The sequence below is a fragment of the Nelumbo nucifera genome, chromosome 1 (assembly GCF_055504915.1).
Source record: "Nelumbo nucifera cultivar China Antique chromosome 1, China Antique-T2T, whole genome shotgun sequence".
Taxonomy (NCBI): domain Eukaryota; kingdom Viridiplantae; phylum Streptophyta; class Magnoliopsida; order Proteales; family Nelumbonaceae; genus Nelumbo; species Nelumbo nucifera.
This window is the reverse complement of record NC_142649.1, coordinates 69,625,802-69,693,872: the sequence shown is the minus strand read 5'-3', so window position 1 is coordinate 69,693,872 and position 68,071 is coordinate 69,625,802. Positions and strand designations below refer to the sequence as shown.

The window sequence follows — 68,071 nt, the reverse complement described above, 5'->3', positions numbered from 1 at the left end:
AAAATGCCCTTCAAAAAATTTTGAAATGGCACGAATTACCCCTGTTTAACCCCAAACCTAAGAAACCTAATTCATTTGTATTCTCTCTCGAACGAACGAGAAGGAAGATCGCCGCCTACATCTGATTTCTCTCCAGGTTTCTCTCTCGAACAAACTTGTGCGTCTGAAGATTGCTCTAGATTTCATGGCCGCAAACCTTCGCATCGAACAAACTACATCTGACATTGCATCTTCTTGCTGTATTCTTCAACTTTTAGGGGTAGCACTGCACAACCTGTGGAGACGACCTGCGAAGCGGTTTGGATGCAGTGGAGGAAAGGAGAAACAAACACTATGAATCGAGAAATCAAGCTTGTCACGGAGCTTCCTCCCGGTGTAGAAGGCTTGAAATTTTTCGGCTTTCGTGAGCCGTGGTGACCCACAAGGGCTTCGAGTTGTTAATCCGGTCACCATGCCACCTCACGATCACTGTCCCAAGGGCACACCCTCGAAACCACTAATAGGCATGGTCTATGCTTTATGACGATTGATGCATTAAAGATGTGGAACGTTTCAGGCGAGGGCGAGACGACGAGTTAGGGAACGATATAATTTTCTAAATAAATTATATTTTAAATTGAATAATTTATTTTAATCAATTATTTGAATTGAATAAATTATTTTTTATTTTTATGAGTTTTTTGTATTAATTATAAATTATTTTAATTTTTATTATTGTTGATTAATTTAATATTTTTATTAGATATTAGTTACATATTTATTATTTAATTATTTGTTTTTATTATTAATTATTAGTTACTTATTTTATTAATTATTTTCATCTTTATTTCGTTTTAATTATTTTAATATCATGTATTTGTTATTAATTGTTAATTATTAATGATTGACAATATTGATTAGTAATTATTAGTGCTATTTATTTTAATATTTTTATTAGTTGTGAACTATTTTGTTTAATTTTAATTTTTAATTATTAATTATTAATTTCATTAATTTTTTACTAATTATTTTAATCCTTATTGGTGTTAATTATTTCAATTTTTATTAGTTATTAATTATTTTTATTAATTTTTGTTTGTGTTTTTTATTAAGTATTAATAATTTTTCTTAACTATTAGTTATTTTTAGTAATTATTAATTATTAGTTATTTATTTGTTATTTATTAAATTTTTATTTATTATTAATTATTAAATATTATTTTGAATTTAATAAATTATTTTATATGAAATAGTACAAATTGAGCTCAAAATTACCAAATAGTCTATTCTAGGGGTAAAATAGTAAAATTAGAGAATTTCATATGTTAAAGGTTTGGTCCAATACAAATAGGCTTGAGTATTCAAAGCCTCTAAAAAGTAGAAAAGCATCTATGCCTCTTTTCAGATTTCAAACACTTTTAATATCTTTTTAACTTTTCAAACTTCAAATTTCAGATTTATCAAACACCACCTTAATATATGTTTGGTATCGATGTTGTAGGTATGCTGCTGATGATGTGGGTTGGAAGCACCATTTTCTGAGAAAATAATGTCTTTTTTTTGTTTGGAAACAATGAAATGTTGCTGCTAGGTAGGACATTTCCTAGAGCAACAACAACACTTTCTGTTTGGTACCAATGCTCCATGTTTGTTTTCAGCACTGGTACCCATTATAGGAAGTCCACGTCACTGTCACATCACATCCTCGTTGGCAGCAATGAGCTACAATATGAGAAAACACCAAATTCGATGTTGTTCCAAACCACACCTTCTTGATTTCCAAGGCGTGGCTTGGAGCACCGTTCTTTATGGAAAATGGTTTCAAACAAGCAGGTGTTTCCTAGAGCACCGTATTTTCCGACGTGGTGTTGATATGCCACCTTTTTCTAAAGCAACAACATCGATGCCAAACAAATGCTTAATCTTTCATGGCATATAAGACTGAGTTCACATCTCCGCCCCATAGCACATCCCCACCGTGTATTGGGAACATCTCCTGATGATAGTACTAGAACCGATGATGTCATCATCGAGAGATGTTCCCAATACACGGCATGGATGTGCTATGGGGCATTGTAGGGCTGCCCCTTGTGTTGCGGAGATGTGATCTCTATAAGACTTACTTGATTGCAGAGCTTACTAGTTTCATTTCTCCCATTGTTTAGTGGCTTAGGTTGCATTTGGCATTCCTTATTTTAAAGACTTATCTCCTTCTTACTGTTAAAATGCCTCTATAAACACTGAGTTTTTAATTGCAAAAAAGAGATAAGTCCTTAAGATGAAGAATGCCAAATGTAGCCTTATATACCAAAGATTGATAATATAACAGCCCATCTTATAACCAAGTAAACTCTATCTTATCTCTCGGATCCATACTTGTGGCAAGGACCGCTGATAGTTATTGAGAAACATGTACCCTGAACAATTTTCTTGTTACAATTCATCAGGATTTTGATGAAGATGGATATGCCAATCACAAAACGTTGGACACGTTTGTATATGCATAACACCATAGCCACATATTGGCAATAGGGTTTGACTATGATATGGAAAAGTTATGATATTGTTTGACCAATTAAATGGATTCATAAACGTAGTAGCCAATCAGGTGTTATTTATCAAAATGGGTTCGACTATGATATGGAAAAGCTATGATATCATTTGACCAATTAACTAGAACCATAAACGTGATAGCCAATCAGGTGTTATTTATCAAAATTCATCGGTTGCTTTTGATTGGTCAAAACTCTTTCGGTGCCATGTATTTCCTGCATTATAGATTTTTCCATTGGCAATGGGTTTGACTATGATATAGAAAAGTTATGGTATTGTTTGACCAATTAACTGAAATCATAAACATGATAACCAATCAGGTGTTATTTATAAAAAAATGAAATAGTATATATATGTTCTCAATGTGCGGTTGTAAATTATGTAACCAAACCAAATTTCCTGCCAACTACTCTCTACTCGCCACACATAGCAATTTTGTAGTTAGCACCAGGATGGGGTTTGAATGATCAAATTAAAAAGGTTATTCCATTATGTCTTTCTAGCAACTAGCGCCATAGATTTTTCTTATATATATATAAAGTTAGAGGCCATCTCCACAGTCAGATATTTTAGATGGTTTATGAACTGTCAAAAACCAATGCCTGATTCCAACCGTCAATATATCCATAATTTTGTTTCTTAAATTATCGATTTGATCCAAACTACAAGCCTACAACTTAAATGATCTCATATAAACCACATCCTGCCCGTGGATTTAGCATCAAACCATGGTCAAATTCAGTCCACCCCTAAAAATCTTAACTTCACCCTAGGGGTGGATTAAACTATAAAAACCCCTATATTCTTTGAGAAGCTTTAGACACACATGAGACGAGGATGTCTCATCTACGATTTGACATTCAGCCTAAACCCGGACATTTGGTCCATAAGCCTGTAGCCTTGGCTAAACTTGAGGCAAAGCCCAAGCCCTACTGAAGATAAATTCCAATCCACTAGGTCAGGGCTCGTCGTGCTTGGGCTAGTAGATCAGGGTTGAGATGTTGCTTAAGTTTTTTGCCTTTGAACTTTTAACTAGTGAATGACCCCGTACTAAGTACGGGGAAGTTAATTATATATATATAAACATTAATGATTTTTATTACCATTTTTTATTACTATTTATAAATTGCCAGTTTTTAAGACATTCATACAGTCTACGGGTCCACATAAATTGACCCTTATATGTCAAACCCGTAAAAGTATATAGGTCATTAAATTCAAATTGAACCGTTTATTACATTAATTTAACCATTATTATTATTATTAATTTATTTTAGTATTTATTTAAAATTTTTGTTATATAGTAATAATAATAACAACTAAATTTGTAATTATTTAAATATTTACTTAAAATAATTTTTTTCCAAACCAGTATAATTATTATGTAATAGATTTTTTAATTCATATTTTGCATTTAAGAATAAACATTAATGATTTGGCTTAACAATTTTAATGACTGTTAATAAATATTGATTCTTATTTAAGGTTTAATTATTGTATTCGGTAATTATTATGGGGCATGCTTTGAATAAACATTAATGATAACTAATGATTGTTATTTCGTTTTTTATTATTTACTTAATTAAGTACTTGAAGATTGTTATTATTATTAATTATTTCTATAAATAGTTTAATGTTATTATTATTTACTTGATGATTGTTATTATTATTAATTATTTGATTTAATTTGAATTATTTCATTTTTTAATTATTTATAATAGAAATTTAGGCTAGGCTCTTTATTTGATTTAAGAGACTTACCATGCTTTATCTAGACAATGATCCCATAGTAAGTAAGGGAAAACTACAGTATCATTTAATTTGAAATTTACTATTTAACAATAAAAAATCAATGTCCTGTTGAGCAATCCACCCCAAAAAAGTATCAATAACTTTGAAATCATTAATCTATTTATAAAATAGTAAAATTAGATGGATGTTTACAACAATATCACCAATAATGCTTAATATTTAGGGACATATGAATGGATAAAAAGCATGTAAATGATGTCCATTCAAAGAGGCAAAGAAGGAAGAAAATCATTCAAAGAGCTGCTAAGAAAAACAATCCATGCCAAACAACATTTGCAGATGCATCCATCATCTGAAGTAAGAGATGAAAAATATATGACTACAATCAAATCATCATATGTATGGATACAATCAACTAATAATATAATCAGGACTCTAAAGCCCATCCAACAAAGGAAACATGAAAGAAAGGAGAATAATGGGACCATCCTGAGTATGGAAGTCACCTCCAAGTTAGGTGGCAACACTTCTTTTGGTCAATCATGGTTATGGATTTAAGATTAAGCTCCCCACAACGCACGTAGACTGCCTAAAATTTATCTTTAGGAAAAAGGTAGAGAAACTTGTACATAACCAAATGGTATATTTGAATTATGGGAATTGAGAGAGAGAAATAGGAAATGTAGGTTGGAGTTATAATTTTGGGCATGTTGACGTGTCAAATTCAAGTCAATTAGAATACTCATAGATTTTTAGTTCCTTCATTTAGTGGTAATTTGAATATTTTTTTATTCCATGTCTTTATTGAGTAATATAGGTTAATAATATTTTAATAATCATAGAATCAGTAATAATAATAAGTATATTATTATTACTATTATTTACTAATATATATTCTTATTATGTGTGTATTGATTTTGAAATAAGTAGTATTAAATTATTATTATTATTATTATTATTATTATTATTATTATTACTATTATTATTATTATTATTTCTTTTTATTTTTATTATGAAGTAATTAATTTGTTATAATTACGATTTTTAGTTAATTCCTGAAATTGTAATTACTTTTATAATTCTTTTAGTTTAACAATAATGAATAATTGAAAGTTTATAATTTAACTTTCACTAAATGAAATATTTATCGGAGAATAATAATAGTATTAATTATAAGTAATAATAATAATAATAATAATAATAATAATAATAATAATAATAATAATAATAATAATAATAATAATAATAATAATAATAAAACGAGTAACACTAATTATATATTTATAAAATAATTAATATGAGTTAATATAAATATAAAATGATTATATCCCAATTAATAATTAACATTATTAAAATACTTATTAATTACCATTAATTAATTAACATTCTAAAGTAATAATTATCATTGTTATAATTAAGGAATTAATTTTCAATAAGTAATTATAGTCAGTAATTAATATTTCTTAGAAATCATCATTATTATTAGTAATAATTAATTATAATTATTGATAATAATAATATAATTAATTATTTCATATAAATGTATAAATTATAATTTTTGATAATAATTCTAATATAAATAATAAACGTTAAATATTTATTTTCAAAATAATTAATATGAGTTAATATAAATATAAAATGATTATTTTGAAATTATTAATTACCATTATGAAAATAATTTTTAATTACCATTCCAGATTAATAATGAGAAATATTATCAGTAATTAAGTATTAGTAGTAATTATTATAAGAAATTATTATCAGTAATTAATTATTATCAGTGAGTTATTATTATTAGTAATTAATAGCTGAAATTAATTAATTAGAAGTCATTAATTATTGTTAGTACCCCTCTCTTTCAAAAAGTTAATTCATCATCATCATTATCATCATCATCATCATCATCATCAATTACAACAACTTGATAAATACATAATTCGACAAAAATAGGTAAGTATCATTAATTTATCTTTTTATCTTTTGGAAAACTGAATAAGAGAAAAAAATGGTTAGCATTGCAAATAAATTAGGTAAATATCATTTATTATTTAACAGTTCATCATACAGCAATTTATAGTAATTATTTTATAATTACCAGAAAATTTCATTTATTTAAAATTAATACAACGATTTACAGTAATTATTTTATAATTAGCAGAAAAATTCATTTAATTAAAATTAATTAACATTGCAACATAGAACAATTAACAATAATTATTTTTTATTTAAAGACATTACTATTTGTAAAAATAATATATTTTTAAATAAGTAACAATATTGATTAAAAAACAGTATTATTTATCAGTGAATATTTATTAAAAAATAGTATTCTGTAACAATGCATCATACAACAAATAACAATAATTATTTTGTTAACTTTTCTGAATTCTTGTATTTATTTGTAGAAACTACAAAACTGGAAAAAATAAATAAAAGTCAAAGTATTATCAGACATTAAACACAGCAAACGACTGAATAGTAAATGTACAGTTCTTATTTTTTAAAAGCCACAAACTCAAAATTTAAACTGACCCGATTCAGATTACAGGGTTTAATTTATAGATCATTATCCCCTTTTTTTCTTTTGTTTTTGATGGAATTTGATACAGATACTAGAGGAGCCCACGGCCCATACCATCTTCATCGAACATCCAGAAACGGAGGATAACCGCATGCAGCCCATGCATGACGCAGAATCCAGCGAATGACCCATGCAAGACATGCACGACAGGTCTCGCACGTCATAACCGTCAGCTCCTTCAGTATTTCTCATTTTATTAGAACCAATGTAGAAAGTGTGAATGAGGGAATATTCGAGCCACATGGCAGATTGGTTACAACTAACTCGCCTATAAATGTCATGGACCTCTTCATCACAAGGATATGAATGAAATAATTTGAGTGTTTCTTGAGTTAACCTCTAGAGCGATGAATATTTCACTATAGCTCGAGGACGTTCCCGAGCCTCTTCTCGCCAGAGGAGAGAGGAAGGCAACAATCTGGTATCAGAGCACCAGATCCCAAGCGTGAGCATGGAAGGCCTGGAGCAAAGACTAGCTGGAACTGAGCGTCATCTGGAACGCTTAGACCAGTGAATGGAGGAGATGCTTCACAGACTAGACGGCCTTACCCCTTTAGAAGGCACCAGTCGACAAACACCTGCAGATCCAGCCCAAGGGAGATCGAACACCGAAGAGGGATCTCAAAATACCGGCGGGGAATTCCAGCGAAGGTTGAAGATGGACATCCCACGTTCCAGTGGCTCGAACATGGATGGGTGGCTGATGCTGATTAGGCAGTATTTCGAACTCCAAGGAGTTCCAGAGGAGCAATGGATCACTGTTGCAAGCGTGGGGTTTGAAGAACGAGCAATAGAATGGTATTGCTGGTTTAAAGGCTATCAGGCAAACCCGACATGGAGACAGTTCGTCGTCACCTTGGGTAGCAGATTTAATGGTGCTCAGAGCAGTAACTTGGCAGGGGAGCTGGCCAAAACCACTCAAACGGCGAATGTGACGCTGTACATTGAAGAATTTCAGAGACTGTCAACACGGGTGAAGGGTTTACCGGAGGAATACTTAGTTGGCTGCTTTGTTGCTGGACTGAAACCAGAGATTCGGGCAGGAGTGGAGAAGTTCGAGCCGATGACTATCACCAGAGCCATTCGGCTAGCTCAACTAGAGGAAGAAGAATGAAATGCCAGAAGGAAATCTACAATGGGTCTGAAACTCAAGACGACTCCGAATCTGACTGCCGAGACAGGAAGCCGGATCCCCGAGGTCAAAAGACTTACACCTGCAAAGGCTTGGGAGAGAAGAGCCAAGGGGCTCTGTTATAACTGTGATGAGTTATACACACCGCAACACCGGTGCAAGGCCCAGAAACTGTTCTGGATTGTCGGACCAGAGGAAGACACTGAGGAGATATACAATGCAACGGTAGAGCAGGCTGATGCAGTAACTCAGAGGGAGCCACCACCAGAGATTTCACTACATGCCATCTCTGGTACAAATTGTTCACAAGCAATGCGAATATATGGTACACTCTACAATAAACCTCTGTTAATTTTGATTGATAATGGTTCGACTCAAAATTTTTTGGACCCAAGAATAGCTGAGAAGGCTAGGGTCTTACCCACTTCTGACCAGACCTTCGAGGTTATGGTTGCTAGCGGACAGAAGTTACAGGGTTCTGGTAAATGCAACCAGGTACCTATCAAAAGCCAAGGAGTTGACATTAAGGCTGATTTTTACTTATCGCCTCTTCCCGTATACGATGCCATCCTGGGAATGCAGTGGCTGAAGACCTTAGGCCCGGTGCTGTGGGATTTTTGCGCCTTATGGCTGAGATTTTTTAACAAGGAGGGAGCCCATGAGCTTAAAGGGGTTAAACCACCCAAAACAAAGATAATGGAAGCGGGTCAGGCTAAGAAAACAATAGAAAGGGCCCATGAAGTGCTTTGGGTACAGATGGTTAATGATGGGCCGAAAGAAAAGATACCTGTGATGGACCTTCAGATCAATAAATTATTGGACCTCTACCCAGATGTGTTTGCTGAACCAATGGGCCTACCCCCTCCTAGAGCCCAAGATCATACCATTCCTCTCCTGGAGGGTATCAAACCCATTGCACTTAGACCCTATAGACACCCTCATGTACAGAAAAAAGAGATTGAGACCCAAGTAAGAATGCCATGATAAAGGAGAAATTTCCTATGCTCGTCATAGACGAATTATTGGATGAATTATGTGGGGCTAAGGTATTCTCAAAGCTGGACCTCTAGTCAAGGTATCATCAAATAAGAATCAGAGATGATGATGTGCCAAAAACAGCCTTTAGAACTCATGAGGGCCATTACGAATTTCTCGCAATGCATTTTGGGCTCACCAACGCCCCATCCACATTTCAGGCTTTGATGAACAGTATATTCAAGGATCATCTGAGGAAATTTATTTTCGTCTTCTTTGATGATATCCTCATCTACAACAACTCATTTGAAACCCATATCTAGCATCTAAAGATTGCCCTGGAGACTCTCAGGCAGCATCATCTATTTGCAAAGTTCAGCAAATGCAAGTTTGGGGTGGCCCGGATAGAATACTTGGGCCACATCATTTCAGCCCAGGGAGTTGAGATGGACTTAGAAAAAGTCAAGGGAATCGCCAATTGGCCTAGTCCCAAATCTATTAAAGAATTGAGGGGATTTCTTGGCCTAACTGGGTATTACCGCAGGTTTGTAAGAGGATATGGCACCAATAGCGCAGCCGCTGACCCAATTATTGAAGAAAGGGGAATGGGAATGGAAATGGACAGAACAAGCAACTTCAGCTTTCCAAAACTTAAAACAAGCTATGGTTTCATCCTCGGTATTAGCGGTTCCCGATTTCTCCAAACCATTCACAGTAGAAACAGATGCAAGTGCTACGGGCCTGGGTGTTGTTCTCTCACAGGAAGATAGGCCCATAGCCTATTTCAACAAAGCCCTCCAAGGAAGGAATCTGGGCCTTTCAACATATGAAAAAGAATTGTTGGCTGTGGTCTCGGCAGTTCAAAAATGGCGGCATTATCTACTTGGGCCCAGGTTTAAAATAATGACGGATCACCGAAGCTTAGGGTTTGTTATGAAACAAAGAATCCACACACCCACTCAGCAGAGGTTACTTGCCAAATTATTGGGGTATGATTATGAAATAATCACCAGGAAGGGGAGAGACAACATTGCGGCTGATGCACTGTTCCAGAAAGCCGAAGAAGAATTTATTAGCAATATCTATGCCCATTCCCAGCTGGATAGAGTCGGTGAAGAAAGAGACAACAGCCGACCCTCTTCTGCAGCATACTATAATGGGCCTGAATCAGAACCAGAGCGGCCCAAATAGATTTGAGTAACGAAACGGACTTCTTCTGAGAAAGGGGAGGATAGTGCTGAGTCCAACATCTGACCTGAGAAGAATAGCCTTCGAAGAAGCCCATGACTCACCCACTAGGGGCCATTCCGGGTACCAAAATACTGTTCATCGCCTCAAGCAATTTTGCTATTGGCAAGGGTACCGGCTGGAAGTAAGGAAGTGGGTTCAGCAATGTGATGTGTGCCAGAGGAACAAGACTGAGAGCGTACACAGTCCCGGACTGTTACAACCACTGCCAACACCGGAAAGAATTTGGGTTGATATTAGCATGGATTTTATGGAGGGATTACCACCATCTCAAGGGCAAACTACCATACTGGTGGTTGTCGATAGACTCACTAAATATGGGCATTTCGTCGCTCTTAAACATCCATTTACAGCTGCAGATGTTGCCAAAACATTCATGGAGGAGATTTTCAGGTTGGACGGGTTACCCACTTCTATAGTCAGTGACCGTGATCCCACTTTCACCAGCTATTTTTGGAAGGAATTATTTAAATTACAGGGGACCAAACTGTGCATGAGCTCAGCCTACCATCCTCAGTTCGACGGTCAAACCGAGGTACTGAACCGCATACTAGAAACATATTTGTGGTGCTTTGCAGGTACCCACCCACACAGCTGGACCAAGTGGTTAGCTCTGGTCGAATGGTGGTATAACACCATTCCTCATTCAGCTTCCAAATTTAGCTCTTTCCAGGCAGTATATGGAATGCCCCCTCCGAATCCCTTGACATATGTTCTAGGCACTGCAAAAACTCAAGCAGTGGAAGAGGTACTCATGGAGAGAGATAAGGTGCTGACCGAACTCAAAGAAAATCTCAAACATGCAAAGAATCGGATGAAGGTAATGGCTGATAAGAACAGAAGTGAAAGAGAGTTCAAAGTGGAGGACTATGTGTATCTGAGACTTCAACCATACCGACAGAGTAGCCTGGCTTTGAGGAAATCTTAGAAGTTAGCCACCCACTTATACGGGCCATACAAAGTGATTGAAAGGATAGGACAGGTGGCCTACAGGTTAGAACTACCCCCAGAATGCAAACTCCACCCCACCTTCCATGTCTCCTGGCTCAAAAAGATGATAGGAGTCCACTGCTAGTCCCTACAGACACTACCCCCTCTCAACTCCAATGGTACTTTAGTACCTCAACCTGTGGCTATACTGGACCGAAGAATGATCAAAAAGGGAAACCATGCCGGAGTAGAAATGTTAATACAATGGGAGGGGACTACTACATCGGATGCCACCTGGGAGGATTGGGAACTGCTGAGCACGCCTTGCGGACAAGGCTTTTGATAAGGGGGAGGGAGTGATACAGATACCCAAGGAGCCCACGGCCTAGCCCATCTTCATCGAACATCCAGAAACGGAGGATAACCACATGCAGCCCATGTAGCCCATGCTTGACGTAGAACCCAGCGAATGATCCATGCAAGACATGCACGACGGGTCTCGCACGTCATAACCGCCAGCTCCTTCAGTATTTCTCATTTTGTTAGAACCAATGTAGAAAGTGTGAATGAGGGAATATTCGAGCCACGTGGCAGATTGGTTACAACCAGCTCGCCTATAAATGTAATGGACCTCTTCATCATAAGGATATGAATGAAATAATTTGAGTGTTTCTTGCACTGTTTTCAAAACCGGACCGGACTGGACGGTCGGATCGGAAAAATCGGGAATCGGTTCTGTTTTCTTTCAAAACCGTTGATTTTGGTTAATAAACCGCTAAACCGGCTGATTAATCGTTTGAACTATTTTGATCGTTTTCTAATTTTTTTATTAGAACGGAATGGCCATTCGGGTTGAACGATCAAACTGTTCAAACCGATAATCGGACCCCTGACCGATTCATTTTTAAAAACCATGGTTTCTTGAATTAACCTCTGGAGCGGTGAATATTTCACTATAGCTCGAGGACGTTCCCGAGCCTCTTCTCGCCAGAGGAGAGAGGAAGGCAACAGATTTAGATATTAGAGCTGACAGGCCAATCTTACCCTCATTGGTTTAGCTCACTAGTAGCTAGACCATTGACTCCTCATGGACAAGAAGACCTGAAATTTGTGTCACGAATGCAATTCTGCCACCGTGTTTCATTGGTTAGCTAAAACTTTAACTCTCTGTTAAAACAAAATAGACAAAGCTGATGTAGAAACATTGCTATTCTTGTCCTATAAATTGATTATATAAATGCTTAATTAGTTTGCAATGCAATTTCATTTGCAGTGGTGCAAAATTAGAACGTAAGTCTAAGTTGATAGAGAATTCTGGTAAAGCTTAAAACAAAGTAGAATAAAACCTGAAGCAAAAATGAACCAGAATTTGTATAAAAAGGGGAATAAGGAAGATAATTGTTGTAGTAGTACGTTAGGGTGGTTGTATAAACTACGGAATACGTATTTGGAAGCTTCGAATCTGAGCTGTTTAAAGTTGGGATAACAGATTCGTCTACGCTACAACTACAGAGAGGAATCTTCCTCAACGTCACGTTGGGAACTCCAGACTTTGATTATTCTACAGCCTGCTAATGCTTTCTAACATTACTTTAGTTCTTAATTAGATTCTACCACAAGGAGAGAATTAAACACGAAATAAAGGAGAGGATATATTTATTCTCAAGAATATTACTCGATCAATCCCTAAGAAAAGAGGCAACTTTTCCTCAACTTTTTGTTTCTCTCTTAAATTTTAGGGTTCGGGTTCAGGGTTTAAGGGCTTAGGAATGTAGAAATTAGTCCCTGTTTGGTTCGCAGGAAGAGGGGTCTGGAATCGGAATTTCTGATTCCAACTGTTTGGTTGGGCGGAATTGGAATCTCATTCCCATTCCTGCTGGAATGGCATTCTCCTATTTGAGGGAATAGCCATTCCCTTCACTTCCCTTGGGAATGAAATCCCATTCCTGCTGATTTTAATTCTCCTTCCCATTCCTGTCTGGACTAAACAGACTATGGGAATAGACCATTCCGATTCCAATTCTGGAGGATTTTGATTCCGATTCCGATTCCAACTCTAACTATAAACCAAACGGACCCTAGAATGATAGGACAGATCCTCCTACGTGGTAATGTGGTAGGAGTCATATATTGCCTTGTGTTCTTGACTTCTTGCTTGCCTACCGAAGAAAGTGTAAGGTCTCTGTCTCCTCGTGTTCCTTTTTGCATTTGCAAAGGACCTGAAGTATCTTGGGCTAAAACAATTATTTGGGCTCAACCTAGGCCAAGAATTTTGAAAGACAAGTAGGCTCGAGCCTCGAGCCTGGCCCATTAGCCTCTAGATCATGTTAAAAGTGAAAACCATGTAAGAAAGGTTGGACCAGCATCTTCATTCCTAACTTGTACCTACCAAGAAATTAAAGATCATCAATTCACCGGCATGAGTTTCCTGGATGACTACATGAAAGAAGCCAACTGTTTGGTGATTAATATGGTGGTTATATACAAGATCCATTAGCCAGAAAATTAATTTTATAACATTTTGGTCAAAATAATCTGAGATTCTAGGGTCAGAATCAAACTAATAAATTATGGACTTGTGATTAAGTGGTCCAGATTGGCTTTGAATATATCAAGTTTAACAAACTTGAAAGGCTACAATACTTTTTAATTATCAAAAAGATGAAGATAAAGATTCTAACTTGATTCTTGGCCAAGTGCAGTTTTATACAGCATATTTAAGTCAATGATCCATAGTACCGATAACATGCATCCATTTTATTATATTGTGTTTCAAATTTCAAACTAAACTCAGTAGTTTAGCCAAAGTCATGACTCATGAGCAACGACAATTGAAAGTATCAAATTTCTATACAAGACATCAAGATAACTGAGTTGGCGTAAAAATTCAAAACATCTTTTGGGCTTGAAGATGAAGATAAAACTTTGAAAGCTCATTTGGTAACATACTAACATTCTCTCCAAATACTTTCTTTTCACTTTACAACAATGGTGAAATACTAATAAGTGTTCTTCAATGTTATTGAACATGGACCAGACCAGATGATCATATCATAAAAATGGAGTCAGTACTAACCAAAATGATTTTTAGGTTGTTTGGTTCTTAAGAACGTTGACATGATAAAACCTACCTTAGATACATGTGTACATCAGCGAGTTAGACAATTCAATTAGATGGTTGTATCGCTTGATCTATGACCCAATGACAAAAAATTGGTTTATATCTGGTTCGAACCTAACATTTTGTGTGACCAATTCAAACAAGAAAGATTTATGGGTTAGTTATAGCAATATTTTTACTATGTGTGCTTGAACCACTGAACCATTTGACCCGATCAGTGGGTCAATAGTCAGACATTGATTCTCGTTTTCAATTTTATCTTGTATATTTCTACTCATTTCCATCAATATAATAATAATAATAATAATAATAATAATAATAATAATAATAATAATAATAATAATAATAATAATAATAATAATAATAATAATAATAATAATTCTCATTTATCATATTAATTTTTGTTTAATATGATAGATATTTAATATTAATTCATGCATACTTTTTATAATTATAAATTTTTGTATTTCTTTTTTTTGCAAATTTATCTATTTTATTTTTATTATTTAATTCATTATATCATAAATTGACCCATTTGACATAAATAATTGAACTATTGATCACCCCACAATCGAAAATATAAATCCATTTTTACGTTTCTTTTAAAATATCGATTATAGGATGGAAGCTTAAAAAGCCAAAGATGGGAAGAAAGTTTTAATTCCTGTTTTTGACTTTTTTTAAAAACTTTAATTTCGAAAAAGCTTTTAATTTAAACGAAAAAATCTATAATACGGAAAAAGAGTTTTCACCGGTCAAAACCCGCCCATGAATTTTCACAAATAACACCTTATTCGCCACCACGTTTCATATCTTTTTTCTTATCATAATCGATAAAAAGAACTCGAAAGAAAATCTAATGAAACCATACAAATCTTTTCGTCTCTCTCACTACTTGCTACTGATCAAATGATCAAGAGCTTCCACCCTACCAGAGAGGCAGAGAGAAGTCATTGTACGGCAGACGAGATACACAGTTAAACCTACCTGTCATCTTCCCCCTGAAATGTCTTTCATGGGCGTGACGTCGATTAGTTGCACGGAAGCCAATAAACGAATCTCAGTCGATCGATTCAATTTTGCTCACATTCAATTGGGATACAGTCGTCGTTGCTGTAGTAGTTTCCTCGAAATCGCAAATCGCAAATTAATTGGGACCATCAACTACTACAAAGTACAAACGAATGAAAGCGCCATAAAATTAACAACACAAAAGAAATCAGACTGTAATCTCTTTGCCGTGTCCTTGCTCTAGATGTTTACCAACGTAGCCGGTCTTTGACCTCATCCTTACACCCTTTCCGTGTCAAACATTTATTCGCCCTAATTCTTTCTAGCTTACTTGAAAGACGGTTTTCTTGACTGGCTACGGCTGCCAGCTCTCTCTCTTTCCTTTATCCTTTATCCTTTATCCTTTCTTCCTTCTTTCTTTTCTTGGGGTTTAATTGCAGACAAATTCAACAAAACAAGAAACAAAGAAAACCGCTTTCTTCCAAAGTAAAAACTAACTACTATATATGCATGAACACAAGTAAAAAATATGCAATATTCACAGATATTTTGGATCCAATTATTTAACTTTAAACAAAATATAAGAAAGAATGAAATTCTAATCTACTCTTTCCCTCCGACCAGAAAAAAAAAATCTGTATATATAGTAATCTCGTCCTTTTTCTTTTTTCCCACCACTAAACAAGGAAAAAAACCTGTAAAAAAAAATAACAAATGAAGAAGAACTGTGTTTCTATCTAATTCCCTGCAAAATTCGAACTGCTGAGTTTGTTGTTATTGCTGTTGTTGTTGCTTGTGGTGGTGTTGCCACTGCTATTGTTTGCTGCGTTGTTGTTGTTACTGTTGTCATTGCCGTTGCTGTTGTTGGTCGGACGAACTCCACCGCCGATAATAGAGGTAATGGCAGCAGCAAGAGCTGCGGTGAAGTTTGGATCAGCGGTAATAGCGGCTGTTGCAGCACTAACGGTATCAGCGAATGAAGTCTGCTGTGCCTGATGCAGTTGTGGCGGGGGCGGTTGGTTGACGAATTGAGCAGGTTCTACATCCTGAGAGATCTGAAGTCCAGAGAATTTTGATTGATTGTAGAGAGTTTGGCCGAAAACTTGAGCCAGTGGGGGAGCTGGTTGGGAGGGGAAGGTCTGGGGTTGGTTGGGGAATGGAACATGGAATTGGGTGGGTGGCCTTTGGAACTGCAAAGGGTTGGGATTGTGAGTAAGGTCCAATGTGACAGTCGGAAACGGGGCTGAAGCCGAGATTGTTGCCATACTTGATGAGCAAGGAAGAAGAGTCCTTGTCAGGAAGTTTGAGTTTATTAACCCATCGGCACTGGACATTGAACCGGAGAGTAGCATACAAGCTGCCGCTGAGGTGGTTGATGCCATCGCCATGGCTGCCGGAGGGAGTGGATGGTTATGGTTTCCCTCATAAGTCGTTATGAGGATAGATCGATCTTCTGCACATCTTTGAACCTGTAGGCACCATAATTCGGATTAATATCACATGCTGGATATTGTTATTAATAATTGTAAGCCAGGAAAGGAAACCATCGAAATATAGAAGTGAACATACTTGCTTTCGAACAGGACAACCAGCAGCCATGGTACAACGGTAATAAGCTCGAGGGCAAGGATTCCCTTTTGCCATCTTTTGCCCATACTTTCGCCATTGACATCCATCGGTGATCTGAAACCCATCAAGTTTAATTGGATTAATTAAATTCTAACTTCGGTAATTTTAATGGGTTTTTCTCTTGTTTTTTCGAAAGAAAAAAAAAAATCAGTCGAGTTAATAACTGGTTTGTTAATTACCATGGGAGCCTCCGATCGTGCTCGAACTGAGACGCGAGCTTTCCTCATGGTGGCTTCCGTGGACTGGTCAGCATTCTTGGAGGGGTTCAATTTGGGGATCTTGTTAGCAGCCCAGCCTTGGTTCGGGCTCTCTTCCCTTCCAATCCCTCTACCCTCTCCAAAATCGCCCTTGTCCTGATCAAATGGAACAATCTCGTTGCTGCTGTTATTCTTCTGCTGCCTATATTCCTTTGACACCACTTCTACTGCATTATTATGAGGAGATCCAGAGCGATCACGGCTTCGACCCTCAGACGATGACTGAGAAGGCTCATCAGTATCAGCTGTCGCAGCCGGGCCTAAATCCATGAATTGTCTCGGCACCATGGGTCCTCCACCGGCATCCTGTTTCTTGCCTTCCAGCTTCCCATCTGAAATCTATACACGCCCATTAAGAGACCAAGTTAATTACTGATTCGTACCATAACTGAAATTTTGAAATGGAATCTAAAGTCTAAACTAATAAGTGAAAACACAAGATCGATTAAATACGTACCTCGTGTTCTTGGGTGTTTTCGGCCTTGCGATTCTGTTGCTGCATCAATGTTACAAGATGCATCTGTAGTGCGTTGTAGTTGTTGCTAACCTGACTAAGCATCGCTTTCAAGCGTTGGTTCTCTTCGTTCATCCGGTCAAGCTCGGATTGAAGAGCGGCCAACTGAAACATGCGATATTCTATAAGTTGGTAATCTTTCAAGTTAGAATATTATCAATTATTAGGCATGAGATTATGAACTAGACAATAAAAGTTTCAAGATTGAATTCCACAACATATCCTCCTTCTTACCTCACTCTTGGCTTTCTTGTCGCCGGAGTTTGGTGATACTCCGTCGTCCACCGTTGATTGATCGCTGCCGTTGTTTGCAGTGAGAAGGTGTAAACCAGTCTACAAATAAGTAAAACAAGATCAAATTAAACTGTTAAGAGTAGTAATAGTGATAATTCAGTTTATATAGGAGGCTTGATAGAATAAAAATAATTTATGCAACACAGTTTACATAATTTTAATTAGCTCGGGCTGCTTACATTTACATCTAAATTGAGTCTTGGAGCCACTCCTCCATGCGAATCCTCCTTCTTGATATCGATAGTCGATGCTTTGGCATCAAAATCCTTCAATCGATTCTTATCCGAAAAGAAATCCATTTCATCGATTCGCTTCTCGTCCGACGGCACTGGAGAAGCAGTCTCGTCTCTGCAGTTAAGGTTAACCGGAAAATCCATGAGATCGTGCTTCCACTTTGGATGATTGGATGTTAGGAACGACGACTTGATTGCAGTGGGCTTAGTCACGAAGAATCCAATTTCAGAAGAATCAATAGTGAGTCCACCTCCTTTGTCCATAAATCAATTAAGGAATAAGAGAGAGAGAGAGAGAGAGAGAGAGAGAGAGAGAGAGAGAGAGAGAAGATGAGATGAAGTCTGAAGTCTTTTACCGGTGCAATGGGCTCGGCAATAAAAAGGGTTCGGACGAAGACCAAAGTGGTAGTAGATTTTGAGAAGGGGGAGAGAAAATGGAGTGGAATTTGAGAGGTGACGCCAGGTGGTGCGTCAGATCGGACAGCTGGCAGTGGGGACCACGAAAGAAGAGAAGAAGCGGGAGGTGTTGGATCGAGATCGAGATCGAGAGAGAGAGAGAGAGATGGTTTCGTCTACATTTCGTCAAATCTTGGTTTGACTGGTTCCACAAATCCACCGCCCCGATTGGCCCGGCGCGTTCCACGTGAGGAAGGGCAGAGAAGTGAGGGGAGCCAAGTCAACGAATTTGACGGCCAGGCTCTGTGACGACTGGGTTGGGCCCACGGCCTTTTGACTGACGCCACGTAGGAAGCCACGTTTCAGATCGACCGGATAGGAAGTTGACTCTTTCGGCTCGTACCGGTGGGACCGAGTCCCTTGCTTAAACTTTTGGAACTATTCATTATCGCATTTTCTATGTTCTCTCTATTACGAAACCGGATCTGCTCCTCACATAGGGCGCTTCACACGCGCCTCGCACGCACATCCTACCATCCATTGGGAACATCTTCCGTATTTATAAATTATTTTTCACTGGAGATGTTCACAATGCTCGGTGGATGTGCATGTGAAGCGCCCAAGTGTGAGGAGCAGATCCTGTTCCCTCTATTAGTTGGCCGGCCTGGAAATTTTTAAACAAATTCTTTTGTATTAACAATAGTTTTATTTTTTTTTGTTAGAAGATGAAAAATTAACGATAAGATGCATCCTCTCGTACCATATAAACTTATTATCTAACCGGAGAAAAATACAAAAGTTAGATGGACCCAAGACTCTGACCGTATGACTGATGAATCACAAATCATTACTTCAGCTCCACAGTAGACTAGAGGCTATTGAGGGTGTGTCCGGCTGGCAAAAATATAAGGAAGCATCAGGCACGTGTTTGTTGGACATCAAATCAAATGTGCAGTTGAGATTGATTTTTGGGTGCAAAGAGCCAAAGACAGTATGTGTATGGGTGAGTGACGCACTTGATACACACTTTTCAACGTGAAAACCTGAAAAAAAATAGAAAAATATTGGGAGAAGTATCGATCAGCCCAGTTCAGAATTTACAAGCCACAAAGTACAAGGGGGAATGCATCCTGACCGTGAATTGATGTCAAATTCACGGGCAGGATGTAGCTTATAAGGGGGAGAGGATTAGTCGTAGGGGTGGATGGATTCAGAATTCTGCATCGTGTGTATTCGTACTTTTCCCAAAAATATTTGAAGGGACAATAAAATTTATTATTTAATTATTCGATATAATTGTATAGTGTAGAAAACTAGAAATAGATTAAAACCATGATGACGTGGGGAAGTAGACGAGATGAGCGGTGATGGTATGGACACACGACGTTCGAGCATGGGAAGGTAGGGCGTTGATTTCATTTACCCAGGATGACCGGTGTTTGAAACGCGTAAGCAACTTTAATAGAAAAGTGGACAGTGGTCCCCACTCCCTCACTCCTCACAATATCAGGTAACTTTTTTTTTAATTAAATTAAATCATAATAATATTAGTTAGTTATGTATATGTGGGTAATTAATAAATAATAAAAACCATGCACGCCTCACATAAAAATAGAAAATAGAAAATAGAAAAACGGCCGCATTATTGGAACGTAAAAAGTCAAACCAATAAAGAGGAGAAAGAAGAGACTGGAGAAATGCGTACAACAACCCCCCCATGCCCATTCCATATTTCCATTGGGTTGTTAATAAGTCATGTGCTGCGCCAGTTCTCTTCTTTTCTTTATTTAGTTTCATCGGTCACGTTCCTTCTCAACTTCACGTTTAGATCTATCTACCTTTTTCTGAGTTTTTCTTTTCTTCTTCTTCTCACTTACAACTCTCTTTCTCATTTTCTTCGGCTTGACTCTCTGCTCCTTTCTTGCTTTCACGAGTTCTCCATCAATCACAAAAAGAAAAAGTAAAATTTTGGATGATTTGAGAGAATTCATTCGTGGGTACCCCCAACTAACATGGAGGAAACGAGTTAAGACTCCTTTTTAATTCAGTCGGTTGCAACACACTACTACTACTACTACTTTAGTCTTTACTATTCGTCTCTTCAGGCTTCAGACTTCAGGCCTTCAGCTGCTTTTCTTTTACGTGGGCCAACATCTTTTCAATCACGAAAACTTGTCGAGCTCAAGCTCTGTTATGTTCACTTTCGTTGAGGTGGGCCCAAACCCTTCTCAGCCCATCTTTGACTCTGCGAAATCGGGCGGTCATCTTATATATTATCCTTCTCCATGTGGTAAGTAGAGTAGGAAAAGATGTTAGCATATATAGCTGTCGATACATGTTAGCCAAGCCAGCTACGTACCAACCATAAAAATAAAATCTAGGAAGGTTGAAACTTGAAACTAATGGCGCCCCACGGAGAAATTAAGGCAAAAGGTAGTAATTAACAGGATGGTCATCCAGAGAAAAGAGAGTGCAATGGTTCAAAAGGAGGGGAAGAATTCATCCACAGATTACAGAAAAAGTTGGAGCTTGTGTTCACGAGTTGAGTCATGATTAAAACGTGATTCAATTAAATCTGGCTTCTATATATTCTTCATCCATCAATCTTCTTTTGAAAACGCTAGCTATTGCCTATTGGTTGCGGTTCCTACTCCCATCTAATTTATCTTTATTTTTTTTATGTAATTAAATAATTAACCTTACGCAATTGAATACAACTTAGAGGCATGAGTTAGAACCGCGTGCCCCCTCAAGCAAAACTTTGGTCGTCATCATTTGGAAAACAAATGCAAGCTAAAGACAAGTTGGATTTGGATGAATTCAAACTATGTGGGGACAAATTATGGCGTCGACCTCTATATTATAAAATGATAATTGATATTCTTTGAAAATTACGCATTTTCTGTTTCCAAGTGAATAATAAAAAAGAAAGGATAATTTAAGGAAGCTAAAAAGGAATTAGAAGGGTTTAATCATAATATCTCAATATAAACATCGAAAAGCATGGTTTTGAAAACCAGTCTGGCTCGGTTGACCTAGAAACCGATCTTGGACCAAAAATCATTAATTTGATCAACAACATTTACCTGAACATTTGAAGACAATGGTTTTTTTGTCATTTTTTATTTTAATTATTATAATTTTTTAAATTAGAACGAAAAATCTATTTGACCCAGAATGCGGTGACCAAAACAGTTTCATTACCGGTCCAGTTTTTTAAACCTGCTTGTTGAAAAATATCGTTATCTGATATCAGTACAGACTGTATCTGCAGACGCTCATCATCTAATGTGGGTGGATGCATGGGTCATGGAGACACCCCTTTAGGCTGTATAGATCAGTGAAGCTATCGATATCACATTGGTTATATAGGGCTATCATATTAAATCCACAATATATCCATGCATCCAATCCATGCCGACGTACCATCATTCAATTCCATTTATTTATCAGGTTTGATTGATTATTTAAACTAATAAGTTTCTTTTTCTTATATTTATTTCTCTCGCCGTGTATGTGAATAGGTCTGCTTAAAATGTCTCCTCCTCCAGCTCCTCGTTAGTCCTTACTTCCTTATAATCAAAGAAGTGCCATAATACATTTGAACTAGGGGATGAGGTTGACGACGAAGTACGCCCACGTGGTGGTGATGATCGTACTGCAACCTACAAACGTGAAAATATGGAAATTAAGTCGGATGGTCAAGATTAAATACACACAAACCGACAAGCCTTGGACTTTAGAGCCACCTATTTCTCCCACCCCATGACGGTGGAGTTTGTACCTTTTCTTTTCTTTATACTGAAAAGTAAAAACTAAAATCCAGCCCAAGTAGTGTTTATTTTTTTAGCTTGTCTTGGCCTCCTACATCATTCTGAAGATGTTTATATTACTGTTACTTAATAGATATAGTATGAAAAGAGTTTTGACCAATCAAAACTCACTCATAAATTTTGTATATAGTATGAAAAGATATAATACTTAATAAAGATTTATTTTTCAAATAAAACTTCTCTATTGCAACTTATGTATGTACAATGATATACTGAAAGATACATATAAAAGTGCAATAATTATATTAAGAGGTATATTAATATTGGTGAATTTTTCTTTCATTCTTAATTCTGAATTTTGAATTCTGAAAATTATCAAAGATCTATTTTGATCCAGAGAGTTTTTATTTGTCTTTTTTGACGTATTATTAAAAAATAAAAAGTTGTATAATTACATTTTAAGAAATAAGAGATAAGAAGAAGCGAACAACCATTTTTCTCTTAAAGTTAATTGATTCTCTTAAGAGATAAGAATTAAGAGGAAACAAAAAGACCCTAAGAGCCTAGAAGCTAAAATTATAATATGTCCTTTCTGATGATCCTTGCTTGCTTTAATTTCCTTCCCTATCATGGGTTCTTCGAAAACCTTGATCTAATCCATTGATAGTGATTACGAAGAAATCGAAGGAGCAGTCATCAGTCCCAAATTTCAACGTTCAAACAAATTCCTCTACTTTTCAAAGCTCTCTTCACGAGCCATGACCTGACTTTAATAAATAAATAATCAACCCAGCTCCCAGCCTCCCATCTCATGAACTTAACTTAAAAAGCTCATTATCTTTTCCCGACGAATCCCTAGACCCAACACTCCTAAGTCCTCATCCCTGCCGACGACACCCAAAACTGTCGGTGTATCTTCCCTTTTTTTTTCCCTCATTTTTAGTGAACAACAAACAAACAAACGAGTCCTTGATTTGCCTTCCAATTTCAAAACGACTGATGATAGGCAAACCAGGTTGTCGGGTAATATTGAGATCCGATTGCTAACCTGAAACTTGGAATGGACTAAGGAGTTGATCAATCCAGGAGGGTTGTCGGGTCAAGTTTTTATGGCCTTGTGGTTAATTCATGGATTTTAATTTCTCTTCCAGTATCATGTATTCTGGCAGTATAGAACTATAGATTTTTTCTTGTAGTTATTCAAGGAACCGATCTTTACAGATTTCTGTTATTATGTATTAATGGCGTAATCATTACACAATTTATGCTAGAAAAGGATTTATATTAGGGATTTTTGGACTGGAAATTACTTAGTTATATGCATTTATTTGGATAAGTGTTTCTTAGTTAATACTTCTACAATAAATGCATTCATCTATATTCTTTTATCATGATTTTTATTTTTATTAATTTACTCACACCACACTATTTACCTATGTTTTCTAAGGGTATTTTAATTTAATTAATTTTGGCCTCTTTCTTTTCCGGTGGAAAAGTAATAACATATGCATCTAGAAGATGAATTAGTCTTTTCTGTATAAGAGATAACAAAAAAGGTTTATCGGGAAAAATTTATTTATTATGAGACTCACAGTTATACAAATAAACACAAAAGGAAATTATTTTCTTTTTATAAAAAAAATTGACTAATTAACTTTCCTATTGACCAACTTATCTCTCCAAATTACCGATAAAACAAACGAGGCCTATATGTCAAAGCAAAGTAGCCGTGGGCTTAACCAAATTGCATGCAATTCAATGACAACCTCACGACCAAGGTTTTGATAGAGATTAGTGAAGGAGGAACCGATGATCAATGGATCGATCAGGTTAACTACAAGTCTACAACTCTGATTTTATTTGTTGTTTCTCCTTATCTCCTAACCCTAGTTTAGTTAAGGTAGGGCCTACATGATTTGTATCCGCTGGATATATGCATGAAGGTGGGCCGTTAGTTTAGTGTATGGTTCAGATTCAACCCATGGATGGGTCTTATTCCTGGTTGCTTGTGTAGGAGAAAAAATCACAGAGCCGAGTACTACTATTACCACACACGGAACTGACACATCTCAACTCTCAACGAGGGGACGTTTGCTTTTGTTTAATTAGGATTTGATCAATTAGATAAATATACAAATATCTCTCAAAGGGGAGAGACTTGTGAAACCATACAAAAGAAAAATCGGTTTTTCGTTTTGTCCTCGATTACCTACTTTACATTGCTTTTCATTTCTTATCGGCTAATCCCTCACTCTTTGTTGTTTTGCTCTTGTGGTGAGGCCAAAGGGAGACTTGCCGTGGCCAATCATCTTGTTCTCTAGAGCTACTTGTTGGTCCACGCTGATAAGAAACGTTGATAAAGGCTTCAAAGATGTTGGCCCATTTGACGGTGATTCATTTAATGAGCTGGGCCCCAAGAAAAGTAATAGCCCTTTTACGCCCAAAACATTGAATTGGTTGGGTGGTCGTTCTCAAGTCTCAACCCCCTCAAATTGCTCGGTTTTTGCATCAACACCGATTTTGCTCACATGCGTCTTCTCTGGTCTCCTTCCACCTTGAATGACTTTAGTTTTGGCTTCATACAGATACAATCTTAGTACTCGGCCCAATCACGAATTCATAATTCTTCATAACTAGACAGAAAGAGGCCCTCCGAGTCCGACTCCGAGTCTAGTGGTGATACCAATTATGGGTCTCCCTCCAAGATGAAACTGGACCCTTTTTTTTTTTTTTTATCATTTTCGAATCTTCTTTAGTACATCAGTGACTCTCATCTCATCCATGGATGCTTCGACGCAAGTACAACAAAATTTGCGAAATTTTGGTTTCATCATGAAAGAAATTATATAACCGGGGAAGTTCTGTCGGAGGGCCTCCAACCAAATTTGGTTTCATCTCATCTCAACCAACCAAAACATTTGGAATTTCGTTTGAGATTTTGGGTCTCAGTCATTTTATTTTGCCTGAAACTCCATGATATTAATAAAATAATATAAACCTAACAATAAATAAATTAGTTTATTAACAAAATTTAATCCAAACTTTCGAGGGATTATTTTTCAGAAATAATGGCCAAAATTTAGAGTCAATCCACCTCAGAATTCATAATGCGATTGTACAGTTTGGATGAGGGTTAAAAGAAAGGGGGTGGGAGATTCTCAATTCACCGAGGGCCGTAAAAAGGCCAAATTTAAAACCTCAACAACCCCTGGTTAGTGTTCTTGAACTGGAGTAGCCGATTGGGAGTTCATCTGTCACTGGTCCCGTTCGTTCATAGAAAATGGATGTATTGGAAACATTCAGCGCACTTGGAACAAATATATATATAATCCCCAATTAGGGCTGTTTACAGGTCGGGTTGGGTCGGTTTATTGGCGTTTTTCAACCGATTCGACTTGGTCGGTTTACCTAGAAATGAAACTGAAACCGACCCAGTACTAAGTAAAACCGACCTGATCGATTTGAATCGGGTTGGGTCGGTTTGGGTCAGTTTTGTGAATAATTCTCTCGGTGTGAACGGTAAAGGATTCAAGTCTAAGAAAGCAAAGGTTGGATGACTGAAAATTAAAAATGATTTGATGGATTAAAACTGATATTTTATATATCAGAAATTATATATATATAATATGTATATTTCTAAAATAATCAAATAAAGCTGAAATATATATATATATATATATATATATATATATATATATATATAATATCTGAAATATATTATATATATAATATATATCTAAGTCAGTTTGGATCGGTTCAATTTCAATTTTCACACATGAAAATCGAAACTGAACTGAACCATCAGTTTATGTTTTTTGTAACCTGAAACCGATCGATACTGAAGAAAAACCGGCCAACTCGGATTGGATCAGACCAGGTTGGTTGGTTTGGGTGTTGTTATGAACAGCTATCCCCAAGACCCCAACAAAGCAGGACCAAATTGGATCCCATGGCGAATGACATAGAGTGAGGCAGACGAAATTAATGCAGCTTTAGGTAAATGGGTTGATACAATCACCTACTTCTTCACACGCCCACAGATATCCATTTCCTCGTTCATACTAAACTTAACTGTCACGGCAAGCCATTGTTTAATTTACTTGCTCAGTAAACTTTAAGTTGTTGTTTATTTGTATAATTTTACTTATTTGTAGGTTATATATAATAAGAAATAATAGGTAATTAGATGTGGATTTTAAATCTAATTCGTCCTTACCTTTGAATGTGAGGAGGGTAGGATTAAAAAGGGTTTTGTATTTTCATGTGCGGAAAGGGTTTGGATTTTTAAAATCCAATCCATATGGGTTTTAGGGTGGATACAAACAAATAGTGTTTATTGTATATATATAACAAGAAATAGTAGGAAATTAGATGTGGAATATAAACCCAACCTGTCCTTACCCTTGAATGCGGGGAGGGTAGGTAGGGGTTAATCTGATCCTATTTGGTCGAATTTGGATCTCCCCAGTTCAAATCTTCAGATTGGATCAGATCAGATAATAGGATCCGATCAAAAATTAGAACCCGAAAAGATTCAATCCGATATATGTGCTATATATTTATTTATATACATATGTATATAATTATATATATGTTATTTATTTATTTATAAATATATTATTGACATTGTATTTTTGCAAATTTGTTATACTATTTATTTCTTTTATAAAAAACATGTATATATTATGAAAATAATTAAAAAATATTTATACTTTTTGTTTTTCTTTATTTCAATTAGTATATTTAAATTTTCTTTTAATAATTTATTAATTTTTAAGGAAAACAAATCGGATCATATCAGATCTGAATATCTGACTTCCCTAAAAATAGGGCCAAGAAGGGTTTTGCATTTTCATGTGTGGGAAGCGTTTGTATTCTCAAATTCCAACCTGCTATGGGTTTTGGGGTGGATAGCAGATAAAATTTATTGCTTATATATAACAAGGAATATAAGAAATTAGATGTGGATTCTAAACCCAACCCATCTCTACCCTTGAATGAGGGGGAGGGTAGAGTCAAGAAAGATTTTGTATTTTCATGTGCAAGAGAGGTTTGCATTCTCAAAATTCAACCCGCTATGGATTTTAGGGCAAATAAAGACAGATAAAATTTAGAATTTACAAAATCCTTTCAGAACCCGCCCTCTTGTCATTCTTATATAATTCACCTATTTTATTGGCTTTTACCAAAAGCTATAACGCCTAGCTATAAATTAAATGCCATCGTAGAAAACAAAAGGAAGAAATCCCCCTAAAATTTGTTTTATTAAAATGCCTTTTACAAGAAGAAACCTCATCTGATAGGATGATTATTTGACTGCATTGGATGGCCAAAAATTCATCTGCTTGCTCATCAAGATATATTAGAGATTCCAAAAAATTAATTAATAAAACGCTATATACCGTGATTGATTCACCTTATTGTATTTAATTAGCTTAGTTAATGTTTGGTTGACTAAAGGGGTGCATGTTTGCCAATGTGCATGGTTTTGTTTTTGAAAACAAAATCAAAATTATCATAATAACTTGGAAAAAGATGTAGTTCTTAGGTCATATCCAATCCTACTGCTTAGTTGAATTTCTAAGATATTGCTTCTAACATTATTATTACAAAATTTGATATAGATTCAATCATTCAATATATTCTTTTATCTTTTTGCTCTGCTGTAAAATTAAAAATTTACCTTACATCATTGATGATAGTGGTAACTGGTTAAGCCTTTCTGTAGTTTTTTTTTTGAAGGCAAGCCTTCTGCAGTTGAGCCAAATCTTGCTTTTACATACATAAGATAGATTTAAGCCATCTATGTGTTTTTGTCTTACAAGTTATCTTCTTCTTCCCGCTTTCCTAAATATTAATATTAGATTATTCAAGCATTCTCATTTGGGGAAAATCTATGTGATTGGGGACTGTTGTCTTGTTTATGTTGCACAATGACATATTCAATCAACAAAGAGAGGCAAGGAGAAGTTACCCCATCTTTCTACTAATTAATTAAGGTTTGTCTGACTCGTAATCGGAATCGGAACAGGAATCAGTTGGAATAGAATTCTCATTAATTCTCAATGGAGGGGAGTCATTCCCTGAAATAGGAGAATGCCATTCCATCGAGAATTAATGGAAATCAGATCTTGATTCCATCCAATCAAGTATTTGGAATCGGGCCATTCCAATACTGATTCAGACCCCTAAGCCAAATAGATCTTTAGATTAATTTTTGTTCTGAATTTGAAAATTGAGTCATTTAACTAAATATGACTTTTATCTAGAAATATGGATATGTTATGTATATAAAAACTTGCATGTATTAAAAAAATTAACCTAGAATGCCATTCAGTGTTTGAATTATAGATATGTATGTATATAATAAGTATGCATGTATATAGCCCTTGAATATTGAGATGTGAAATTAGTGATGACTTCAAGGTTACTTTATATGACAGAATGGTTTTCCTAAACAGTCCTCCATGCAGCCAGGGGTGGTCACGAGTCGTGCTTCTCATGAGTTATTCAAGTTTGGCTCGATTTGGTTTAAATCGAGTTTCAAGTTAAGCTTTGAGCCTGATACATAGGCTCATTTGCTAGTTGAGCTGAGTTTGAGCCCAGTGAAGGTCAACTTGTGAAGCTCGCGAGCCTAATATAATATAATAAATAAATAAATAACTTTTTATTATATACATACATACATACATACATACATACATACATATAAATATATATAAAATAAATAATTTGTATAATTCGTATTTTTTGTATGTAAAATAAAAACAATTTTTATACGTATATTTTTTATTATATATATAATAATAAATACTTATTTTGTTGTATGTAAAATAAAAAAAATATTTATATATATACATATAATTTTTATTTTTTAAGAAAAAATTTGGCTCGTAATCGAACTCGAGCCGAGCCGAGCTTGAGTTTGCAACCTTTGAACCGAGCTCGAGCTTAAATCTCTAGCTCGAATCGAACTCTAGCTCAATCTCAAGTCTCTAACTCGAGCTCAAAGACTATATCAACAAGCCGAACTCGGATAACCAAATATTCGACTCGACTCAAATCCACCCTACCTGCAGCACTTGGATTTGAGTATTGGGCATGTGCTTTTTTCTTATTTCTTTAATCAAAAGATTTCATGCTTGAGAATTTTGATGCACGTTCGATTAATAAGGGAAGATTAGTGCTTGAAGACAGACAACATAATATTATATGCATGTAATATTGTTAAAACCTTCGACTATATACACTACTGACTGATATTATTCTTAATTTCATGTGACAAGTCAGAATTCCAATTTTTCGCCAAAAAGATCACAAACAAAATAAGAGATTAGATTTGAATTAATTTAGAGGCTAATTTTATCATCAAAGCACTAGTCATCATGCATGACGGACCTAATAAATTAATTGTAAGAATAAGATGGCATTGAAAAGGAAACATTTGGTGCTATCTACCATCATTATCCTACTACTAATTAATCCAAGTTGGGCGGCAGGGGGTGACCCATGCATCTAATCTAATTAAAGTGACAGGTGCTAGCTGCTGATTCATCATCAATAGAGTTTCAAACTTTGAAGAAGGGGTGTTTGGAAAGTTCACAATCTTATCTGATAACTTGCAAACGTGGCAAGCACTAGTGGGATTTACGTAGGTTTTGGTAGTGAAGTGGAGTTGGGGATATTCATTCCATGTCTGATTGTCTTCTGATCTTCCTCTTGGACACCCTCTTGACTCTTATCATCATTACCTACAGCAACAGGCTACAGGCTACAGGGACATTAGCTAGAAAATCACAAAACGCCCCCTTCAAGCTAGCTCTTGAAAAGCTCCACAAGTCATAAATGGACAGCCACAGACGATGACTTTAAATTAGAGAAATTAGAGGCTATAGATTAATGAGAGATATATATTTTGGGTGCCTAGGTCTGGATCGATGATGACCATATACTGGAGAAGCCTCCAAGACCAAGAGAGAATTCAACTGACATAATTAAGATCAACAGTATTGGACACCACTGATGTGTCATCCTAATTAACCGATGATCAGTGACTACTTGTAGATCATTGCTTGGTTTAATGGAAACATGGATTGACAAAGGTGATTATTAGATTGATCAGTGACATATAACTGATAAGTAGGGTTATTGGTGATGCTCTCAGTAAGTCCAACAATATATATATATATATATATATATATATATATACACATTTAATTAGGTACATCATTAAGGGGTCACACACTCACACCCAGGACGCAAACATGTGTATATATCGCATGATTCAAAGAGCTAATAATTAAGATTCTTTTTTTTTTTTTTAAATATTTTTTTCAACCTGAGATTTTCATGATAGACATGTTGGGAGGGGTTTGAATATTTATAAAGACAAACCCCCTACTCTAAATATTTGGCTTTTTTGGTTGGTTCAAAAATGAATATGTTTCTTATAATAAGCACCCTTAATTAATTACATTAACGTTGCAATATTATTTTAAATTTAGATGAACCAGCAGGAAACCTTACCAACCAGCTGCATTTATCACATATTTGCTAACATGTTAAGTATCTATTTGGGGAGGGCTTACAGCTTCTACCATTGTAAGATATATAGGCTCCACACAGAAAGCCATGAAGCTGTGATTGCTGAAAACCCGAAAAGCGAAAAATAAATTTGCATGAGCTGAGAAATTGACTTTCTGCTGAAGTTCTTTCCGACAACTTCTCAGAAACAGCTCTAAAATGGGCTGTAAGGTTGGTCATCGACTGATTCCTTTAATAATTGACTTGATAAGTATTATTTATGTGTATAAACTGCTCTAAAATGCCTACCTACATCCAACAGTCGGACCATTTGATGTGTGAACGACCAACTTTAATGGGTCATGTCGATATTCAATTTTGGCATCCTAAATCGGCTCAAAGACAAACCTATTCTTTTTTTTCTTTATATTGATCTTTCTTCTCCTGTTGCTGAAATCAATATGAACATTTAGGGAAAAGAATATTGACCCAGCAAATAGATATTAACTAAATTATTAAAAAAAGTCTAATTAACTACAAATCCCAACGGAATACATTCACAGAATAAAGTGGGGAAAGAATGATTTGAGAGGTTCTGTAGGACTTTCTCCAGCTGCATGAAGGAAAAGCAAACAGAATCCTCCATGGAAGAAGACTTTATGGGGCTGCCGAATAATTAATCAATCTTGGAACGTTGAATGTTTGGTAATTTCTCACATTTTCATGGAAAATATACTGAGAACGGAAAGCAGAGAAACAAAGATGAGAGCATGTGGATATGTCAGTTTCTAGTCCAAAATGGCTGGGGAGCTAGCCCAACAGACAAAAAGGATAAAAGAAAAATTATATTCCAAGTCCTCTCGTCAGTTTCTAGACGAGACTTGCAATAGAAGTCTGGTTGAAAGTTGAAACAGACAGATATAGCTAAAATTTTGTATTGGGACCTGATAATTCACACTGGTTCTGTTTTAGTGGTTTCACACTGGTTCTGTTTTAGTGGTTTCTAACAAAAATATCTGTTTCTTATTGACCAAATACTATTTGTTTGCCTAAAACATATATCAATACAACAAGGAAGGTAGATGGAGCAAGGGCAAAGTTCAAAGTATGCCAAGTTCTATGTCAATTGTCAAGGATTCCTTACTGAAATCTCGCTACTCATCACTGGTTACTTGGGTTATGTATTTATGTTTGGTTTGATAGAAAATAAGAGAGAAAAAGTATAAATTGGGGGAATGTCTTTCCATTCCCTCAATTTTCTGTTTTTCTATTATTTCCTATCAAAACAAACACAGCCTAAGGTCTATAAGCTGACCCAGTTCGCATGGCCCGATAGCATATGGGGGCCCAAACATGTTGTCGGGTCAGTTGTGGTCTAAATTCTACAAACACAAATTATTATTAAGGGAAAATTCCCGATCAATACCCTATACTTTGGCTCGAGTGACAATTTGATCCTCAAACTTTAAAATACGACAATCCAGTACCCGAACTTTCAAAATGTGATAATCCAGTACCTGTCGTTAACTAGTCCGTTAATCAGCCGTTAAGTGACATTTAAAAAGTCAAGTATGCCCTTCGAATGGCATCTAATTCTCTTTATGAACCATTCAAACATTGACAAAAAACTCAACAGTCCCAAATCCTAGCCTCTTCTATTCAAAAAGGTTGGGACTATTTACAAGAATCTAAAATTTGGGACTGTTCATTTTATTGTCAATGTTTGGATGCTTGATAAAGAGAATTAGATTACATTCTTAAGGCATTTTTGACTTTTCAAATGTCACTTAAAGGCTGATTAACGGGCTGCTTAATGACAAGTACTAGATTGTCACATTTTAAAAGTACCGATATTGAATTATTATATTTTAAAAGTATGGATATTGAATTATTATATTTTAAAAGTTCAGATATTAAATTATCACATTTTAAAATTTAGAAACCAAATTGTCACTTGAACCAAATAATGGATACTCATTGGGAATTTTCCCTATTATTAATCCTTGTTTTAGCTTCTATGGAATGGAGGTGCTAAACTTACCTCTTTGGCTTAGCGCTCGCAATCGTCACACCACCACCGCTGCAGCCACGAGCCACCTATGCGTAGCGTCACCAAGTCGGTTAACGAACTAATCAATCGTCTCTCAACGGCAGGAGCTTACCAAGATGTCCTCCTCACCTTCTTCTCTATGCTCAAAGACAACGTTACTCCCGACGCTTACACATTCCCCTGTTTGCTCAAAGCTTGCACTTCTCTGGGCTTATCTTCCCATGGCCTTTCAATCCATCATCGCATCATCGTTTATGGGTACTCGTCTGATGCCTACATTGCCTCCTCTCTCGTCCACATGTATTCTAAATTTGGAGACATTCACCTCGCGCGTAAGGTTTTCGACACGATGCATGAAAGAAATGTTGTTCCTTGGACAGCCATTATCGGCTGTTATTCACGTATGGGTCACGTTGATTTGGCTTTCTCTATGTATAATCAGATGCGAGAAGAATATATTCAACCCAATTCGGTTACCATGTTGGGCTTGCTCTCTGGTGTTTCACAGCTCGCCCATTTGCAATGTCTGCATGCTTCCGTAATTCGATGTGGTATTGTGTCTGATATTGTAGTTTTGAATTCTTTGTTGAATGTGTATGCTAGATGTGGAACGGTAGATAATGCTCGGCATCTGTTCGAATTGATGGATCACAAGGACATTGTTTCATGGAATTCTCTCATTGCCGGTTACTCCCAGAATGATAACTTGAACGAATCTTTGGAGCTTTTGAATAGAATGAAGATTGAGGGAATATCACCCGACGAGCAGACTTTTGGGTCTGTGGTGTCTGTTGTTGCAAATGACAGTGCACTTAAATTGGGCAAGTTGGTCCATGGACAGATTGTCAAGACTGGGTTTGAATCGGATGCACACATAGAGACAACCCTTGTTGTCATGTATTTAAAATGCGGAAAATCTGAAGATTCGTTTCAGATATTTAATCAGATTGCGAGTAAGGATGTCATTTCGTGGACAGCGATGATTTCAGGTCTTGTGCAGAATGATCGATCGGATGAGGCACTTCATGTCTTCCAATGGATGTTACAGTCAATGGTAATGCCTTGTACTGCAACCATAGCTAGTGTCCTTGCAGCTTGCGCACAACTTGGTTCATTTGCTCATGGAATCTCCATTCATGGCTACATCATAAGACAGAGAATGCAACTAGACATAGCCGTCCAGAATTCACTTCTCACCATGTATGCCAAGTGTGGTAGGGTGAAGCAAAGCCAGGTTGTGTTTGACGGAATGTGCAATAGAGATGTGGTTTCGTGGAATGCCATAGTCTCTGGTTATGCTCAGAATGGTCATTTAGACAAGGCCATGCTCCTCTTTAATGAAATGAGAATGGCCCACCAAAGACCCGATTCCATTACAGTTGTATCCCTTCTACAAGCCTGTGCTTCCCTCGGGGCACTTCATCAAGGGAAGTGGATCCACACTTTTGTGATAAGAAATAATATTGGGCCTTCCATCTCAGTTGACACTGCTCTGATCGACATGTACTCAAAATGTGGGGACATAAGGATTGCAGAGATGTGCTTTAACAGGATAGTAAAGCATGATGTGGTGTCATGGAGCACAATAATCGCAGGATTTGGTGCTCATGGCAAGGGGGAGATTGCTTTGAACATGTACGCAAAATTTCTCAGCACGGGAATTGAGCCAAATCCCGTCACATTCCTCTCTGTGCTCTCCGCATGTAGTCATGCAGGACTTGTTGCCCAGGGGTTGCACATTTTCCAGTCTATGATAAAAGATTTTGGGGTTGAGCCAAAACTTGAGCATTGTGCCTGCATTGTTGATCTCCTTGGCCGAGCTGGGCAACTAGAAGAGGCATACAACTTCATCAAAAAGATGTTCGTGCTGCCTCCTATTGATGTTCTTGGTATACTCCTTGATGCTTGTCGCTTGCATAGAAATACAGATCTTGGAGATATTGTCGCCAGAGAAATCCTCATGTTGAAGCCTAATAATGCTAGCAATTATGTCCAATTAGCACATAGTTATGCTTCAATTAAACGATGGGATGGAGTGGGAGAAATATGGATGAAGATGAGATCGTTGGGCTTGAAAAAGGTGCCTGGTTGGAGCTCAATTGAACTACATGGTACCATCACAACGTTCTTTGTACATCACAGTTCACATTCCAAGCATGAAGATATGATGTTGACGTTGAATATGTTGACTACAGAAATAAGAGACATGAGAAAACCTTTAACCTAACTGCTAGTTATTATCAGAAAATAGCCTTGGAAACTGAAAAGCAACATATAACCCAAATATCTTTGAAAAGATAACCATTTTGATCCTTGAGATGGAATGGAACCGGAAGGAATACATGCTGGACTTCGACCATGAGAACAAGGCCTAGAATCAAGAATATTACAATAAGAGCTAATGATAGAAGTGCAAAAACGTATGATGATCACATGGTCGCCAGCAACATGGCCCTAACCTTTGCCCTCAGCTCATCAGGCACCTCTGTAGTGTCAGATGACCGAGTGTTTGATGGGGTTTCTCCCGTGGGAGGAGGATCCGTTGATAAACCCAGAGATGTCTCCCTAGTAGCATTACCACCGATCTTCACTGTATTTGAATCAGCTGAGACACTTGCACTAATCTCATCATCCTCCGATTCTGCTGTTCTTTCTGAGTGGGATCTCCCTCTATGCTTATGATTCCGACTCCGATGCCGATGCTCATCTTCAGATGAGCTATGGTGCTTGTGCCGGTGACGAGATTCCTTACAACTAGGAGATGAATGCCTCTTTCTATGTTTGCGCTCTTCCCTATGGGAAGGATGATGAGAACGGTGCTTCTTCCTACTGTGCTTATGATCCCTTTCCTCACCATCATTGTCATCTTCCTCATGCCTTCTGGACTTTGAATGTTGCTTCTTCCTCAGTCTTCGATCCTCATGATCATCATCAGGCTCTTTCTTTTCATAACCATCCATTTTATTGGACGTGTGGGCATCTAATGGTACTGAGCTACCCTCTCTTTCTCTGTCCACAATATCACCTTCTTCCCCCGAATGATTTGAAAATAGAGGGACCTGTGTACCTGGTACTGACCCCTTGCAACCAGAACCTAGTAAACCAGAATGTGCAGAATCTGGTGGTTCTGCGGATAAACGGGGTAACAGTTCTTTTGAATGAGGTGCTTTCCCACTTTTTATCATTGCAGCAAACATCTTTGCCCTCTTCAATCTCTCTGCCTTTTGCTTCTGTTCTCTTGTTAAACATGCTTCAGATGAGTCAGCCTCACTTGCAGCTGCAAGGGCTGCTGTCTTAGCAATAGCCTTGGCAACTGATACATCACTGGTCCTGCTACCTTCCTTCTCTGAGTAGTCAACCTTTTGAGACGAATCAATAGGCATGGAAAAACTGGGATCACCATTTAGGATTGATTTTGGAGTAGAGCTCCGAGCTCGGGATGAGAGACTACATAGGCTTGAAGCTTGGCCATCCTCAGCACTGCCCCGACCAGAATCATCCACTGATGTCTTTGGGAGGATATCTAGTTTGGGATTCCTTAGGCCCCTAGTTGCAGCCAAAAGAATAGCTTCAGCTGCATCTACACTTACTCCATTCCTACCGGGAATTGGTTTTGGAGTAGAGCTCTGAACTTGGGATGAGGATAGACTACCAAAGCTTGAAGCAGGCTTGCACTCACCACCAAGGCCCCGACTGGAATCAAGTGATGACTTTGCAAGGATATCCAATTTAGCATTTTTCAGGCCTCTTGTTGCTGCAAGAAGAATGGCTTCAGCTGCATCCACACTCACTCCACTTGGCTGTAGGGTTGGTTTGGATGATATGTCTTGCACATCCTTCTTTGGCCCACCGATTACCATCTTAAACCTTTCCTTCCTCTCAAAATCAAATGGAATATCATCATGACTGGAAGATCCCTTTGACAACTTATCCTTGTCTTTAGAAGCAGCCTTTAAATCGCACATCTGAGATGAGGGGCTTTTTCCAGGCAATTTTGACTGTGGAAGTTCAGAAATGCATTAATAAGAGAGGACAAATAGAATAAATATTAATTTGATATCCTAACTGATAATCAAAATTCTCTAGCTTATGAAATCAATAACTGTGTAAAGGATCTACTTTAGACCTCATGATCATTTTAGAATCAGAATAAGTTACCTAAATATTTCTTTAAAAAAATAATGTATTCAAAAAATGGTATAAGAAATTAATTTAAAAAAATGTCTGAACACTAAACTTGCAACATAATAGTTTATCAGAACTGCTAACAATTTAGCTGACTTGTTGGCCAGATTTGAGGTCCACAGGGATGACTCTACTGGGGCTCTAGTACCAAAGTCATTTTTCTTTTCTGAAAAATGTATGGGGAGGCTATAATTGGCAGATTGGGGTTTTCTTCTTCAGGTTTGTATTTTTTTCTTGTACTTCCATCCTTTTGTTTAAGAAAACTCTGTTGAAACCGTTCCCTACCACGAAAAAAACTGAAGAACAAAAAGTTTGACATTTAAATAAATAGAAGCTTCAAAGTACAACAGTCAATCTAGGCAACTAAACTAATCAGAGGAGATAGATTTGATGTTATTTTTACTACAGTGACAAAAATAGAAATAAATTCCAAAGAAGTTAACCTCTTGAGCTTTTTGGAGAGCTTTGAGATAATATGGATGATATTGGTTGGATGACAGTAGGAATGGAAATCTCCCAGTTTGGCTATCCTGCTCTATGAGAACTGATTCAAATTCTTTCCCATTTTTCAGAATGAACTCAACTATTTTATCCACCATTCTTTTTAAGTCAGATGGAGGCTCCAAAATTGAAGATTGAGCCTTGGATGTGCTAGGCATATTAGAAGCCTGAGCTTTATACACAGCAGCATGATGTGAACCCAATACATCACCTTCTTTTTTCCTACTACTGCTAGTACCAGCATTTATTGTAGTCACCAATCGGTTTCTTTTTGATGAGGGGGCCTTCTCCTTAATAGCAGGAAGTGGGCATTTGGAAGTTTCCTCTTCTTTTCTGATCAATTTACCACAAGATTCTGCTTCTTTTGAATCATGCGAAATGGTTGTATCAGCAGCTTTTAAGGATTCACCAAGCTCCTTTTCTTTGCATTCTGTTGCAGCGTGGAGTGCAGTGTCCTCATCCTCCCCAGTCCCATATACAGATCCAAGCAATGATAATGCCCCAGCTGCAACATCACCTGTCTGATTTTGCTCATTATCTGCTTTCTCACCATCTTCTTGAGGTTTAGCATCCATGTCTGACTTTAGAAGTTCTGGATGGTCAACAAGGTATCTGAAATATGCATGAAGATGATGGTCAGGCATCAAGAACCCAAATGTTGGGTTGTCTCCTTGTTTCACCCTCAATACAATTTCTGACTGTCCTCCATGTTTGCAGACAAATAAAGCAGTTCTCGCAATAATTTGATGCACCTTCTCCGTTGGAGGCTGAAACCGAAAGAGAAAAAAGGCCACTCAGTAATGATGAAATTCATGACAGAAAAATACTCTAGGAAAAAATATACATCTTACTAAAAGTTCCAAGTTAGAACCATGGAATCTCACATATATCTGACAAATATAAAGATCATGAAAGAGAATTTTGTAACAATATGTTTCAGCCAATTTGCTTGAAAGTGTTCTGCTGATGATTTATTTTCCTCATGAAGTAACAAAAACCTATCTTCCTAATCCCACCTGCATGGTCCCTTGGTCATGAAACATCAAAAGGAAACAAGGTTCCCATGAATGGCAACCTTACGTCAAGAACTCCACACTGCTCCGAGTATCTGAAACTTAGACATGGTAACCCTTAGAATAACATATGTACTTTGGACAATTAGCAGCGACCAGATTGACAAGCATTAATAACTTCATACAAACAATAATATACAGGGCATATGAAGAAAAAAATATCTGCCATAAAGTCAAAATGCAAGAGAGCACTTACTAGGCTCTGGAGTAGAAATTCAGGCACTGGGAATGGTGGAAGAAAACTGGAAGATCCCAAACCACCATCAGAATTCCTCTGGTGAATGGTAGCATCAGAATTTTCATATGAAAAGGCAACAGTATGGTAGGCACCTTTATCTGCCAGTTTTGCTCCACTGTCTGGTTCTGAATGATGAAAAGTAAAATTTTAAAACAAGTTTGCACAGGCAAGGTTCAGTATCAACAGATTGGTGAGTATGCATCAAGCAATACACTACAGAGATATTAAGAAGAAAAAAAGAAAATAAGAAATAGTGGAGTCGGGTGAAATGATTCTTACTTGCCCCAAGAGAGATGTAAATGTTGCAAATTAGGAATCCTTCCCGCAACTTGGAAATGTATTGCAAATAAAGCACTATCCTGATACAGAACAGAAACTAGAATGCCTTTCTATATAGAGCCCAAGTTAAGGGGTGATAGTATTTTAGAAATGTTTCCAAATACTAGAACAACCCACAACATGCTCTCCAATGGAAATTCGAATTGAATGCAGTTACTGTGGTTACAGAAACAAGCATCTTGGGTGGCAGGTCCATGTAAGCATGTTTGTATTGTTGCTTGCACCTTGGCCACAATGAACCGAATGACGAATGGGCAGGAGTACTGTTGCTAAGAAATATAACTTTAGCTAGAGATAGGGTGGGCAAAAATGGAGATAGTTTGGGATGCTCCCAGGCCAGGGGTACTGCAAGCCACCTGACATGTAAATTGAAATGGATGTGGTTACCTGTCAGCCAATTGCTATTTCTTATATTTGTGCAGCTGAGTAGCTGACATTTGTATTGCTGCTGCTATTACTCATTCTAAAGTAGGGGTCTTTTGGTACATTAATAAGTTTCTTTTGATTGCATTAATGATAACCACGGAATTGGTAACTTCCGAAGCTTGGGAACAGCATCTAATAGTGAAAGATATTTTCCATCAGTTTGTGTCTTCTTTCCCCAACTGTCAACTTATATTTGGTTTCTATCGATCCTTGTAGTAGGAAAAGGGAAAATATATTTCTCTGTAGTAATGCTCAATTTATGGGAACCAACTGAAACTTAGGCTTCAAAAGTAAATGCCTCTTCGACCTGCTAAGAATTCAAGGCAGGAAATCTGTCTTCTCAGATTACAATTTTTCCATAGAATAACAGTAAGGGTTACATTAGTAGACCACCTAGGGTGTCATTTTGGCCATAAAGAGTGGACTTAGTGCCAATACAGGGCCTTAAATAGCTCCAAATGACACCATATACGGTGTATTAATTGCATCTAGACAGGTTCCGAGCCTAAGAATAAAACTATCCTCCACTATATGCTGCTTTATTTTGTATTCGTTGTTCAAAAGGATGATGTAAATTTTTCTGCAATAAGCAAAACGAAATAATTTTAATTCGAGTTATCACATAAAGATGCATTCGTCAGTAGGTTGAGTTGTTTATTCGCATATCTCCTTCAACATTCCAGGTAAGATTTTATAATAATTCGAAATTAAAGCATGTGAACTCCTTTTATTTTTATTTTTTTGGCAAAAATCAAAAGGATTCATTAAAATCCATGTTAAGTTCATTAAAGAACATCCTTGAGAGGCGAACAAAACGCTTAACTATAATTGCGGTCACACCCAAACAAAATTTCATGTAGATTTACTGATATATTGGCACCAGAAAAGTAGATAAGAAAATAAATAACAGGTGCGCTAAGAAATCGGCCATTTTTTAATTCATATAACAAGAAAAAGGTAAGATGAAGGACAACTAAGACAGAGAGGAGGGCAGAACATGGAGGACAAGGAAAACGGACCTGGAAGGGATGATTGATCTTGGTCATCGGAGGGTGGTGGTAGATCGAGATATCTCTCTTCATCGAGCTCAGCCTCGAACGAAGAAGGAGAGGAAGGGTGATGGCGGCGCCTCTTGATGGGAGGCGGAGGGTGTTGAAGGAGGTGCCGGACGTCGTAGCGATCGATGAGGAGCGAATTCCACTCGACTAAGGCGTCAGAAGAGTTGATGAATGCGGCAGTAGAGTCGTCATCGAAAAGAAGGGCATGGCGTCCCACCACTTCGAGATCCATAATCAATCAATCGACCTCTGTCGAAACCCTAGAAACTGTGATTGCCTTCTGTTCCAAAACTGACAGGAGGAGATAAAAGAGAACATAAGAGGTAGCTCTTCTTCGGACTTCGGAGACACCTTCTCCTGTGAATGATGCTCTAGACTTTAGCGTCCTCCTCTCGTTGATCACTGTCTACGTCTTCTCTCTGAAACACAGCGACGAGGGCGAGAAAAAGCAAAAACGGAGAGACGGCTGAAATAAGGCGGTAAATATACAATTTCTCTTTTTAACTTGTCTCCATTTTTTTGGTGGGTGTCTTCTGTTTCGTTGTTTGGATCTGGGATAGATACTTTTCTCCTTAGGTTATGTTTGGTTTGTTAGAAAATAAGACAGTTGTGGGAAAGAGAGACTCGAAAGTCGAAGCTTTACCTTAACTTCCTGTTTCTCTCTTAATTCTATAAAACCAAACACAGCCTTAATCTTTAGGTTAACGGTCTTTTAACTGAGGGATGATATTGATAACAGCCTCCACTCCAATTCCTTAAGCAGCTACCTTAGCGGTTCTGATCTCCTACCTACAATATTAAACAATCATTGTAAAAAAGGTGAGGGACGAATTGTCTGGACGACCTTAGCCGTCGAATAATCACTATTACAATTGGATGACTGTGATTTAAGTTTCGGATTGACTTCTTCACGTGATGGGAAATTACACTGACCAAACTGCAAACCCTTGTTCTTTATCAAAAAAAAGGGTAAAATATAAAAACTTCTCCTGAGGTTTCTGACAATCATAAAAGGCTCCCCTATAATTTCATTTTCACAAAAACCTCCCTTATAGTATTGAGAAAAGCTGCAGTTACCTCCCTTTGTTTTATTGTCATGGACATAAAATGTTCGTCTATTGCATTAATTTTTCAAAAATATCCATTTACCCTTACATCTATCAATTTACATAAAAACTTATTAAAATACCCCCAAAATAATTTTTCACTTTTAATTAAAAAAGATCTCCAAATTAGATTGAAGAGAATAAAATAATTTCTCTATAAAAATGTTAGTTCTAATGAAGTTTAGAAGGGCAAATTTGGCATTTTATTGAAAAATTCCCTAATAAATTATAACGGTAATTTTGTAACTTTGAAGTCTTCAATGCTAGAACAAAGATGGAAGGAAGGTAATTGCATTTGCAGGTTTTTGGTAACTACAGGTTTTTATGAAAGTGAAACCTCAGGAAAGGTTTCTATGATTATCAGAAACTTCAGGGGAGGTTTTTATATTTCACCCAAGAAAAACTACAAACCTTGTTTCAACAAAGCCAAAACAAAGTCTGAACCATTGGATTTACCGTTTTAAAGTAGGATTTATTTGGGCCCATAGTCAAAGATATGTGGTTTAACAAGGATATCTTCTTCTTCTATTGAGGTTTCTATGATTATCAGAAGCTTCAAGGAAGTTCTTATATTTTACCCAAGAAAAACTACAAACCTTGTTTCAACAAAGCCAAAACAAAGTCTGAACCATTGGATTTACCAATTCAAAGTAGGATTTATTTGGGCCCACAGTCAAAGATATGTGGTTTCAACAAGGATATCTTCTGTATCACTTTTCGTTGTTGGTTCCTAGTGAAGGGGAAGAACATCAGATGGATGATCAATCTCTCAACTTAGAATGATCAATAGTGAAACTATGGCAACCATCAATGCAATTTCTTTATTAACATCCGAAGATATGAACTTCATGATACAGAGTGAATAAATCCCTGAACTCAATCTTCAGTTACCAGTTTCTTAATTCTACATCTGTAGATGCATTGTTTTGAAATCTCTTACTCAAATAGGGGCACAATGAAACAACAGTAAGAACCAACATCAACAAAGCTTCCATTGTATCTGAGTGAACACTACATCAGACTTCAGAGATCCTAAATAGAACATGGGTACAGATAACAAGGGTTCATAAAACTCCTTGTTCTTGCTAGTCCTGTACTGCAGCTCTTTCATCATGCAGACAAGTGGCCATTCATCTAGGACAGGAAGCAATACCATGCCAGCTCCACTCCACCTTTGTCTTCATCAGTCCTTCCTATTCCTTTCCTCCAAAGAAATAAAGGATGATCAGCTATGAAATAAGTAGCTAGACATCAAAAAACAGGGATGCAGAATCCATCAATTTCTAAAGCAAACGATGTTGATAGTTTATACAACCAGAATTTTTTCCAGAGGGAAGGCAAAAGAATAGAATGCCTGTGATATTATCTGGAAAAATCTCCAAGAAAATGCTTTTGTTTTGAAAAGTGTGTTGTTTGTTCTCAGATTTCCCAACAGAAAGCAAATGGAAAAATTCAGTAGCATCTATCTTCAATGATGGAAGCTTGCATCCTGTACAAGCCAAGCAGAAAAGGGATGTCCCTTGACATGCTCATTTGTACCAATAAACTCTACGAGAAGTGAATCCTGACTCCGCATGTGGAAGAACAAGGAAGCAAAAGGTTGGGGAGCTTTTTTGCTGCCTCTCCTTGTACACAAATAAAGGCAGAGATGGTATCACTTCAGAAAATCAAGACAAAATGTCAGCCAAGTAAGTCATCTAGATACATAAGGCAGGCTAAAGACTGAGAAAGAGAAAGAGAGTTGTTTCATGGTGCCAAAAATATTTCTTTACACTTATGCTATGTTTGGTTTGAAGGAAAAGGTAGGGAAACCTATACAAGGTTTGTAAAGGTTTCCCTACCTTTCCCTACTTTTTCCTTCAAACCAAACACAGCCTTAAAAGATGTACTTTCTGTTCAAGTTAGGAGAGATTAGAAGATACTTAAGGGGTTTTAGTAGATCTTTGGGAACATTTTATTTCTTAGGAGATCTTAAGAGATATCTTATTCTCTTTTATTTTGGAAATCAAAATTCGATTTTAATTGCTAGATATTCCACCCTATGAATCTGCAAATAGGCTCATAAACCTAGATATTCCACCCATGGTTTGACTAAGGCAACAATGTCCTGGTTATTTGATTAACATATTAAGTTGATGTTATTTTTAATTATCAAAAAAAGAGGTTGATTTTATTTTCAGACTCTGATAGAAGTTATTATAGAGATCATTACTAAGTAACAGAGTAACATATCATATGTGTTAGAGAATAAAAACCTATTCAGGGACCTCACCTAAAAAAGCTTAAGCTTTTAGGTTGAACGGTTCCCTGAGATGCTATCAAAAGCCTGTTTGACCAAGTGGTCTAGTGTTCGATTTTCATCGCCCCCCATTATATTTAATTAAATTTCAGCACAAGGAATGGGTAGTCCTGTGCTTGTCCACACTTCATGCCTGATAGATTTTTCCCTGAGAATACACATCCTCTTAGGTGTTCACACTAAGGCCCTGTTTTCTTTTCGGTAAGTTACTTACTGGGTAAATGCAGTTACCTGGGTAAGTTTTTCCTGGGAAACGCTTACCCGGGTAAGTGCATTTACCCATGTTCTTTTATTTCTCATGTAAATAAGGCAATGATCATTTTAGCCATAAAAATCCATTATTAAAAGAGACATTTTTGTCTCAATCAAGTGTTGGCAACTTTCCCTCTAGGTGGGAAAGTTATTTACCCACCTAGGAGATGGGTATCACTTACCCAGGTAATTGGTACCCAGGACAATAAACTTTCCCTGGTCCCCACATAAATCTGAAAAAAGAATATGGGGTTCTTGGTCAATGGGAACCAAAATCCCATTGACCATCTTTCCCCCCTCTCAAAATCTGAAAAAAACAACCCCCCCTAAAAGTATTTGAGACTGGAGCCTTTTTTCACCTCACTTGAAATTTGAACTTAGTATTCATCTTTTGCAGTCAAACTCTTGTGTATTTGAAAGCTTTTTATAGAACTGGCTGCAGTTAAAATTTGTCTAGGTTAAGGAAATATTGGGTTTTGACAAGATTGTACTTCTCATGGTTTCCAGGAAGAACAAGTTCTAGCATTTGTGCACATCATCTGAAATTCATAAAATGTTTATCAACTGTAATCCAATAGGACTATGATTCAATTCCATGAATTATTTAATTTTACAAGTGTAATTTAAACAGTTAGGGCAACTGAAAGTGTTGGAAGGATAAGTAAACAATGCAAGCATTTGACAGACAAATTGATAAATGGTAACAGATGATACCTGAAATCCCAACAAAGTTATCAAGCTCCCCAAGAAAGCAACAACAACATCAACTTCAGGAATCAAAACGGCACATGCAATTGAGAGAGTACCATCAATGTATCCTACACCTACCTATTAGTGTGAAGTCTGTTGGTTACATGTAGGATCTCACTTCCATGCACGACACTGTCAAGATAAACGGTCATAACAATACACTTAATTCACAAATAAGATAAATGGAAAATTTTCAAGGGATTATCCATTTTTCTGTTAAGTTTTAACTTTTTAAATTAATTGAAGGTCATAATGCATGACAAACCCCAAGTCAGTAAGCCCTTTGTATTGAATCTCTTCCCTAGTTTGTTGTTAGGTTAAAATACCTGATCTTTCACACCTTTTGATTTATAAGTTATAACAGAAAAAGGGAACTCTCTAACAACTCTATCATTGCAAAGGCTGGTAAGATAGGAAGATGGGCTAGAGGTTTCTATAACATGATCAAGCATAACAGTATTAGTGCACCTCCAACAAATAAAAGTAAGCATCAGTGTACCTTCTCTGGACCATTTGCCTTGAGCCAGCTAACTGAAGCACATATATCCTTAACAGCACCTTTCCAATAAAAAATCATCTATCCATTAAACATTGTGCTTCACCCTAACCTTTCCATGATACAAGCTGTGAAGAGCAACAAGATAAATGAAACTAGTTATTGATTGATGCTAACATAATAGAAGCTTAAATGTCTTTTTTAATGATAATTAAAAGCCTAATTTTTATAGATAAATAGTGATTCATCACTAAAATCATGTAAAAGAGAAAGCAAATATCTTCACAAAGATAAGTCTTACTCTGGTGAAAACTACTATGGCAGGAGCATCTTCTTTGACCCATCAAATGTCTGATGAAAAAAGAATGAAAAATCAGATACAAATATCGTCATCATCATCCAAGCCTTGTCCCAACCATATGGGGTGGACTACATCAATCACTGTTTTGCCAGTTTTCTGTTTAATGTTGTATCCATTGTTAAATTATTGGCACTTAAATTGTTTCTTATTACTTCTATCCATGTCCTTTTTGGTCTACCCATTGCCCTTCTAGCCCTCTCAACTTGTAACAAATTAAGAAATCAAATACAAATATAATAACATCAGTTGTATTTGTAATACAAAGGAAAAACTAAAATCAGCAAATGATTTTTTGATCAGCAACGATAGCTCATACTTTTATCAATGATCCGGAGCTCCAAACATTCCAAATAAGAATAGAGGAGTAAAACAAAGCAAAACCGTGGAATTTGGGGACTTGCACACAAGATTTGAACTCCACTTATAACCCAAAAGATTAAGCTAATGAGCTGTGGGTCAATCCTTGTATACAAGTCCCTTGCACTTTTTATCCTTTTTTCTAATGTGGGTCTCTTCACTCCACATAACTCCACAACTCACATGTATATCCGAAACAGTCTTGTTTTTGTTTCCTTAGGCTGTGTTTGGTTTGAAAGAAAAGCCAGGAAAAGAAGGGACAGGTAGGGAAATCCATACAGAGGCTTCTATAGGTTTCCCTATCTTTTCTTTCCAACCAAACACAGCCTTTATGAATGGCTTTCTTTACCAAAAAAGAACAATATGATGACCCAAAATGAAAATCATCTTTGGTAAACGTTGGCATCATACAAGGAGTTGCTACATGTTGGCATTGTTAAGTTATCCAACATTCCCAACTTCTGACCAGGAGGGTGCATACTTGGTTGTCAATCCAATAGATGCTTGGTGTTGGTTACTTGGTTTCAGTCAAAAGGGGCATTTTGTGGACCCCGTCCACCTTAGAAGAGTTGTTGGCTTGTGATTGGCTGTTTTAGGTGTGATCATCTGCCATTGTTAACCCAACAGAGATCCCCACCTCTCTGCATTCTTCCTGAAACTGAAAGCAGGAATGCAAAAGCACTTAGAAAGAAAAGAAAAGAGAACAAATTAAAGAAAAAGCAAAAGCAAAAGTAAATAAGGCTTGATAGAGATTCTCCAATCCCCATCTTCTGTATTAAGAAAGACTTCACTTGGATAATCTGACCGACTTCTTAATCATACAAATCCTGACTCTGAGAAAATCATGATATCTTCTGTCTGTCACCATCCGTATCACTAATGGGTTCTCTCTTGAGACATAGACTGATATCAGAAATTGGGTCCTGTTCTTGTTCTTATTTGTTTGTTATAACATCTCTACTTGCTCTTTCCTTCTTCAAATCCATATTCGCTCAGTCAAGCCTCTGTAGAAGCTCTTGTGGCTATATCCCCATCAAGTACCCTTTTGGTATCGACGATGGTTGTGGAAGCCCCTACTACCGACATATGTTCGTCTGCTCAGAGTCTGGAAAACTTGAACTACGAACACCTTCCGGGAGATACCCAATTCGGAGCATAAGTTATTCTGATTTCCACATTCTACTTTCTGATCCATTCATGTGGAACTGCGAAGATGGCGATAACTTCCGTCCGACCAGGCAATTCAGTCTCGACACCAGCACTCCATTCTCCCTCTCCTCTCAGAATGAATACCTCTTCTTCAACTGTAGCGAGGAAGATGTGCTCATCGAGCCCAAGCCCAGCTTCTGCGAGCGGTTCCCCGAGCGTTGTGACTCATCCTGTGACAGTGCTAGCTATCTCTGCCGTCACTTACCTGATTGCCCAGCCGCACTGGGTGGGAGTAGTTCTTGCTGTTCTTACTACCCAAAGGCTACGGAATCTTTAAGGTTGATGTTGCAATACTGTGCATCTTACACTAGCGTTCATTGGAAAACTGTTGGGGCAGCTCCGCCTTATGATCAAATCCCAGAGTATGGAATCCGGATAGATTTTGATATTCCGGTGACCACCCGTTGCCTTCAGTGTCAGGATAATTCCAGGGGAGGAGGGACATGCGGATTTGATACTGGGACGCAGAGTTTCTTGTGCCTCTGTGAGGAAGGAAATGTAACCACTTTCTGTTCAGGTATGTTAAACATGGGTATTGATTTAATGCTGAACCTCTGTTACAGAAGTATTAAGTTCAATTTTGGGTTTGCTTGATGGAAATTGAAGTTTGAATCGTTAAATAGAGTAGCTTGAAAATGCTTTCTGCCTTTGATATATAATCTCAAGACTGATGCATATTTTCCATATCCACAGATCATGGCAGTTCTGGGTATAGTGCAAAGGTGGGAGTAATTGCCGGTAAGATAGATTTATATTGTATGTAGGGGTGTTTTTGTTCTGCTTTGGTTTTTTGGATGGTGTGATGGCCATGGTGACCATGTCGTTTGTCAATGCAGGGACGACGTCAGCAGTTTCCGTCGCTGCTGTAGGGATTGGAGCTGTTGTGTGGTATTTTAAAAGAGTGAGAGCTAAAGCACCAGTAGCATGTGGAGTTCAGAGCAATGAAAATAGGCTCTTCTGAGATTTTTGTGATCTAAATTCCCAAAATTTTTGTTTTGCTTCTCTTTCTTTTCCTTGTTTTCAATCTCAATGCCTGATACCATATGAAGCATATCCTAAATTCCTAGTTATTATTCATTAATTATTAATAAATCCTTCTCTCATTTCTTTTTAGTTTTTACTGAGCAGCTTATATATATGGCAAAAAAAACATAAAAACATGTAAATTATTTGGAGCATGACACAACGGAGGTAGCCCATCACCAAGAGACCTTACCAATCAGCTTATTCGCACCTTGTCTGATTTCTGAGCATGTTAGACAGCCTTATTTTTAGAGATCGTGGCAAATGCCTATAAATTGAAGATTGTTTTTACAGACACCAAAGCGGTCCACTAGCATTTTCAGTGAAGAGAAGAAACAAGAAAAATTATCTAGTTTAAAATACCCTGCTGCTTTATCTATTTCCGACTGTCCCATATAAAACTCAGCGTCCCTGTCAAGATTTTTACCATATGGAAATGGAAGGCAAATTAGATGAATTCAGATCTACTCATAGAATTGGTGCTCATGAATAAAATATAAAGTATGGGATGTTTCCAATGTGCGCTGCAAGGGTTTTGAGATGGTGTTTCAAGTCCATGTAGGCATCACGTAGGAAATTATACTTCCAGGGTAAAAAAATTTGGTTGGACCATTTTAAGTGAGAAACGATAGGAAATGGAAACACTTTGGAATCTATATTACTCACAACTGCTTCAAACACCAAAACGGTGTTTGGATTCGAGCTAGAAACTTGAATTTGCATTGGGCTTGAGTCAAAAGCTCGTAAATTTGAACTCAATTATTTTTTATTTGATATATAAAAGTTAAGAATTATAAAAACTAGTTATTATATATAATAAAAATATTATATATACATATGTGTAAAAACTCAATTAGGCTCGCGAACCAAATTTTATTGGGCTCGAGCTCGGCTTGAAACTCAGTTTAGACTAAGTTGAATCGATCTTTTCACGTAACCACCCTTATTTCTCGCAATAACGAGGTAACGTTTCCTATATGTATGTTGACATTTCCTCCAATGAGGTGTTGTGGCTCCTATGTGGCCATATAACTTATAACCACAAAAAAGTTGTTAAGGTCATAAAAGTTAAACCCATATAGAGATAGATAGATAGATAGAATCCTTCTAGCCTTGTATACCATATATAATATATGGTTATTGCTTACATGCACACAATGTGTCATATGCTAAGTATGTTATATTCTCTTACACTCGTCTATTGAAAACTTAAAATTTAGGGAAATTTTCACTTTAGTACCCTGAACTTTGAGGGTAATGTCAAGTTAGTACCCGAACTTTCAAACATGTCATTGTAGTGCCTAAATTTTTAAAGTGTCAAGTTGGTCCCTGTCGTTAATCGACTGTCAGCTATCTGTTGATAATGTCAAAACTACCCTTCAAAAGAAAACACTGTTCATTGTCTTCTACTTTAAAACTGAATCGGTTATCTTCAACGAAAAAGAGAAAAAACATGAAATATGATAGAGGGAAACAACAACTGAAAGCAAAGAAATAAGTAGATAAGAATATATTTCAGATCTAAAGGTAGAAAAAAATGAACAATGCCTTCTTTTGAAGGGTAGTTTTGATATTTTCAACAAATAACTAACGATCGATTAACGGCAGGAACCAACTTGACAATTTTTAAAAGTTTAAATACTGCAGTGACACGTTTGGATACAAACTTGACACTACCCCCAAATTTCAGGGTACTAAAGGGGTGTATCATGAGAATTCGGGCCTAGGTTTGTAACTTGGGCTGAGAATTTGCTAAAATTTGAATGGGCTAAATTCTGTGTAAATTCTTCTAACTAGCCATTTGCACCCTTGCTTGAGCTCAATCCAATTTGGGTCCATAACCATATAAGGGTGATGGTGGGTCCTCGGCTTCTTGCAGCAAAAAACAATTAGAACCTACATTGGTGATTGATTCGCAAATTAATGACACAAACGTAGCGAAGGTAACGATGGAGGATGTATGTAGCAAACAGCAGCTGAACTGAGCTCCCCTGAAAGGCTGCAACAGTCTCCCAGTTTAGTCCTCAACTCAAATAAATCATGAGTACTTGATTGGATTGGCATGACATACCCGCTGGAGCGTCTACTACTACTTCTTCAGCGCTTCATCAAACATAGCAACCAAGTCAATCAGATCCATTCCCTCCTCATCACCAACGGTCACCTCCACTTCCAACCCGCTTGCAAGAATTCAGCTCTGAAATGGATAAGCACCCTTCTTTACAACACTTTGATCAGAGCCCACCTCAACCTCGGAGACCCTCACAAGGCCTTACTCCTCTTCACCCATATGCTTGCTCACCAAGCCCCACCCAACAATTACACCTTCCCTTCTCTCATCAAAGCTGCTGCTTCTGCCTTACCTTCCATGGCTTCCCTTGCAGGCAGACCTATTCACACCCAAGTCATCAGACGAGGATTGTCGCTTGACCCGTTTATTCAAACATCCCTCGTTAGCTTTTATTCACTAATTGGTGACATAGAACATGCTCGTCATGTCTTCGAAGAAATTCCCCACCCATGCATTGTCGCTTTCAATTCAATGCTCGACGCTTTTGGCAAGAATGGGAATATGGGTAGAGCTGTTGCACTCTTCGAATGCATGCCCGAGAGAGATATAGTTTCGTGGACGAGTATCATTAGTGGGTTTGGGAAGAATGGGCACTTCCAAGAGGCAATTCGGTTTTTTGAGAAGATGATGTTTCATGAAGATATAATTGATCGTCTAATTATACCCAACGAAGCTACATTGGTAAGTGTCCTCTCTGCCTGCGCTAACTTGGACGAAGGAGCTTTGTATCAAGGGAGGCAAATCCATGGTTACATTCTGAGGAATGAGATTGAAATAACAGTGTTTCTGGGAACGGCATTAATAGCTATGTATGGGAAGACAGGATGTCTGGAGAGCGCGACTAGAGTATTCAACAAAATGACTGTTAAAGAGGTGTGCACTTGGAACGCAATCATTTCATCGTTGGCTTCTAATGGCAGAGAGAAACAGGCCTTAGACATGTTTGAGGAGATGAGGGTGGAAGGCCTGCAGCCAAACGAGGTTACTTTTGTTGCAGTGTTAGCTGCTTGTGCTCGTTCCAAACTGGTGGAGATGGGTTTGAAATTGTTTCGATCGATGCTGCATGATTTTGGTGTCAATCCTAAAATGGAGCACTACGGTTGCGTGGTTGATCTCCTGGGCAGAGCAGGGCTTCTGGAGGAAGCAGCTGAAATTATTAGGGGTATGCCTTTCGAGCCGGATGCCACTGTTCTGGGGGCTCTTCTTGGTGCTTGCAGGGTTCATGGGGCCGTTGGTTTGGCAAGTGACGTGGGGAGGAGGTTGCTTGAACTGCAGCCATGGCATTGCGGGCGATACGTGGTATTGTCCAACATTTATGCTGGGGCAGGGGAATGGGGCTCTGCTGCAGATTTGAGGAAAGCCATGGTACAGGCTGGAATTAGGAAGATTCCCGCATATAGCTGCTTAGACTCCATGTAGAAATACACCGGGATTCCGCCTTCTCTCTCTATATATATATATTTATTGATGAAAGAAAAGACTGAGCTACATAAGACGGGGGTAGCTCTTCCCAAATTAATGTCACAAAACCTAAAATCTCTATTATTAATTTGACACATTAGAGCCCTTTGGGCAAGCCAATTAACCGCTTGATTTGCTTCCCGATCCGTATGCTTAAAACTGATGTCCAAGTTGAAAAAATCAATAAGCTTGAGACATTCCTTGATAATGCATTCTAATCTCCAGGGAGGAATCAATCTACCATTGAGGCAGTCAATGACAATTTTAGAATCTCCTTCAATGGTGATCCATTGGTTCTTGTAGTTGATCGCTACGTTTATAGCTTCCCAAGCCGCCCACGCTTCAGCATAGTTAATCGTCGTTGATCCAATCCTAAGGGCCTTGGTTTCAAGAACTTTGCGCTGATGATTCCTAGCAATGCATCCAATGGCACAACTTCCAGTATTAGAACATGTAGCATCAAAGCTTATTTTGATGCAGTCGGGTTTAGGTTTGAGCCACTCAAGTTGCTTCCAAGACTTACCCAATACTGGTTCAAAACTCAAAATGGTTTCTTTAATTTCGTTCTAGTAACTTAATGCTCTATAAATGATTATTTGGGAATTACTGCACTTACCATCAAGCATTTTTCATTTCTGTTCTTCCATATGAACCAGTAAAAACAAGCAATTTTCTCTTTTATGAATTTATCCTTGAAACACCAATTCTGGTTACCTAAACTAGACCACCACTGCTTCAAAGTAATATCATAGGATTTCAACACTGGTAACACTTCAACCAACCTATTCGAAATTTGTTTCGCTGATTCACACTTAACAAATAGGTGATCAATATTCTCCTCTTCCCCGCAGTAAACACATGCCGGGTCAATTCTACAACCCCTCGCAATAAGATTATTTTTAGTGGGAAGTTTGTCATTTAAGAAAAGGAAAATGAAAGTTTTAATTTTCGGAGGAACAAGAGACTCCAAAAATTATTTATATAATTATTTGACAAACAGGCTCCCCTATTAAAAACGACATTCCTCTAAATAAGCCGATTTAACCGAAAAATCTCCATCCGGATTTAATTTCCACACTCTCTTACCATTTCCTATTCTTCAAGTGGATCCCCTTTTAATCAAATCTCTAGAGCCTAAAATCCCCCTCCAGGCGCAAGAAACATCTTTTTTTGGGTTAACCTCCCAAAAGTTATTTTTCTTGAGATATTTACTTGAAACCACTCTAACCCAAAGATTATCTTGACAATTAATAACTTCCTAGCCTAGCTTAGCAAGAAGAGCCCGGCTGGACCATTTCAAATTCTTTATTCCTAAACCTCCCCACATTTTTAGAGTGCAAACTCTACTCCAGTTAACTAAATGGATGGGGTTCTGGCTATTCGTATTTGACCATAGAAAATCCCTTTGGGCTTTTTCAATGTCCTCAATTACATTGTTTAGAATTTTAAAGGTTTGCATGACAAACTGAGGTACCATGGACGCAGAAGAATTAATAAGCGTTAATTTCCCAGCCAAAGAAAGAAAATTTTTTTTTTCCACCCAGCCAGTTTATTGGCCATTTTTTCTTTAATATATTTAAAGGTTTCCTTTGTAACTCTACCATCAATGATTGGAGCTCCAAGATTTTTTGGCCATGATTTTTTGAAAACGGTTAGGAATATTTTTGGAAAAAGATATGGCCTATTTAAGGTAATTAGGGAGCTGCCTAGAAGCTTTAGCAAAATTGTTCAAAATCTCCCTAATTTTCAAACAAGCATTGACGCCTTAGCAAAGATAATACAATCATCCGCAAATTGCAAAATGGGAATGGATGGACCCTCCTAGAAGCTCTATCCCCCTATCTAATGCATCTGCTGGCACTAAGTGATCTAGAGAGAGAACCATTTATAAGGATTTGGAATGAAACCGTGCTAATACATTCCATCACCCAATTTATCCACTTAGTATGGAACCCATATTTCTCAAGAACCTTTCTAATAAATCCCCATTCCAACCTATCATATGCTTTTTCCGTAACCTGTCAACCCATTAATGACCCAGTTATATAAAATCAAATGGGTTGGGTTCAACCCAAACCCGCTTTAACCCAATCTAACCTGCCCAAACCCATTAATCTTATATTTATGGACTTAAAAAACAAACTAACTCTTTCTTAACAAATAGGTTGGTCATAGCTTGATGGTAATTGTAGTTACTATTTACATAAGTGGTGAATGTTCAAATCATATTACATACTTGTTATTTTTACACAAGTGGCAAAGCCATTTGACTATGTTCGGATTTTGGGTTTGACTGAACCACTTAGGTTCAAACCGGTCACACCAACTTGAACTATCTAATTGGATTATCTTCGAGCTAATCACATCAAGGGTGGTTGAACTGTTTAGATTTGGATCAGTTCGATTGGACCGAGCCGGACTGGTTCAGTCAATGGTGGATTGTCTTGGACCGGACCAAATCAAGTTTGTGCACGGGTTTGGGATCGAACTGATTGACCCGAAGTGGGTCAATGTAAGTAAATTGGGTCGGTTTGTGCGGATATTGGTTGTCCGGACAATCCAGACTAGGCAAAAGCATGCACACACCGTGTACTGGGTCGGGTCGATCCGTTTCGGCTTGTACTGGGTCGGGTCGATCCGTATCAACTTGTACTCGGTCGGGTCAGGCTGCGTGAATACTGATTGGACCGGATGATCCAAACCGGATAGAATAAGCGGTATCGAACCATCATGCTCGAGATCTATTTTGGATTTGGGTCGACTCAGATCAGCTCATACTGGGTCGGGCTGTGTGAATGCTGGTTGGACCGGATGACCCAAACCGGGTAGAACAAGCGGTACCGAACCATCCCGCCCGGGGTCTATTTCGGATTTGGGTCGACTCAGACCGGTATATACGGGATTGGGTCAAACCGCGTTGAACTGGTCTGAACTCGGGTCAAATTGATTTGGATTTGTGTTTGGGTGAAGTGTGTTGATTCAAGACAAAACTAAATTTAGTCAATAATTAATAGAAATTAATGTATTAATTATAAATTATTTAATTCAAATGAAGAAAATTAAAAAAAAAAGGCTAAGAAAATAATACTTATGTTTGTAATGGTTACCCCAATGGTTACCCACCCACAATCCAACCCAACCCAATCCATTTAAATGGGCAGGTTGGATACTGGGTGGGTTGGGTGGATTCAGCGGGTTCGGTGAAAAATTGCCACCCCTACTTGGTAGTGCCAAATTGACTACAAAAAACTGAAAAATTTGTTTTTTCAGTATTTAGTGATCTTTCATACAAACAACAACCAAGGATTTAATTATGGGAGAATGACAGTTTAGCCTAAGTACAACTGGGGTAGGTGCCAGCTCAGAATTGATGCCAATTCATGGGCGGCCATTGGTGCATAGGGTAGGGGTAATTGACCTTTTAAAATGTTATAAATCTGTAGTGAAAATCAAAATTCTGCAATGGGCCTATCCATACTTCTCCATTTAAATATCGATACAATGGTATCAGAGTAGGGTGATACAAGATACATTTCAAATACCGTGTATCGGACTTATACGGGTGCATATCGGCCCGTATCACATTGTATGTGCCGATATGCACCAAAACCGACCGATATGCAATGTCTTCTATTAAAAATGTAAAGAATGCTAATAGCATGATTTGAACCTATAAGAACACATGCGTGGTACCAAAAATCTTAAACCCACCTTCAAACCACTAAGCCATATCATGCATTGCAATATTTAATGAAATAACATAGTTTTTATTAATTTCTATCTAAACAAATAATTAATATTTACGTTTAACAATTCCAACTAAAAATTAAAATAAATAATATTTAAGATTAATATTTTATAAAAAAATAGAATAAATAATCTATCAATCCTATATTTACATCAAATGATGTTTTTAATATCAAGAAATTTATACAAATAAAATATGAATAGTAGAATAATTACCTTACTACTTAAAATTTATAAATTTGCACATGATATATATCTTACAAAATTTATATATTTTTGTAATTATTAATTAATATTTTAATTTACATTAAATGATAATATATTTATTATTTACAAAAAATGATTTTTAATATAAAAAATGTATACAAATAAAAATTTTAATAATGAAATAATTATTTTAATAATTAAAAATTATGAATTTGCATATAATATATATCTTACAAATTTTGATCAATTTTATATATTTTAAGTTAAAATTATATATTTTTATAAATTATTAAAAGAGACAATAGATCTTAAAACAGTAAAGAAACAAGAGTAAAAAGAAAAATGCCACCAAACTCCTCAGTTTATACAAAAAAAGCACACACACACACAAATCTGTCTCATAAACGTGTAACCTGATGCAAGATTAGCATAACCACTAACACAAGTTACCATGCGTGATACTCGAAAAATTCAAATTTTGAAAAGCGACTGACAAAATAGTGTCAACCGTCAAGACACAACCATGACCGTGGCCCTACCCAAAACGTGCAGACCACATATTGCAATCACAACCACGACTCTCCAAATTTTATAAGGTCCAAGTACTATGCCCAATGATCATAACCGCGACCGAGGAGAACACCATCTGACCTCCCTTGGAATTTTGGGGAGTTAATTTCTTTATAAAAAATTCTCGGAATTTTTGGGTTAATTTATTTTAAAAAATCTTTAGAATTTTGGAGGTTAATTCTTTTAAAAAAATATTTCCTTAAAATTTTGAAGGATAATTTCTTTCAAAAATTATTTAAAACTTTGGGAGATAATTAGTTTCAAAAAAATTTCTTATAATTTTGGTGGCTAATTGAAGTCTATACCAAATAAATTCCAGGCCCTTTTTTTGAACAGCTTTGCTTTTGAGCAAGGAGGTAATTAATGTAAAGGAATGGACTTTTTTTTCGCCTCATGAGACTACACAACAGGGGATAGTCAAAGAATCTACCAACTGAGCCATTGGCGTAAATTCCAGTAATGCAGTACAATTGACTTTCGATTATGATCAATAAGCAACCAGCCCCGTGGACTTTCAAAACAAACAATATGACACCTAAAGAAAACCACCATGGACATCCACACAAGTACCCACCAAAGACAGGCATAGGGAATAAGCAATTGAAAAGCCGTTAAGTACGTCAGAATGTGTCTACCCTAGAACAACACGTAGTAGGCAACTTTGATCATGGTTTTTAAAACCGATCCAGCGGTCGAATCCATGCTTTTCAAAATCGGACCGGACCGGAAAACTGAGAACTGGTCATTTAATTAGTTCCGTTTTTTCTCAAAATCGTTGAGCCGGCTGGTTAATCATTCGAATGGTTTTGACTGTTTTTCAAAATTTTTAATTTTTTTTAAATTTTTTATCAAAACAGGCCGACTGTTTGAACCGGTAACTAGACCCCTGACCGGTTTGGTTTTAAAAATCATGGTTGAACCGGTCAAGGGTTTGGTTACCATGTCGAACGGTCTGACTGTTCGATAAATGGTTGGCCTGTTTTGACAAAAAAAAATAAAAAAATCAAAATATTGAAAAACGGTCAAAACAGTTCGAACGATTAACCAGCCAGTTCAACAATTTGTTGACCGGGAAAAAAAAAGAAATTTTGGAGAAAAATAGAACCAGTTCCTGGTTTTTCCATCCGACCGTCCAGTCCAATCCGGTTTTGAAAACCATGCCTTTGAGCATGGAGTAAGAGTGAATATGCTCAATGAATCACAGGTAAACACGTGTCACCATATCAATGGCTTAGAGGCTTAACCCTGTGTCCTCCTCACAGGCGCCTATCTTTGGAGCTGATATCGGATTGTCTCTACACAAAGGATCTGAAAGGTGCAGTTATTTGGCTTGATTTCAACCATCCAACATTATTGGTGCATATTTACCATGTTACCCCTAGAACTGTATAAACCGAAATGTTGGTGTCTTGTACATATTTTTACGAAAACAAATTATAAATTAATAAAAAATTATTAAAGTAGAACAAAAAATAATAAATAATTACTTAAAAAGTATTAATAAATTATAAAAATAGCAAAACAAAATACTTTAGAAAGTATGAAAAATACACATGGCTATGATAAGTTAAGATAACTTTCATGAAAAATATTAACAGGTTAGTTAATTATTATTGAAGATAAATAAAAAATAATAATAAATTATTGCATAAAAATTATTAAAGATAGTAGTAATTAATTTAATAAAATAGTAAAAATCATTTTAAAATGTCCAAAAAGTACAAAGGACTAGGATAACAAGTGACGACTTTTATTAAAAATATTAACAGTTCCGTTAAACATTATTAAAGATAAATAATGGTAAAACAATGAAAGGAGAATGGTTTTTTCATAGAATAGACTCCCAAACAGCAACAAAAAAGTTACATGTCTATGCTTGTATATGCTATTGGCGATGATGGGCAGTGGCGACAACGAGGGTTCAACAACAACATAAAGGAAGAAGCCTTCTCATGTTAAATGAGGAGTAATTGACATCTTTTATTAAAATAGCAAGGGCATTTTAGTAAATTGATCACATCTAAAACGATTTTGATTGTGTTCTGCGATGGGCAACCAACCTAATAATCCAAATCTTGTATTAAGATGCATCACAAATGGGTTCGAAGTCTGGAAAAGAAGTTTTCTTAGACTATCATGATTCAATGTTATCAAATGCCACCCTACACTTGTACATCTCTCTTGGGCCCATAACTTACTTGCCCATGGGCTTTTAGCTTATTGGTGTAAATCAATAGCAACTGACCCATATAAGTGGGGGAAATTTTCGCTGCCCACTTTTCTTCTTCATGCAACACGTGGCTTGGACACTCAAAATTAAAAATTTTCATTAACAGTATCATAACAGTTTTAATAAGAAAATAAAAATTACTTTTTTATTTTTTATAAGCAATTGCTTTTTCATCTCCACTCCCCATTCTTTCGCTTCTCGCTCATTATCACTTCTTGCACCGATTCCCTGCTAGCTATGACAGGTCGGACAAAAGTTGATGAAGTTGGTAGGCTGGTTCTGCAAGAGAAGTAGAACAGGGATGACCCGGGCAAGGCACTCTAATGGGTAAGTTAGGTTTTTTCAAACCTTCAACCCAACCTTTGGTTCTGTTTTTAGGTTGTTTAGAGAATGACCAATTGGCAAGCTCTATCACATGGGAAAGTAGACAAAGTTCCCAATCGCCCTTGTCACTCTCTTAGCTCCAATAGCTGGCAGTGCTTCATTTGAAAAATGTGACCTCTGAAAGTGTCTACAAAGATTACACATAGTGAAATGGTGAATCTTCCCCATTCTCATGATTCAATTACATTTGATTAGTATAAAGGATTAGTTTAATAGGAAGTTACCCTCCACTATCTATGCACCCCATCGTTATATCCTCTATTCTTCTTCTTCCTTTTCGATGCAACTACCAGATTATATATGTCCACCACCACCATCATGGAATCTAGAGAAAACATTTGCGAGGGGAAGGTTTTTCAGATTATAGATGGGGTAGATTCTCATGAAAGTTTTATCATGAAAGTTCTCTTGAGTTAATTTCACTTTACATTGAGAGAAAAGTAAAGATGAAAGAAAAGTGTGAAAAATTTTCCAAATGGCGTTTCCAGAGGCGGAAGAGTTGTGATTTGTGAACTTGACAATGGAACACTTTATGAAATGGGGAAGAGATAAGCTAAATAATCTCCGTTTTTGAATTTTTATTTTTTTATTTCATGTCATTTTTGAAACAACCAATGAGATGCACTTTTCCAATAAGCTAAATAATTTCTTCTCCTAAAATTTATCCTAAACTACCTCCCCCACTTTCTCCAGAATTATCTCTAATTCCTATCTATCTTCTAAATTATCTCTAATTCCTATTTATCTCCAAAATTATCTGAGTTTCTCTCCTAAATTATTTCTAATTCCTATTTATCCTCTTCCCTACTTTTTATCTATATCTATCTAAAGAAATTTTGGATTAAAAAATTTAACATTTATTTAAATATTCTAACAAAATTATATAATAACTTTAAAATATTTATTAAAAACACAAAAAAATAATTTTATATTTCTACAAAATATATCACGAAATTATGTACTAACAATTTAAATTATGTTTTTTCCGGATTATCAATTTAAATGTTTTTCAAATATTTAATAATATGTAATAGCTTTAAATTAATAAAATTAAAATAACAAAAAAATTTAAATATTTTATAGAATATTTAAATATTTAAATAACTAAATATTTATCATAACTATATTTTAAATAGTTAAAATAACGAAATTATCTAATAAATAATTTTATATTTTTACAAAATTTATCACGAAATTATGTACTAACAATTTAAATTATGTTTTTCTGGACCATAAATTTAAATGTTTTTCAAATATTTAATAATATGTAATAGATTTAAATAAATAAAATTCAAATAAAAAAAAATTAAATATTTCATAGATTATTTAAATATTTAAATAACTAGATATTTATCATAACTAGATTTTAAATAGTTAAAATAAAGAAATTATGTAATAAATTAAAAAATTTTCTTCAAAGTAGAAAAATAATTATAACATAATATTGAAATTAAAAATAATTTAATATATTGAAAAATTAATAACAAAATTATGTAATAATAGTATAAATTATGATTTTATGGATAATTAAATTCAATAAATAATTAATTTATTTTAAAATTTAGATATTTTACATATTATTTAAGTATTTAATTAACTGGGTATTTTAAATAACGAAATATTTAACATAACTGGATTTTAAATAGTTAAAATAAAAAAATTATGTAATAAATTTATAAAAAATTCTCTAAAATAGAAAAATAATTATAACATAATTCGAGAAAATAACTTTAAAAAAGTTAATATTTATTAATAATAGTTTTAAACTTTTAATCTGTATTTATTATATAATTATATATACTAAAATTAATAATTATTTTGTTTTGTAATCTGTATTTTAAACTTTCAATAATTATATTAACTTTTAATACAGATATTTGTAATCTGTATTTTAAACTTTTAATCTGTATTTTAAACTTTCAATAATTATTTATTGTTTTCTGTGATAAATGTATTTTCAATGATTGTGTATAAATTTATTTTGTTTTGTAATTTAACAGAAAACTTTCAATAATTATTGGATATTAAACTACTATTATTGAAAATTTTAAATTTAATTTATTGTACTTATTGTATTTTTATTATAACTTATTGATTAATATTTATTAGAGATTAAACTATTATTTGAGATTATACTATTTATTGACTAAGTTAATATATTTTTAGTACTTGTTGTATTTTTTCATTATCAATACATTTTCAATAATTGTGTATTTTTGGTATAAATTTTCAATAACTATTGGAGATTAAACTAATGTTATTTATTAGAGATGAGACTATTAATTTAGTTGAAATTATGAGTGTTCATGAGTTGGTTCGGTTGGATCGTAGGCTCTTTGGCCCACTTAAGTTGAACCGGTTTGGGTCGATTTTTTGGTTTGGTTAGTCAGTTCATTAGATTTAAACTTAAAAATTAAATTAAATTTTAAAAATTAGTGCAATTATTAAAAAATAAATTTAAAAATTAGATTTATGACATAAAACATTTTAGATTAAGAAATATGAGAAATTTCACACTTTTCCATAAATTATATTTAAAATACAATATATTAATATCCATGGTTAGGTCGTTCGATTTTGGATGGTTTACTAATGACCAAAGTGAAATTGCTCCAATTTGGTCAAATTGGAAAATTTTTGAACAAAATCCGACCTAAAATATATACCAGAAAACGGACCAACTAGGGTCGAGTTGATTGGGTTGGGCGGTTTCATCAATTTGATGAATAAACCTAACTGAAATGAATTATTATTATTTTTGTATTATAAAAAAATTTATTAAAAGTAGTATATAAAATATGAATAATTATTAATTATTTATAATTGAAAATATAAAACAATTTACTAGAACTCATCTTATAGTTTTACATATTTACTTAAACTTATCTTATAATTTTCTTTTTATTAAAACATCCCATATATTTTATAACTTATTTACTTAATCAACCTTTCATTAATGAGTGTTTGTTTTACCATTAGGCCCATGATTTTGGTATCCCAAAAATACCCTTAACACTTTTTTTTTTGTACAGAAAGCAAAATTAACCAAATATAGCCAATAGAGTGGTTTCTCATGTCTTATAAAGGGCAAAAATAGTATTTTTATTTTTATTTTCTTTTTATTTAATTTATTTAAATGAACATTAGGGTCAACACTATCATCTAATGGAAGATTGATTAAATCCATTGCAAATTATAAGTGGTGTTTTATTAAAATTTTAACTATAGGGTAGATTTTAGTAAATCCATGAAACTATAAGGGGTATTTTAGTAAATGACCATTTCTATTATTTAGCTTTCACTTAATAAATCCCGTGCATCGCATGGGTCCCCGATAGTATATATTGAAACAAAGTTGTGAAGAAAATTTTTCCTTTTTTTGAAATTTTTATTTTTTTTATTCCCTGTCATTTTTGAAACAATCAATGAGATGCACTTTCCCAATAACCTAAATAATCTCTTCTCATAAAATTTCTCCTAAACTACCTCCCCTACTATCCCCCACTTTCTCCAAAATTATCTCTAATTCCTATTTATCTTCTAAATTATCTCTAATTCCTATTTATCTCAAAAATTATCTCTAATTTAGTAGAAAGTTTCTCTCCTAAATTATCTCTAATTCCTATTTATCCTCTCCCCAACTATTTATCTATATCTATCTAAAGAAAGTTTGGATTAAATAATTTAAGAATTATTTAAATATTCTAACAAAATTATATAATAACTTAAAAATATTTATTTAAAACACAAAAAAATAATTTTATATTTTTACAAAATATATCACGAAATTATGTACTAACAATTTAAATTTTGTTTATCCAGATTATCAATTTAAATGTTATTCAAATAATAAAAAACTAACCTCAAAAATAAAATCTTATTTAAATATTTCAATAAATAAATATCGTAAATAACAATATTATAAATATATAAATAACTATATAACAAAATATTTAGTAATATGTAATAGCTTTTAATAAATAAAATTCAAATAACAAAAAAATTTAAATATTTTACATATTTAAATATTTAACATAACTAGATTTTAAATAGTTAAAATAACGAAAATATGTAATAAATTTAAAATATTTCATAAAAGTAGAAAGATAATTATAACATAATATTGAAATTAATAATAATTTAATATCTTACAAAATTAACAATGAAATTATGTATTAATAGTATAAATTATAATTTAATGGATTTTTAAATTCAGTAAATAACAAAAATTTTAAATATTTTAGATATTATTTAAATATTTAAATAAATAAATATTTAGCATAATTAGATTTTAAACAGTTGAATAATGAAATTATGTAATAAATTTAAAAAATTTCTTAAAAGTAAATTATACTATTATTTGAGATTATACTATTTATTGACTAATTTAATATATTTTAAATACTTATTGTATTTTTTCATTATCAATATATTTTCCAATAATTGTGTATTTTCACTATAAATTTTAAACAATTATTGGATATTAAAATATTGTTATTTATCAAAGATGAGATTATTAATTTATTTGAAATTATGAGTTGGTTCGATTCGGTTGTAGGCTGTTTTGCCATCCAAATTGACCTTGTTAGTTGAAACCGACTGACCATTGTGAAAACTGACTCACTCAAGTTGTATCAGTTTGTGATGGAGGGTGATTTGACCCGACCTCCTAAGAGGGCGACACATGGACGTAACTCAACGAAAGCAACAACTCAGCATGACAGCCTAGCTACGACTAAGTAACAAGCTCGTTAAATTCCTCGCAAGACAGCTCGCCACAAAATGAGCTCGATACAGCGTGAGCTCAAGGACCCCGGTATGTGGAAAGGGAATACTCCAAGCCAAATCTATCCCAGCTCGCGAGCTGAGAGAATCAGCTCACTCCAATACTTAGGCAAGAAGACTACCCCAAAGGCAACCTCAGGCGGAATCACCTCGGGATACATCCAGGAGCTCTCTACAAGGCAGCTCGCTATGGGATAGCTCGCTACAAAGCAGCTCGCTGTTAAGTGACGCAGCATTCTCAGGAAGCTTCTTATCTGACGAGACCGTACCCATCAAACTGCATCCCGTCTCTTGACTGACGGTGTAGTCCCTACCAGCCCAGCAGGCTGCACCCACGTCTCTCGATAGGTGGTGGCGTGTCTGTCCTTTCTGGGTCGTGTCTCTCATCCAATTGGGTAGTACTCTACAATAGTTACCTGCACAGCCCTGGCAAATAATGGCTGTGGCAGAGGACCGGTGGTGGTTACGCCCGATTTGACAAGAACATTTGTATTTAAAGGCCCTAGTGTCGAAGGGGCAAAGGTACCTTGAAATGATCTTGAATTAATCTTGAATTTTACTGATCTAGCGCTATCTGCACTCTTAGCTCTCTTTGCATCCTTTACAGCTCTCTCGAGTGTTCTAACTTAAGCATTAGAGTATTCCCACCGGGCGAGCTCTCCAGGAATCCTTCACCTTCCTCTTCTCAGGTACCGTCCGTAGCCAGCTAGGAGCCAAGCGTCCGCCAGATAGGAGTGCCCGGATTGTGCTGCATCATTTGGCGCCGTTTGTGGGAACGCTTCAAAAATCCTTCCTCTATTCTCTGCAACTTTCTCTAAGAACTCAACATTCATGGCTTCCTCTAGTAATGCCGGACGTGGTGCCAACCAAAACGCTTATGGGGAACAACCTCAGCTCCCCATTATCTGCATTGGACAGTTCACCGTCTCCTCTATGTGGACGGAGTTCCTAGCATGAATGTGCCTCACACAGTGGCATCTGTGAATACTCCACTCCCTTCCGCGGTTGAAGCAACCTTCACTGAACCTTCCGTTGTTCCCCTAGTGAGCAACCAAAACCAGCTCGAAGACCTAGTGCAGTGCATCCAAGCCATGCAAACTCAAATGCAACAGTTCCAGCAGTTTCAAATCTACTAGTAGCAAGTGCTGCATCAAGTTTCTCAGTATCAGTACCAACAACAGTTCCCCTCACAGCCTCAGGCCTAGCAGCCGCTTCCTCCTCGGCATCCGACCACGAAGCAAGCTAAGCCCTCCCGTCGGAGCGAACATCCTCGCCGGGGAGAGGCCTCTCAAACCCAAAATCCTTCCAAAAGCCCAGCCTCACCCCACGGCAGGAAGGAGAGACCGGTCACCCCCGTCTCGCAGCCTACAGGCAGGTCGGGGGCCTCCCAGCCGGTCAGGCCTGCATCGCCTTAGCACTCTCAGTTCGAGCTCCCGCTCGTAGAAAACCAGTTTGAGGTCTTAGCCGCAGATTACAGGCAGGGCTCTTCGGTTCACAACTATCATCAGCAGTCCGAACCCCTCGAGCTTGGTAATACTGAAGCCAACAACACCAACACCGAGCCGACGAAGCAACAGTGGAGGTGCCAACGAGCTCTCTGAACTGCTACCCGCGTCCTACCTGAGCTCAAGGGTAAGGAGGAAGTAAGCTCAGATGAAGTCAAAGCTACTCCTCTCCTTTCAGTTCCTTCCCCTCTATTGTCAGAACTTCTTGCGGTCCCTATGCCAAAGGACTTCAATCTTCCTCCCTTGGATAAATATGACGGATCCTTCGATCCGAATGACCATGTTGATGCCATCCAATCCCAGATGCACTTGGCAAGGGCCAGTGAATCCTGTATGTGCGTGGCGTTCTCCACCACCTTCAAAGGGGTGGCCCGCACATGGTACCAAAACCTTGCGCCCAGATCGATAAGAAGCTGGGCGCAGTTCGTGCAAGTCTTCACCTCCCATTTTGTCACCAGCAAGAGGTGCCCAAGAACTCAAGAAAGCCTCCTTGGCATAGTCCAGAAGGAAGGGGAGTCCATTCGGAGCTATATCAAGTGGTTCAATGACGCTTGTTTGCAAATACCCGATTTGGACCCCGCAGTTCGTCTCACCGCGGCCAAGCGAGGCATTACCCATAAAGAATTCAAGTGGCTTGTGGTTGTTAATTAGCCTAAAATTGTGACCGAGTTCCTCAAGCTCGTAGATCAATTTATAGGCATAGAGGAGGGAATCAACCAGAAGAACGCAAGTGCGCCTGAGAAGAGAAAAAGGGAAGGCGAGTCCTCGATTTAAGGGGACGGTAAGAAGAAAAAAGACCTAGCTCAGGGGGGCAAGGCCGAGTCAGCCTTTCCGAGCTCCAACAGCCGAAAGAACGGACTACATGCCCCTGAACGCGAAGCGGGCCGAGATCCTTATGGAAATCAAGGACGCCCCGTATGTGAAGTGGCCACCTCGGCTAAAGGCAGATCCTAGTGTAAGAAATAAAAATTTGTATTGTAGTTTCCATAAAGACCACGATCATAGCACCAAAAATTGTAAAAACCTCCGCGACGAGATAGAGGAGCTCATCCGTCACGAATACTTGAAAAATTTTGTACAAAATAATAATAATAAAGCAGGTCGGCAGGGGGAGCAGAATAGAGATGCTCCCGAATCTAGTAGGCAGTCAGAGCAACCGCAGAGGCAGCCCCCGGAAGAGAGACCAATTCGGGGGACCATCCACGTGATCGTCGGAGGTTCGATTGTCGCGGGCTATACCACAACTATAGCTCGAACATCAGCTCGCGAGGCCGCCAGGGAAGAACAGAACCCACCGAAGTGGCCAAGGACGGAAGATCCGATCTTCTTCACAGAGGACGATGCACGCGGGGTCCACTACCCCCATGATGACGCGCTCATCATAAAGCTAAAGATTAATGACTTTGAAGTCAGGCGTTTCCTCGTCGACTCCGGCAGCTCAGCAGATATCCTCTTCAAAGCAGCATTCGACCAGCTCTAGCTCCAAGAAAGCGACCTGAAGCCCGCGAACACTCCCCTAGTAGACTTTAGCAGAGAGGAAGTCAGGCCCCTGGGAAGGATTACAGTACTTGTGGAAGTTGGCACCTGGCCTAGCATTGTGAGGCTCAACCACGACTTCTTAGTGGTCACAACCCCCTCCCCATACAATGCCATAGTAGGTCAGCCGATCACCCATGCCCTACTTGCAGTGGTCTCCACTTACTACTTGGCAATGAAGTTCCCCACGGACTTCGGAATCGGGATAGCGCGAGGTGACCAGCTTGAGTCTCGCAAGTGCTACATCGCCGCCCTCAAAGGGAAAGCCAAGGTGACCGACGACCTCGAGCTGGAGCGACCTACGGAGCAGTGTGAGGAGTAAGCTGCACCCATGGAAGAGACTGTCTCCATCCCGGCATCGACGGAGGACCCATCTCGGACACTTCAGATCGGCGCTTCTATTGAAGAGCCCTTGCGATCTCAACTGGTATGCTTCCTACTTGAAAATTTAGATGTTTTTGCATGGTCCGCGGCAAAGATGCCCGACATAGACCCTAACATCATAACTCACAAGCTTAATACTGATCCTGTAGTTAGGCCTGTTAGATAGAAGAAACGCAACTTAGCCCCGAAGCGATGGAGGGCAATCGACGAGGAGGTTGGGAAGCTCCTCGCAGTTGACTTTATTAGGGAAGTCCATTACCCGAGTTGGGTGGCCAACCCCGTTCTGGTAAAAAAGGCTAACAGTAAATGACACATGTGCGTCAACTACCCCGACCTGAATCGAGTTTTCCCAAAGGACTGCTTCCCACTCCCCAGGATCGACCATCTGGTGGACACGACCTCAAGGCATGAGTTGTTAAGCTTCCTAGACGCCTATTCGGGCTACAACCAGATCAAGATGGACCTAGCTGATGAAGAAAAGACTGCCTTCATAACCGATTGGCCTATACTTTTACAAGGTCATGCCCTTTGGGTTGAAAATGCTAGGGCAACCTTTCAGAGACTTGT

At 36.8% G+C, this 68,071-nt stretch overlaps 5 protein-coding genes across 7 annotated transcripts; 3 read left to right on the top strand and 2 right to left on the bottom strand.

Annotated features, from left to right (window-relative positions):
* Positions 1 to 15,757: 15,757 nt before the first annotated feature.
* Positions 15,758 to 18,593, bottom strand: LOC104594045 (putative WRKY transcription factor 31). Its single transcript, XM_010254164.3, has 6 exons — positions 18,156 to 18,593; positions 17,917 to 18,015; positions 17,626 to 17,787; positions 17,091 to 17,507; positions 16,852 to 16,965; positions 15,758 to 16,751 (listed from the first exon to the last, which is right to left on the bottom strand). The coding sequence occupies exons 1-6, from the start codon at positions 18,471 to 18,473 to the stop codon at positions 16,020 to 16,022; spliced, it is 1,842 nt and encodes a 613-aa protein (XP_010252466.1). The 5' UTR covers positions 18,474 to 18,593; the 3' UTR covers positions 15,758 to 16,019.
* Positions 18,594 to 31,645: 13,052 nt separating this feature from the next.
* Positions 31,646 to 35,178, top strand: LOC104594047 (Tetratricopeptide repeat (TPR)-like superfamily protein). The gene has a single exon (XM_010254166.2). The coding sequence runs from the start codon at positions 33,001 to 33,003 to the stop codon at positions 35,176 to 35,178; it is 2,178 nt and encodes a 725-aa protein (XP_010252468.1). The 5' UTR covers positions 31,646 to 33,000.
* A 34-nt stretch (positions 35,179 to 35,212) lies between these two features.
* On the bottom strand, positions 35,213 to 41,238 carry LOC104594046 (SWAP (Suppressor-of-White-APricot)/surp domain-containing protein). Of its 3 annotated transcripts, none has more exons than XM_088902490.1 (4): positions 39,228 to 41,238; positions 38,907 to 39,073; positions 37,580 to 38,404; positions 35,213 to 36,949 (listed from the first exon to the last, which is right to left on the bottom strand). In XM_088902490.1, exons 3-4 carry the CDS (start codon positions 38,279 to 38,281, stop codon positions 35,381 to 35,383), a joined length of 2,271 nt encoding a protein of 756 aa, XP_088758616.1. In that variant the 5' UTR covers positions 38,282 to 38,404; positions 38,907 to 39,073; positions 39,228 to 41,238; the 3' UTR covers positions 35,213 to 35,380. The 3 variants fall into 3 exon arrangements, with proteins under 3 accessions (XP_088758616.1, XP_010252467.1, XP_019052737.1); XM_010254165.3 differs by having other exon boundaries at positions 40,733 to 41,225; XM_019197192.2 differs by lacking the exons at positions 38,907 to 39,073; positions 39,228 to 41,238 and adding an exon at positions 38,522 to 38,796.
* Positions 41,239 to 47,138: 5,900 nt separating this feature from the next.
* LOC104594048 (wall-associated receptor kinase-like 15) lies at positions 47,139 to 48,714 on the top strand. Its single transcript, XM_010254167.3, has 3 exons — positions 47,139 to 48,118; positions 48,295 to 48,339; positions 48,438 to 48,714. Exons 1-3 carry the CDS (start codon positions 47,272 to 47,274, stop codon positions 48,560 to 48,562), a joined length of 1,017 nt encoding a protein of 338 aa, XP_010252469.1. The 5' UTR covers positions 47,139 to 47,271; the 3' UTR covers positions 48,563 to 48,714.
* A 1,653-nt stretch (positions 48,715 to 50,367) lies between these two features.
* On the top strand, positions 50,368 to 52,276 carry LOC104594050 (Tetratricopeptide repeat (TPR)-like superfamily protein). The gene has a single exon (XM_010254168.3). It carries the CDS (start codon positions 50,687 to 50,689, stop codon positions 52,112 to 52,114), a length of 1,428 nt encoding a protein of 475 aa, XP_010252470.1. The 5' UTR covers positions 50,368 to 50,686; the 3' UTR covers positions 52,115 to 52,276.
* Positions 52,277 to 68,071: the final 15,795 nt, after the last annotated feature.

What these genes read in the sequence shown, in the direction of transcription:
- LOC104594047 (XM_010254166.2), top strand. Translation starts at nt 33,001, where the DNA reads ATGCGTAGCGTCACCAAGTCGGTTAACGAACTAATCAATCGTCTCTCA.
- LOC104594048 (XM_010254167.3), top strand. Translation starts at nt 47,272, where the DNA reads ATGGGTTCTCTCTTGAGACATAGACTGATATCAGAAATTGGGTCCTGT. An exon ending in TGTAACCACTTTCTGTTCAG is followed by an intron (nt 48,119 to 48,294) that starts GTATGTTAAACA and finishes CCATATCCACAG; the next exon opens with ATCATGGCAGTTCTGGGTAT. An exon ending in AAAGGTGGGAGTAATTGCCG is followed by an intron (nt 48,340 to 48,437) that starts GTAAGATAGATT and finishes TTGTCAATGCAG; the next exon opens with GGACGACGTCAGCAGTTTCC.
- LOC104594045 (XM_010254164.3), bottom strand. Translation starts at nt 18,473, where the DNA reads ATGGACAAAGGAGGTGGACTCACTATTGATTCTTCTGAAATTGGATTC. An exon ending in GACTCAATTTAGATGTAAAT is followed by an intron (nt 18,016 to 18,155) that starts GTAAGCAGCCCG and finishes ACTTATTTGTAG; the next exon opens with ACTGGTTTACACCTTCTCAC. An exon ending in GTTGTCCTGTTCGAAAGCAA is followed by an intron (nt 16,752 to 16,851) that starts GTATGTTCACTT and finishes TGGTGCCTACAG; the next exon opens with GTTCAAAGATGTGCAGAAGA.
- LOC104594046 (XM_010254165.3), bottom strand. Translation starts at nt 41,003, where the DNA reads ATGGATCTCGAAGTGGTGGGACGCCATGCCCTTCTTTTCGATGACGAC. An exon ending in AGATCAATCATCCCTTCCAG is followed by an intron (nt 39,074 to 40,732) that starts GTCCGTTTTCCT and finishes TTCATCATTCAG; the next exon opens with AACCAGACAGTGGAGCAAAA. An exon ending in CTCTCCAAAAAGCTCAAGAG is followed by an intron (nt 36,950 to 37,579) that starts GTTAACTTCTTT and finishes GAACTTCCACAG; the next exon opens with TCAAAATTGCCTGGAAAAAG.
- LOC104594050 (XM_010254168.3), top strand. Translation starts at nt 50,687, where the DNA reads ATGACATACCCGCTGGAGCGTCTACTACTACTTCTTCAGCGCTTCATC.